Source organism: Oncorhynchus clarkii, chromosome 21 (assembly GCF_045791955.1).
Source record: "Oncorhynchus clarkii lewisi isolate Uvic-CL-2024 chromosome 21, UVic_Ocla_1.0, whole genome shotgun sequence".
NCBI classification, from domain to species: domain Eukaryota; kingdom Metazoa; phylum Chordata; class Actinopteri; order Salmoniformes; family Salmonidae; genus Oncorhynchus; species Oncorhynchus clarkii.
This window is the reverse complement of record NC_092167.1, coordinates 40,986,859-41,058,947: the sequence shown is the minus strand read 5'-3', so window position 1 is coordinate 41,058,947 and position 72,089 is coordinate 40,986,859. Positions and strand designations below refer to the sequence as shown.

General features: G+C 43.5%; 3 protein-coding genes across 4 annotated transcripts in view; 1 reads left to right on the top strand and 2 right to left on the bottom strand.

The window, feature by feature from the left end:
- Positions 1-15,306: 15,306 nt before the first annotated feature.
- Positions 15,307-61,862, bottom strand: LOC139379057 (mitogen-activated protein kinase kinase kinase 11-like). Its single transcript, XM_071121801.1, has 10 exons — positions 59,909-61,862; positions 34,189-34,369; positions 31,418-31,566; positions 30,721-30,896; positions 30,255-30,501; positions 28,468-28,584; positions 27,047-27,209; positions 24,803-24,903; positions 23,978-24,613; positions 15,307-22,586 (listed from the first exon to the last, which is right to left on the bottom strand). The coding sequence occupies exons 1-10, from the start codon at positions 60,678-60,680 to the stop codon at positions 21,958-21,960; spliced, it is 3,171 nt and encodes a 1,056-aa protein (XP_070977902.1). The 5' UTR covers positions 60,681-61,862; the 3' UTR covers positions 15,307-21,957.
- A 2,108-nt stretch (positions 61,863-63,970) lies between these two features.
- Positions 63,971-69,961, bottom strand: LOC139379469 (dr1-associated corepressor-like). The gene is made up of 7 exons (XM_071122282.1): positions 69,541-69,961; positions 67,033-67,105; positions 66,616-66,709; positions 66,355-66,477; positions 66,135-66,225; positions 65,879-65,967; positions 63,971-65,462 (listed from the first exon to the last, which is right to left on the bottom strand). The coding sequence occupies exons 1-7, from the start codon at positions 69,580-69,582 to the stop codon at positions 65,291-65,293; spliced, it is 684 nt and encodes a 227-aa protein (XP_070978383.1). The 5' UTR covers positions 69,583-69,961; the 3' UTR covers positions 63,971-65,290.
- Positions 69,962-70,048: 87 nt separating this feature from the next.
- Positions 70,049-72,089, top strand: part of c21h11orf68 (chromosome 21 C11orf68 homolog) — a 15,402-nt gene continuing 13,361 nt past the window's right edge. The window contains exons 1-2 of one of the 2 annotated variants that reach the window (XM_071121797.1): positions 70,065-70,088; positions 71,056-71,170. The gene's annotated coding sequence lies outside the window, so the exon portion shown is untranslated. Of the gene's footprint in view, positions 70,089-71,055; positions 71,171-72,089 lie in introns of both variants that reach the window. The other variant, XM_071121798.1, reaches the window with a different exon arrangement.

Below are 72,089 nucleotides of genomic sequence, written 5' to 3'. Positions count from 1 at the left end.
AGTCACTTCTACTTTAACACGTACTTATCACAAAGTATATGCTACTTTAACACGTACTTAACACTAAGTATATCCTACTTTTACACGTACTTAACACTAAGTATATCCTACTTTTACACGTACTTAACACTAAGTAGATACTACTTTAACACGTACTTAACACTAAGTCACCTCTACTTTAACACGTACTTATCACAAAGTATATGCTACTTTAACACGTACTTAACACTAAGTCACTCTACTTTAACACGTACTTAACACTAAATCACTTCTACTTTAACACGTACTTAACACTAAGTCACTTCTAAGGAAGTGGACACATAGGTCATACTGTATTTACCAGCTGAAATACTGTACACTCACCGGACAGTTTATTAGATACCCCATTCAGGAAAATGGATCGTTCCTACAGACAGTGAGTCACGTGGCCTTGGATTGCTATAAAGCAGGCGGACAGGCATTCTGTTACTAAGCGAGTTTTGGGCTTGGTATGATCGTCTGTGCCAGGCACGCCGGGTCCCGTATCGGGGCTTTTGATGCAGGTGGACGAAAATAGCTTTTTTTTTTTAACTAGGCAAGTCAGTTACCAGGGAACAGTGGGTTAACTACCTTGTTCAGGGGCAGAACAACAGATTTTTACCTTGTCAGCACAGGGATTCGATCCAGCAACCTTTTGGTTACTGGCCCAACGCTCTAACCACTAGGCTACCTGCTGCTCCAGGTTGAAGGAGGATGGCAAAAATTGTGGTGTACCGCCATCCAATCTCCAGCAATTGCGCGATGCCATCACAACAGCATGGACAAACATCACTGTGGAATATTTTTGACTTGTAGAATCCATGCCTCAAAGATATCAGGCTGTTCTGAAGGGACAGGGGGTCCGACCCGGTACTAGATGGATGTACCTAATAAACTGAGTGTATACTTATACAATAAAGTATGGGGGGGGGGTGGTATATGACTAATATACCACGGCTAAGGGCTGTTCTTTGGCACAACGCATCCTGGTTACAGCCTTTAGCCGTGGTATATTGGCCATATACCACAAACCCCCAATGTGCCTTATTGCTATTAGAAAGTGGTTACCAACGTAGAGCAGTAAAAATACATGTTTTGTCATACCCATGGTATACGCTTTCAGCCAATCAGCATTCAGGGCTTCAACCACCCAGTGTATACTCCCATATAATGAGCACGCACATAATGGAGAACATCTGGCCTCCAACCCCACACACTATGGAGAACATCTGGCTTCCAACCCCACACACTATGGAGAACATCTGGCTTCCAACTCCAAACACTATGGAGAACATCTGGCTTCCAACTCCACACACTATGGAGAACATCTGGCTTCCAACCCCACACACTATGGAGAACATCTGGCTTCCAACCCCCACACACTATGGAGAACATCTGGCTTCCAACTCCAAACACTATGGAGAACATCTGGCTTCCAACTCCACACACTATGGAGAACATCTGGCTTCCAACTCCACACACTATGGAGAACATCTGACTTCCAACTCCACACACTATGGAGAACATCTGGCTTCCAACTCCACACACTATGGAGAACATCTGACTTCCAACTCCACACACTATGGAGAACATCTGGCTTCCAATTCCAAACACTATGGAGAACATCTGGCTTCCAACTCCAAACACTATGGAGAGCATCTGGCTTCCAACCCCACACACTACGGAGAACATCTGGCTTCCAACTCCACACACTATGGAGAACATCTGGCTTCCAACTCCAAACACTATGGAGAGCATCTGGCTTCCAACCCCCACACACTATGGAGAACATCTGGCATCCAACTCCAAACACTATGGAGAACATCTGGCTTCCAACTCCACACACTATGGAGAACATCTGGCTTCCAACCCCACAGAGGTGAATGTTACACTGGTAGTGATGGTATCTTCTACATCCCTTTGGCTCTCACAATCCTGGGGGTATTTCGTCTGACCAAGACCTGCGGCTGGAAGACAAGGATACAGGTTACAGAGTTATTTGTGTTGATGAAAGCCAGTGGAGACACTAATAGGAAAGTCTGATAATTGAAATGTGTATTTTTATTTCTCCCTACACTAGTCCAGCAGTCAGCCGGCAGAAACACACAATGCGCATGCACACGCATGCACACACTTCACACACGCCTCACACACACACGCCTCTCACCACAAAAAAGACTTGGGTACCAAATAAATATTCTCTTTCTCCAAGCATGATACTAATGTTATATAAAAACATGAACAGAGAACCCAAACCCAACTCAGTCACAGAGTTCTCTGGAGCAAGCTAGGTAAAGGATTGATCATCGACTTCACATCCTAAAGAATTCCCTCCAATTAATGTTGGTGTTTCCCCTCTATTTCATCATCCCTTGTTCTTTCACTCCCCTTTGTTCCATTAAAAAACAAACGCTCCCCCGCGGCCACACCTTACCAACATGACAGGTCTCCTCCAACGCTACGACTCCTAACTAGTCTGAAGACATGAGAGCGAGAGCGACGCACCAACGCCAACCCCTTCTCTGAAAATACTAATCTCTGTTCTTCCGCAGCTTGCTTCCCTCTGCATTCATCAAAACGTCTATGGCGTCTCATAACTACGCATTGTTGAGAAAAGCGTTGTGGTAAACAAGCCTCGAACGTTGCTTTAAGGAATACATCATCACTTCCCCCAACGAGCCATCAGCTCTGACATAATCTGAAGCAGCCGCTTCAGCACGCACAAATTAGTGTTACTGTGCGTTTGCGTTTGCGATGGGTCTTCAATCCCAGATTATTGTTTATTCACTTCGCTTTCTGAGCTCAAATGTCTTGTGTGATGTACGGTGTCTGATGTGTGTGTGTGTGTGTCTGATGTGTGTGTGTGTGTGTGTCTGTGTATGTGTGTGTGTGTGTGTGTTGTGTTCCCTCCAGGCACATCATTTTAAATGACAGAGAAGCATCCCTCAGGGTTAAAACTGGTGCCCCTGCAGAGAGCAGGGCAGGTAATCCTTCCCAGCCTATTACCTCTAAAAGGGGTTTGGGGCAGGGACTCCTCAGGGCTTTTAATATGCCAGGTCACGATACAACTACTGGTATTATGTTGTTAACATACAATCAAAGATGCAGTGACATTGTGTCTCATATTGCCTCATGGACAAATATCATGAAAAGTGTGTGTGTTTGTGTGTGTGTGTGCATACGTGCGTGTATAAATGTTTGTCCATCATAGTTCTCAGTGCCACTACCAACCCAGCTTCAGTGTTCTGAACTACTGTGTGTTAACACCATCCCAAACAGTATCTAACCCCTCTCTCTCTCCACTATGGTGAGAGAGCCGACCTAGTCTCTCTCTCCTACTACTCCCCCATACTCAAGTCTCCTCCACGGGGTGCATCATGTGTTACTGATCCAGAACCTTTCTCTAAACCGCCGGGGGCCTTCTCTGATGACACACCAGCTGATCTAGGACCTGTGGAAACCGCGGGAAGCTTTCTCTGATAACACAACAGCAGCAGCAGCCTCTGACGATCCTCCTCCTCCTCTCACACTTTCTCAGTCTCTCTCTCCCTCTCCACATCTCTCTCTCAACCTCTCTCTCAATGTCTCTCTCTCTCCACAGATCTGAGTGTGTAGAAATGCACAAGATGTGTCATGACTGACAGACACATTGATAGCCACGGGTGAGGATGACACATAGATGCCCAATTTACAAGTCAAATATGTATCGTGCGCTATCTGTGTGGATGGGAGCCAGGGAGAGAGAGATAATGGAAGAGAGAAAGATAGTGAGACAGCAAAAGAAGGAGAGAGAGTAGGAGAAAGAGACAAAGTAAGAGAAAGGGAGAGCGAGAGAGTAAGAAAGAAAGAGCGAGAGAGTAAGAGAGAGCGAGGCTGTCAGTGTAGTGCAGAACTCTGCAGCCCTGCAGACATACTGAAGCACAGGGACGTGGAAGGATGGATGAACATATAGCTAGCTACCTGCCTCCAAACACTAGTCACTGGAATAGAGCCATTCTCACTGCGCTTATCTATCAATCTGACTGTCAGAGGATTACAGCAGCTCAGAGGCAGAGGGAGAGATGGAGGACATGGGAATGGGATGAAGTGATCTGTACTGCAAAGGGGAGACATAGCTGAGATTGGAGGAGCAAGCCTAGGTGTGTCCGTGTGTGTGTGTCTGTGCGCGCGTTTTCCGAGCTGCGCCATCCTTCCCCTACCATTTTTTGCCACGGTTGCCATGGTAACCAGGTCCGGCCATTGCGCGTGCTTGTTTAGGGTGTAAAGGCCATGTTGAGACCAGCAGCAGACACCACAGATAGAATGGAGCCCTTGTCTATAAAGACTCAGAGGCTTCTTCACTCAGCCCATACAACCACTCCATGTTGAATTCTAATCACCACAGTGCCAATAACAAACTACATCATTGTCATTGATTAATTAATCACGTTTGAGATTAATCCTACGCTCATTCACACAGAACAAATTAAGGACACAAAAGAATGAATAGGTGCTCATATACCGTTGTAATCAGGCCACTGTGGCTTTAAAGTAAGTATCCAGCTCACCTAGATATATTCCTTAAATGTAGTCACATTCTATTCTACTTAAATCTACTCATCATTCCATTCAACTCTATCACACTAAGGAGGATATTGGAGCTGACTATTAATACACTGTCAGGTGAAAACAATACCAAACCAAATCAAATCTAATTTTATTGGTCACATACACATGGTTAGCAGATGTTATTGCGAGTGTAGCGAAATTCTTGTGCTACTGGTTGACAGTTCAGCATTATCTAACATGTAAAATAGCAATTCCACAACAACTACCTAATACACACAAATCTATGTAAAGGAATGGAATAAGAATATATAAATATATGGATGAGCAGTGACAGAGCGGCATAGACAAGATGCAATAGATGATATAGAATACCGTATATACATACGAGATGAGTAATGCAAGATATGTAAACATTAAAGTGGCATTATTGAAGTGACTAGTGATCCATTTATTAAAGTGGCCAATGATTTTAAGTCTGTATGTAGGCAGCAGCCTCTCTGCGTTAGTGATGGCAAATACCACACACAGTGTATGAGAAGTCTTAGGGAAGGACTGGGAAAGGGAGGGACTGGGATAGAGAGGAACTGGGATAGAGAGGAACTGGGATAGGGAGAACTGGGATAGAGAGGACAGGGATTGGGTGAACTGGGATAGGGAGGACAGGGATTGGGAGGACTGGGATAGAGAGGGACTGGGACAGGGAAAGACTGGGATAGGAAGGGACTGTGATAGGGAGAACTGGGATAGAGAGGACAGGGATTGGGAGGACTGGGAATACTGGGATAGAGAGGACAGGGATTGGGAGGACTGGGATAGAGAGGACAGGGATTTGGAGAACTGGGATAGAGAGGACAGAGATTGAGAGGACAGAGATTGAGAGGACAGGGATTAGACTGGCAGGGTTGACCGAACACAGTATTGGGATGACTTTCAACAGGTAAGGATAATTAATAGACCAACTGTGGAAGAGCAAAAGGGGTTAGAAAGGAAAACAGAGGGTTGATGAGGAAAGAAGAGAAAGAAACAGAGTGTGATATATAGAAAACAAGGAGGGAGGGTCAGCTAATGAAGACAGTCCCCAGGTACATATCCAACTGGTTATCTGTTAAAGGTGGTCGGTGGAAGGATGGACTTCCTATATTTCATTTGGATAAGAGATGGGGCCAATCTGTCATCATCGTTCACACAGCAGGGCTATGGACTTCCTGGATTTAAATTTCAATACTCTATTGTTGGGGGTGCATCTCAATGCTCTGTCAAAGGCGTACCCTGTACTACAGATCAAGACAGTACACTGACAAGTTCAATCCATATTGTACCTTTATTCATTTCAGAGCATGAGCAGTGTGACATCATTCAATCATTTGCAGTTGTAACCATTTTTTTCCAGCAGAACACTCGTGTGTTTACATGGTGTGCTGATCCACAGCGTGGCTTATTAGGAAAAACCACCCCACCTCTTAATATGCACATTGCATAATACAGTGTAGCTTCAAAACAAGCAACATTTATTATCTTGTGCGCTGTGACACACAGCCGAACAAAATGAATACAAAGTGCCCGGCGCTTCTCAAGCAAAGTGAAGAACAAATAACTGCCGTTGTGTCGGCCATTTTGTCACAATAATGAAGCATGTAATTGTTCTGCACACATTATGCAGAGGCCAATTGAAATATTTACCCTCAAACACTCCTTCTCTGAAGTATTTTGTGTAAACACAACTATTTATTCAGCTTCTCTTATCAGCCGCCTCAAAATAGCAGCTTTTGTAGTTGTTTGTGTGCTGGCATGCACTTCACAGCCCCAAAACACGGCCATGGTATTTGTAGAATTAGTTTGGCTATCAACTAAAAAGATGTTACACATTTTAGGGATGCCAGTACCATAGAACAACTACAGTACTGAGTAATTTAGAATCTTGTAGTAAGGAGAAAGTTAAGATATCGTGACAAATTGCAAAAGGAGGCTTGGCATACTTCTCAGTGGAGCTATAACTAGTGCAAAAACACGGTCTTGTGTTTAGAGAATAACTTAACTATAATTGAGTATTTGATCCAAAAATACATTCTGCCATAGATTTAATAGGACATTTAAACAGGATCATTTTCTTTGCCATGTGCCATCTTTTTCAGATAATATATGTGGCAAAAGAGTAATTTCACAAGCACAGTAGAATTCTACAAAGCAGGCTTTACAAAGCATTTTTATTCTGTAATGTTGCTGTTCTCAATCTAACAATATGCAGTCTTGGCTTACCATAACTCACTATGATAGAAGCATTGTTCAATCTTCTTTAAACATCAGTTGACTATTCCATAGTGAAAGCCATCTTTTGACCAATTTGAGGGAAAGGGTTGATCAGCAGAAAGGTACAAGCTCAGCAACGAGTCATGATGACGACTGCCTAAACATTGTGTATGTTTTGTCATTTAGCCTTCATAGATCCATTAAAATGTGCAAGTGATCTAAATAAAAATAAAAAAATTTAAATGATAAATTAATTCAGAGAATCTTTGAATATGCATCATGCAATTGGAGGTGCATGATGCACGTTGAAACACTGCCCCCTGCTGTCCAGCTTCAGAAAACAGACCATTTTGACCCTCATAGTATGCCCTCTTTTTGTGTTTCTGCACATGGGGACCGGAAGTCACTTTATTTGACCTACGTGGTATTCAGTTTTCCTATGTCAAAGGATAGCCTGGAATGCACACTGAATATCACTCGATTTCACTTTTGTTTTGCTTGAACGCAACAATATTATGTATATACTCCAGGCCAGTGGAGGCTGCTGAGGGGAGAACGACTCATAATAATGTCCGGAACAGAGCAAATGGAATGGCAACAAACACCTGGAAACCGTGTGTTTGATACCATTCCACTGATTCCGCTCCAGTCATTACCACGAGCCCGTTCTCCCCAATTAATAAGGTGCCACCAATCTTCTGTTGTCCAGGCTATCCTTGATAAAGTTTTCACCCTGTAGTTCAATGAAGGGGACGTCCGGTCTCCATGTGCAGCAACACACCAAAGAGTGTCAATTATATTGACAAGATAGTCAAGTGACCTCAAAGACGGAAGGCAGGCGGGAGGTGACGAGATCAGGTCGGATCATTCTAGCCAATGAGAGGGCAGATAAATGTATGTGAACAGGCCATAGAGATAGATAGAGGACTCAGCTTTGTATCTGTGCCATTATAGCGTTTGTGACAGCCTCAATGGCGCTGCCCATGCTATCTCCATTTTAAAGTAGTGAATTTTGTTCTTCACTGGCTGATTGCTCCTAATTCATAGGAATCCCAGCCCAGTTGACTACTTTAAAATGGTGTAAGCCCTCAATGGCCATGTCCATGCTAAAACAGATTATAGCCACGGTGACACCTCTATCTATCCCTATGACAACAGGCACATCTCCGATATAAAGTCATCCACTTATATCAATGCATTCATAGCCTCTGTCAAGGCCCCAGCAACCAGATATTCCAGTTCTCAGGGGAAATGGAAAGAGAGCCTGCTTTTGGATGTTAACAAGGCGACACCAGAGATAGGAATCCCATTGTGAATATAAACGGAGGAAAGTATAATGCCCCACCCAGCAAACTGTCGACCAATCGTGTTCACATTGTCATGCGATTGCTAAAATAATTGTCAGGCAAACCCTTCTCAAAGTCAGGGTATGAGTCGAGAAACTTGCCCATTTTCCTCGAATGTACGTAATGTCACGATTCCAAAGCTATACGATATTACTAAAAACAAGTTAATTATCTCACATCTCGGAAAAGATTTGTAATGTACTTCTTGTTGATGTTATTCATGCTAATGTTTTTTTTTTAGCTAGCACCCATTTGACTCCCATTCCCACATTGAAGGAGAGCCCTCTTTGTCCCAGAATTGCCCAGAATGTACGACATGGCCCATTGACGACATATGGGCAACGTACACAATGGGAACTCATACGATTCCAATGGAGTTTCCCATCTCCTAAAAATAATCTCTGGCGACATTCCATTTTAACTCCTCATTTACTGGATTGGTTGAACAGTGCAGAAGAAACCTCCAGACAGCTTTTTTCTTCTCGTCAAGACCAGCATGTAGGGGATCTCGTTTCAAGCGTTTCTTTTACACCTGCTATGTTAGGTTAGTACATTCATAACAACCTAGCCATTCCGAAACTTCTATTCAAATAAAATACGCCTCACGTAGCAAATTAGCCATTACATTTTTTTGTTGACCAAATTTGACACGCTCTCATCATTGACTCTCTCAACTATCCGACTTCGTAGGCTTGTTTTCATGGGCAGAGTAAAACCTCACTTCCTCTCTGAGCACACCAAACAACCAGCCCTCCCACCACCAGAGATAGAGGAGGAAGCAAAACACCCCACTTGCTGTTTTTTTTGGGGGGGGGGGGTCAAAAAAAGTTAATGAACTAAGTAGACCAGACCCAACTGCTATTGCATTGGTGTCTATGGGAAACACACCCACTTTTTTCCAACAGTAAAAGGCCTGTGTGAACCATCTTCATTTATCCACCATCTTTGACCACCACATGGAATCTGAGCGAGGGCTAGACTAGCCACATCCTTCCTTTGAGTAGCCTTTAGAGAATAGCTAGCTACCGTCTGTGGCCTGTGGGCATGGAGTGTGATTAAGTGGTGATGCTGTCTAAACTAAACGCACTTTTCTAATATAGAACTACCCCTTTTATGATGATGATATAATTGTGTGTTCATAATTTTCTGATCTTGTAGGAAGTTAATCTAACAAATTGTGATAATTTTAAAAAATGGAAAGAAAACAACAATTTAGCTCTATTTGCCTCAACTTAAAGGCCCTCAGAAAAATGTAGTTGGTCTTGTTTACTTTTTCAGTGGGACTACAAACGGCATAGGTATTACATATTCACCCAATTATATTTTTGCATGGCATTGGAGTTCAGTTCAATGGTGTGGTTGTGTTAAAATCATCCCTGGATACAAAATGGAAGCCAGCAAACTATCAAATCAGAAGGAATAACAAAGTTTAGAAGCCTTTCTTTCCCTCAGAAAGCTTGCAAGCACCAGTCAAAGATAAAAATCATAATTTTTACCAAGTTCTCCCAACCTTAATCATCTTCTTAACATTACGCTTTGATGAACAGGGAAATGCACTCTTTATGGATTTGGATTTAAACAAATGTAATCTCGCATAGGGCTCAAGGTTCTCCGCTCCTTCAGATTTCCCTCAAAGAAAAGGAATCAGTTCAAAGGAGAATCACCAGAACAGAGGCAGATCGGAATGCTAAGAGAAAGTCTGTGTCTATTCTTTATTAATGATGAGGATGGCGTCCTCCCTTGAGGAGTGGAGTGCTTTGGACGAGTGGGGATTCTGATTTAATTACATTTTTACTGCTTCGATGTATTAGGCCTACCCACGCTAAAATCATTTGTCAAATATAGTATAAGAAAAATTTATTTTGTTACTTGAAAGTGTAAAACATTTATTTCTAGCATTGAATGATTGTGTACTAAAAGCAAAGTTAAAAGAAAACAGAACAAATACATAAATACTATAGAAATATGCACAGATACCTATAGACGTTCACTTCACATGGCAACAGTGAGAGCCTCAAAGACCTCGGTCGGGTTGGAAGAGGGTCATACATCCAGAGGGTACTCCTTTTATGTATCTTCCAAATGGCACCCTATTCCCTATATAGTGCACTACTTTTGAGCGAGGCCCGTAAAGGCGCTGGTTAAAAGTAGTGCACCATGTAGGGGATAGGGTGCCATTTGGGATGGAATAATTGCTTTCTCTGTGTGTTTTGGATGTGAATTGAGATTCTATGAGGCGTAAGAGTTTTAAAGTGCAAAGTCTCAGAGTAGTACTTAGATGCAGAGCCTTCAGAAAGTATTCACACCCATTGATTTTTTCAACATTTGGTTGTGTTACAGCCGGAATTTAAAATGGATTAAATTGAGATGTATCCCTGGCCTACACACAATACCCCATAATGCCAAAGTGGAATTATGTTTTACAATTTTTTTTATACAAATGAATAAAAAACGAAAAGCTGAAAATGTCTTGAGTCGATAAGTATTCAACCACTTTGTTATGGCAAGCCTAAATGAGTTCAGGAGTAAAAATGTGCTTAACAACTCATCATAATTAGTTACATGGACTCACTGTGTGCAAGAATAATGGCTAACATGTTAACATGAAAGACCAGGGAGGTTTCCCAATGCCTTGCAAAGAAGGGCACCTATTGGTAGATGGGTGAAAAAAAAAAAAAAGCAGACATTGAATATCCCTTTGAGCATAGTGAAGTTATTAATTACATTTCAGACGGTGTATCAATACACCAAGTTAGTACAAAAGTACTGGCATCCTTCTGAAAAATAGATTTAATCCATTTTGAATTGAGGCTGTAACACAATAAAATGTGGAGTAAATCAAGGGGTATGAATACTTTCTGAAGGCAAGAGTCATTTAATGATAACGTCTCTAGAAACGTAAAGGCACTGCATTTTTGAGTCACATCAGAGCTAATTTGCATGTTTAGACCTCACAACTAGAAATAGCCTCAATTCTGAAACAGTTTTCCACCTTTTACATATAGCGTGACTTGGGGGAGCACTTTCCTCTGTCACGTTAGTATGGTTGTTCCTGACGATTGCTAGCAATAGTGGATCCAACTAGGCTAACACATTACAAGTTGTGCAATCATTGGGACATGTAGCCTATTTGAATCGTTATGGAATGCGTCGCAGTTTAAACCTGGAGCACGGTTCACGACGACTGGACCGTTGTCATCAAAGTTCTACGATTAGTGAGGATTATTAGGGTACATTTATAGGACTACTGTTAAACCACTATTGTACACTTCTTCAGCTCCAATATTTCACGGATTGAACAATTGAACATGGCAACTTTCAGGATGAATCAACCCACTATTTTTGATTCCAATACACCAATATATTTAATGCGTAAAGGCTCTTCAAACTGATTTTCTTAATCCTAAATAATATACAAGATCAAAGTATTTTTAAGAGTATTGGTGCTGACAATGAGAAAGTATTTACGTGAGTATTTATTTGGCTTTCTTTCATTGATACTTCTGAACTGTTCTCTCCATATATTCTAGTGTGGCTGTCGAGAAAAGTAAAAAGGTTCACCAAATTTAAAGGGATGGCTTTGTATTGAATGTTTAATTTAATTTCAGCGTTTAAATTAAAATGTATGTAGTGCGCGTAAAGCAACCACGCCTGCAAAGCCCGTTACTGCACCTGCATAAAAGTACGTTTGAATACCAACTACTGAGAAGTGAGTAGGAAAGGTGTGCACAGGAAAGGTGTACATTTCCTAAGTCTGAATCGAGCTCATACTGAGTTGGCTGCAGCATATTATTACATTACAGTCCGTCTAAATGTCCGGCTCAGATACTTAAAGGATCGCTGTAAAGAAAAAACATTTTGGGACTATGTCAACAATGGACTAATGAAACAAATACCCCAAAACTATTTTTGGTGTGTAGTTTTCCTTTAGGGCAGTGTATATGCACTGCAGAACATGCCATTTAGGTACACTGCATTGAATATCTGAGCCAGCCATATACAGTCACCTCCAGAATTATTGGCACCCTTGATAAAAATGAGCAAAAAAGACTATATAATAAATCATCACAATAAGTTATGCTAATACATTTGCTCAGAGAAACACATTTTGTTTAACAAGTAATACAAACTGGTACCCCTTATAAATAAAACCAAACGTGATCTGCGTTCACATTTTACTGGATTGTGTCTTTCCATGGATTCCGGTTTCACTGGGGTTTAAACATCTGGTAAAACGCATGAAAAATCAGTGTCATTCATCACCAAGGTGAACTGCAAGGAAGTCACAAATGAAGAGACGAATGGTTGTTGACTTTCACAAAATCAGGCATTGGGTGCAATTAAGCCGTTTAAAACGACAGGAACGACAGTAAACTTACATTGGAGAGGAGACAATTGCATCTTGTCCCCACGCAGTGAGGAAGATGGTTCAGGAGGCTAAGAAAAGTCCAAGGGCCACAGTTGGAGAATTACAGAACTTGGTCGCATCTTGGGGTCTCCAAATCTACAATTAGACGCCACCTCCATGTCCATGCCAATAGTCTATTTAGAAGGGTTGCCATAAAAAGCCTTTATTGACAGCAACCAACACATGTAAAGGCCTGGAGTTTGCTAAATGGCATTGGCAATTAAATTGGAAGCCGGGTGCTATGGTCAGACGACATGAAAATAGTCCTCTTTGGCCTCGAAATAAGCAGATAATAACCCTCATACCTAATGTAAAATATGGTGGTGGATCGTTGATGTTATAGGGCTGTTTTGCTTGCACCGGTCTTGAGGCCCTTGTTAAGGTCAACGGCATCATGAACTCTACCAAGTACCAGAACATATTAACCAAGAACCTGGTTGCCTCTGCCAGGAGGCTGAAACTTGGCTGCAAGTGGATCTTCCAGCAAGACAATAACTCCAAGCACAAAAAAATCAAAATCCACAAAGAAATTTTGCAATGGCCATCTCAGTCTCCAGACTTGAATCCCAGTGAAAATCTGTGGTTTGAAGAGGGCAGTCCATAAGTAGAGACCGAAGGATCTAGAAAGAGTCTGTATGGAGGAATGGTCTAAAATCCCTCCCAATGTGCTATCCATTCTCATAAAACATTATAGGGAAAGCCGAAGTGCTGTTATCCTCGCAGAAGTATTGAAAACAGCGATGTCAATTTTTTGGGGGGTTAAAACACTTTTGTTAGACAAAAGATTTTTCTCTGAGAAAAGTATTAGTATAACACAGTAAATTGTCCCATTTTTATGAGTGTACAATATAGCTCAGTATTTGTATTATATACGGTATTTTTTGCTCATCTTTATCAAGGGTGCCAATCATTATGGAGGTGACTGTGTCTATCTATCTGAGTGTCTGGGGTTCTCTTTTGTTTCAGGGGAACATGTATTTCTACCTGGTCTGTCTTTACAAAATGGCACTGGGTTAGTCACAACGTAAGCAAGGCGATGTGAGACAAAGCACTGACCATGAAGAACAAAAACCCACCCTCACTCTGATGTGTGTGTGTGTGTGGGGGGGGGGGTCAGTGAACTGAGCACAGGGAACACACACACTGCTCCTCACCCCGTGTATAACCCGTGTATCTGAAAAGCATTGGAAAAAGTGGGAAAGGTGAAGGTGAAGACTGCTGATCCTATCACGTGTCTAACACACTGCACCGCGGAGGAAGAATATAGCCTACAAATAGCCTATTTCCCATTTAAATGAATTGTTATATTCTATAGATATTTGTTGTGGCATTAACTAAATCTATTGTGTAGCTTTATTTCAAGAGATGTTCTATAGCTATTCACAGTTAGACTATTTTTGAAAAGTTCCCTGCAAGCCAAAATGTTGAATAAAATTCTATTTCCCTAGCCGGTTGCCTGTGTGGTTAGTCCATACGCAGCTGGTAACAAAACATCCACAGCAAAGTATTATTAAACAGACTTTCCAAACAGGGATCTGCTTTAGGTAACCTTCCTTACAGGTGACAGGTCACTTCTTCTCTGCTCACCACAAAATAAAAGTCCTGCATGTGCACCATATGTGGGCAGCAATCCATGCGCACGAGGCTTTTAGGGGACTTTTATTTTTACACGAGGTGTAGAGAGGAAGTGTAGCTACACTTCCTAGGAAAATAAATGAATATATATATATATATATATATATATATATATATATACACACAGTGCCTTGCGAAAGTATTCGGCCCCCTAAGAACTTTGCGACCTTTTGCCACATTTCAGGCACCTGGACACCTGGATATGTTTATTTTTGAACCATTCCATTCCATCAGATGCAACCAAAATTGAACTTTTTGGCAACAATGCAAAACGTTATGTTTGGCGTAAAAGCAACACAGCTGAACACACCATCCCCACTGTCAAACATGGTGGTGGCAGCATCATGGTTTGGGCCTGCTTTTCTTCAGCAGGGACAGGGAAGATGGTTAAAATTGATGGGAAGACGGATGGAGCCAAATACAGGACCATTCTGGAAGAAAACCTGATGGAGTCTGCAAAAGACCTGAGACTGGGACAGAGATTTGTCTTCCAACAAGACAATGATCCAAAACATAAAGCAAAATCTACAATGGAATGGTTCAAAAATAAACATATCCAGGTGTTAGAATGGCCAAGTCAAAGTCCAGACCTGAATCCAATCGAGAATCTGTGGAATGAACTGAAAACTGCTGTTCACAAATGCTCTCCATCCAACCTCACTGAGCTCGAGCTGTTTTGCAAGGAGGAATGGGAAAAAATGTCAGTCTCTCGATGTGCAAAACTGATAGAGACATACCCCAAGCGACTTACAGCTGTAATCGCAGCAAAAGGTGGCGCTACAAAGTATTAACTTAAGGGGGCTGAATAATTTTGCACGCCCAATTTTTCAGTTTTTGATTTGTTAAAAAAGTTTGAAATATCCAATAAATGTCGTTCCACTTCATGATTGTGTCCCACTTGTTGTTGATTCTTCACAAAAAAATACAGTTTTATATCTTTATGTTTGAAGCCTGAAATGTGGCAAAAGGTCGCAAAGTTCAAGGGGGCCGAATACTTTCGTAAGGCACTGTATAAAAATGAATGGACTTGGATTAATATATGGATTAATTATTGCTAGCTTTTCATTTGAAAAACCCCAAAGGTAAATAACAAAACCACACATCTCAGGGTTGTGTTACATTTTATTTGGTCTCGTTTTCTTTTTGAGTGTTTCCTTTATGTTTTTCCACAGGTTAAACCCCATTAAAATAATCAAGAACAAAAAACAAGTACATACATTCTCACACATACACACAAACACGCCTCTGATGCACAACAATAAAATAGTTTTTGATTAGGCCCAGCCCAGTGCGGATTTCACAAACAACTCAACAAATGACGACATCCTCTCAAAGCCCAACGACAAACTCATACGAGCAGAAACCAAGGGCTCTATTCAATTCCTATTGCCAAGCTGGAATTTAAAGGCAATGTTCCCACGTTGGCGGAGACAGCATTCTCGGTAAATGCTGCATATGTCGGCTCACTCAGAAATTACCTTTAAATTTCTATTCGCAAAATCTGTAACGCTTCAGCGATACAGACTGAATAGAGCCCCAAATCTGGGAAAATGTACTGCTTTGAGGAAATGCAACATAATACTCATCACATAGCCTATGTTTTGAAGAAAGCAAATATATATTCTACAAAGACAGGGAGGAGGTCACAAAATGTCCACTGTTGTCAAGACATATTTCAGTCAAACTGAAGACCTCATCTCTACTAGGTTGATAGCAGTCTATCAGTATGGGTGCCTCGAATGGATCTCCGGTTGGGATCTTGTTTAATGTACAAGTCAGAAGGATATCGCTCGAAAAATATTTATGGCTAGAGAGATTTTACAGAACCATTTGGTTCAATTTGGAAGCAGGAACGTCAGAGTTTTCCCCCACTGAAGCACCCATACTGTTCCATCTTAAATACTCCAGTGAAAACCTAATGTGAAATACAATTAAAAACTGTCGTCCAAAAATATGAAGCAATCAAGCATCGTAACGTAGACAGTCTCTGGCCCTCTTCAAAATGTTTTAAGTCCAGTGTTTAAAATAGAAAAAGGGCCATTATAAAAATAGGATATCCTATCACTTGTCACCCTATATAAAACTCCATAGCAAGCTGATGGGAGCTGGTCATAGTAAGGAATACTACAGTGTATTTGGAAAGTATTCAGACCCCTTCCCTTGTTTCTAATTTTGTTACGTTACAGCCTTATTCTAAAATGGATTAAATACATTTTTCCCCCTCAATCTACACACAATACCCCATAAAAAAACTGTTTTTGTTTTGTCATTATGGGATGTTGTGTTTAGATTCCGGGGGGGGGGGGGGGGCAATTTAATCCATTTTAAAATAATGTTGTAACGTAACAAAATGTCAGAATACTTTCCAAATGCACTGTGTACAGTAGTGTGATTATCTGAGTGTGAGTCCGAACATATCCCAGGGAATTGCACCATCCAAACCATCTTTTATAGGTTTCTTAATGTTTGACGATTTTGATTAAATTAGTCCATTTAAGCAGGACTTTAGTGAGATGACCTATACCAACAAATACCCCCCACGTATCTTGCATCTGAACTGTTTACTCAAATAAACCGAAAGGACAAGAGAGAGAAATCAGATACTTCGTTTATCGGAATCAGTCTAATTCAGGTTGACAGGGTAAACCTCTCTGACAGCTCCATCAGAGATATTCTAATTTGGTTTATTCAATTGATGTGTTCCATATGCTTTTGTGTAAGGACTTGCCTAGTTAAATAAAAAAAAAAATAAAGCAGCTACCCAGAATTCAGTTCAGTTCATAAAGTGTGGGAGAACGACGCATGGGCCAATCTGTGGTTATTTAGTTCCAAGGTCTAGATGCGTCTCCTCCGTAGCCAAACTGCTCTTATTATTGTCCTGTTTGACTATTGACTGAGTGTAAGAAAGAAAGCCGTTACCTGTATGAGCAATTAACAAAGATGTGTCAAAAGCACATGCGCGTGTAATTGTTTAGTCTACAGCCAATCGCTCCCTCTAAAGTGTACTATATTTTGAATCATCCCTGTGTGTGTGTATATATATATATTTTCAACCTTTATTTAACTAGGCAAGCCAGTTAAGAACAAATTCTTATTTACAATGACAGCCTACCCTGGCCAAACCCGGATGACGTTGGGCCAATGTGTGCCCTGCCTTATGGGCCGGATGTGATGCAGCCTGGATTCGATCCAGGGACTGTAGTGACGCCTCTTGCACTGAGATGCAGTGCCTTAGACCGCTGAGCCACTCGGGAGCCCAAGTGTGGTTGTCTAGTGTGGTTGTCTTGGAAACAAATCTGCCTCATTTATTTGACTTAGGCATCTTAACTGTTATCATTTGAACGAGAGGACAACCGATTGTGACCTTGAAGAGCATTCAGATGAAAACGGATGAGAAATAGGCTTAAGAGCTGGCTTCAGAACTAGACGACGCCTGGTATTGGCTTAGCCTCACACATTGTTGGCTCCCTAGAGACTATTTTCCCCCACGGTTGGTAAAGGTAATCTTTAATCATTTTGTTTGACAACATCATGCAGAACAAAAGTACATGACAGGTGTTCACAAAGAGACATAATCCCCCTCTGGTAATAATAGCTGGGTACGAGAGGGTGGAAATGGAGTCCATAAATCGGGTTTATTTGAATGAACGTCTAATTCATTCAGTCCAGGTAAGTAGCGAGGATGCTGGGTAAATGAGCCGCGTCCGGCCCTAAATCTCCACTAACGATGAAGGAGAGGGCGAACATGCCTTGGCTGAGGCAGGAAGCAATTACCGTAATAGACCCGTTGCGATTTGTTAAGTGAAAATAAAAGAGCTTCAATAATTTGGTTATGTTACTAACTGATACACCTCAAGGCTTGACACAAATGGACAAAGTATGCATGAATGAAGACAGTATTTGTCCTAGAGACCTAACATGGTCTATTGGCTTACTTTCCTCTCCTCCTCTGCAAAGTTCTGTTTCATTCAGGCCTGTCAGCACGGATGGGGGGGCGCCGATTCGCCATGACGGATGAGGCAATGCCTGAAAGGGCGGCGCGTCACAAACAACTCATCAGGAGATTCTTATTGGAGCGCCGCCTGTCATCCGCATCAATCAAGGGACCAGCGGCGCGACCCGACAGCGGTCTAGGAGCGCTCAAGGAATCTAGTTTCCTGTCCAAAAACCTGTCATCACCATGACCAGGTTAGAAGACCATGGAGATAATCAAAAGAGAGAAACAAGGGCGGAGGGTTTTTTTCATTCAATTGGGTTAAGGCCAGGGAGATAAGGTAGACTTTTGATTCTATTCAGACATCCTGAGTGAATTTGAATTGTGTACAACCGAAAGGTCATCCCAAAGTTTATCGTCTAATGACCTTTGCACCGTATGGAACAGCAGGGACTGTGAAGAGACACAAACACAGGCACACACACACATGGATTTTGTACTGTAGATAAGTGGCAGTGGAGAAGGTGCCTGAGGGCACACACTTAATGTGTTGTGAATGTATTGTATCGTTTTAACTGCCTTAATTTGGCTGGACCCTGGGAAGAGTCCATCTAAGGCAGCAGCTAATGGGGATCCATAATAAATACAAATACAGCTAGTTATTTCAAGAAAATTGTAAATGTTCAATCTCACTGCCAGTGTAGTATGACACCCAACATGAAGGGGAGATTCCACTGTCTCTGCTTGTCTGATGGCTTGCCAAGATCAAAACAGACTCCTCAAACTGATCACTCTGACTCTTGACCTAAAACAATCAAACGTAGGTAAACTGATCATCTACACAAGATCATCACATAGGTGGATAGTGACTGTGCCCTTAGTAAAGCAAACATACAACAGCATAAGATGAGTAAACTCTCTTTGGGGTTATCTGTGCACTACACTACAGCTTCTAAAGGGTTGGACACATCCGACTGGCAGTGTGTGGTCTAAAGGATATCACAGATAAGACCTTGAAGAACTGAGACGGACATGAGGGCTTGGACCGAGACAGACTGACACATGACGAGACAGACGGACAGGCAGCAATACCGATGCTCTTCCGTTTCATCCCTATGGGTATTACAAGGGTTGTCTGTTGACTTGTATGTTGAGGCTAAAGTGCAGGGGTCTTGTATGGACTAGTATAGTAGGCAATAACACACCTGCCACAGCTTTAGATGACTCTGTGATGGGAGAGGGAAAAGCCAGGGGCGCAGAGCAGAGGAGCTGCTCTATATTCAAAGGCACCCTATTCCATATATGTACACTCGTTTTTTGGCAGGCATTCACACACACCGTGGGGTGTTGGGTTGGAACACAAGTCAGTACAATAAGGGTGTATTTGAGCATTCAGTGTCACAGGGCACTGCATGGATGGTTTACAAATCTACAAACTAAACCTAGAAATGACCCTTTTGAAATACCAATTTGTAATACTATGAATGGGAATAAAATTACTTTTTGCAATTGACTTTTATAATCCTAAACATCCTTGGCCATTTCCTTGTCCTTTGGTGATGACTAGACCACTCCTACTCAGAGTTGCACTGGACTGCCCTTATCGACTCAGACATTGACGCCGCTAGCTGTTTATTTCCAATAATCACAATTGAAATTCCATAGTACACGTATCTTCGCCTGGAATGAATGCTCACTTTCTGTTCTTTATCGGATATGAAATGATGACAGACCGATTTGGGGTTGACATATACTGTAGTCTCAGGCCACACCTGCCTCTCAAACAAATCTCAATAAGAACGATGACAAAGATCAAAGATGATATGTCTCTAAGTAGTTATGTGCACATCACATAGGGGGAGAGGTAGAGAGGGGAGGCACCTTATAGGTTGAGATGCAGTCCAGTCAGTAGTCAATGGCGTGAAGCGAAAAGAGAGAGGAGCAGTTTGCCTGACCTGAGAAGAAGGGGGATATAAGTGGTGGGTAAGGCTAGGAGTCTCTGCTGACCATCTGACCTGACCAGGAACGAAGAACTCTGTGCCCCTGGTCCCGCGACCTGACCAGGAACGAAGTACTCTGTGCCCCTGGTCCCGCGACCTGACCAGGAACGAAGAACTCTGGGCCCCTGGTCCCGCGACCTGACCAGGAACGAAGAACTCTGGGCCCCTGGTCCCGCGACCTGACCAGGAACGAAGAACTCTGGGCCCCTGGTCATGTCCATTGGTCAGGAAAAACTCCAAGCCCTTATAATGAGGCATTGCTCTAAAGGGGGCAGGCTTCTGTATCATCTGGAATCGCATTAAAGGGGACTCCTGCCGTGGATGCGATATCGAACAGCACTGCTTAAATCCCTTTAAAGAACCCGACTCATTTAGTCTAAACTTTATGTTGGGGGAAATGTATCAATTAGGCAAATATCTCCCTGTTAATAAATTAACCCTGTCCTTATCACAATCCTAATTAATATTATCACTCAGTTCGTCAGCACAGTCATTAAGACTAATTACAAAGCTTGCCACTTGGGTAAACTCTCTTCCCCTAGAACGAAACAGCCATTGGATTCTAATGGCACGTTTTCTTGTGAGAGGATATCAATTTGTTTGCAGGCTATTATACTGTAGCTTCCCTTCTATCATGCCAATTAGTCACTAAGAAATGAGTGTAATATTCAGTGATCCTCTTTAAGTTGCTACTTCCAAGATTTCATCCAATCAAGATTTAACAGTATTCCCATGTTGGACTGGACAGAACCAATCCTGGTAGATAATACTGGACGAATGGGGGAGGGGCTATAGTTATGCACCCTACCACACTGTAAGGGCAAACATGTATAATGCTGTGGGCTGAAGCAGTCACATTCTTTGCCACATGAACGGAATGTGCTTTGAGGCGCCTCTAGTCTCCCCAGGCTTTGTCGCCTGCTGACCTTTTTCCTGTTGGAATGCCTGGGTCCTGGGTTTGTTTGGCTTTAATATCCAGAGGATCTCTAAGGAATTATCGATTGGATGATATGGCACCTCTGTAGCCATACTTGGAGTACTCTCTCACATAGACCCATCACACGGTATTTATTGCAGAGAGAGACAAACACGCTTGAGAATTTGTTTGTTTGTTTGTCGAGGGTAAGACCAGAATCGTCGTCATATCTTGCACCTAGCTTCACTTAGCTCCTAGTCCTTGCACCTTTAAGCCAAATAATAGAACATAGGTTCTGAAGTAGGTTCACCACTCAAGACCAGAAACCTTTTAAAATTCTTTATAAAGCAAATTGCACTCTAAATGTCCAAGGCCCTGAATGCTTTCAGAGCCACAGATAAAGCAAGCTGCTGTTTCCAGCTTCGTATTATCCACACACTTCAAAAAAGTAGTAAGAGACACGAGTGGAAGCGATAGAGGGACGTCTGATTGAGTCTGGAGAAGCCCACCGATCGGACTCTCCAAAATAGATGTGAGAGAGAAATCTTCTGGAATGAAATGGGCATCAGACGTTGGTTTGTTGTGCACAGAAATCTACTCCCACAATCCATTGTCACGGAGCTAGATGGCAGGCAGGCTTAGCTTCCTTGTTGGTTTCTAAGGCAACACGAAACCACTCCACTGTTTGGGCACCCCATTTCCCACAATTCCCCTAAAGGGGAGCATGCATGAGTGTCATGTGCATTTTTGTTTTGAATAGGACTCCAAATCCTCCTCATTCCTAACACAGGATATACACAACCTGTACCTGTCCATTTAGGGGGCTGGGGGCCGCATTCCTTTAAAAAAATGCTTCTATAAACTCTGTGCTATGAGAAAGGCAAGGCCAGGGTTGGAGGTTTAGTTTAGAAGCGATCGTCTCTGGGTTGCGTGGGGGACTTGAAGGGCTTGAGTCCCAGAGTCCTCCCGGGTCGCGTCTTCTCTTTGGTGACCTCCAGGGGCTTGACCCCGACCCCACACACCGCAGCCCAGCCCAGGTCAATAAGCGGCGAGTCGGCCGGGTTCAGAGGCGCCACCCGGAACGTGGGCAGGGTTGGGGACCCGTTGGTGGAGCAGGGCGCCGAGCGGGAGATGGGGAACGGTGGCGAGAAGGGGTCAAAGGGCGAGGGCGTGTCGGGCGTAATGCCTGACAATGGGTCGGCTCTCAGGGAGAATGGGTCGCAGTCCGGGGAGGGGAAGGGGTCACAGTTCGTGAAGGGGTTGGTGGGCGAGGGCTGGTACCCCAATGGGTGGCTATCTGACCGCCGAGGGCTGCGGGCACCACCGAGCACTCCGCCACCGCCCCCAGCAGAGACAAAGCTCCAGGGGTCGATGCGGGGTCGGATGGGGGAGGGGCGCGGGCGGGGGATGACGTTGACCTCCAGGCGACGTGTTTTGGGGCTCCAGAGGCGAGGGTCAGGGAAAAGGGAGAAGGGGACCGCCAAGGGATTGTCTTCTGACTCCAGACTGTCCTGGCACATGGGGAGGTCCAGGCCTGAGAGAGAGAGAGCAGATTAGATGAGTGGAACACAGAGATGATAATAAATATGTTATGTAACAATTAATTAAAACAGGTCTCGGAAGACTGAAGCATCAAAATCTACCACACGCCCCAAACAATTGACTAAGTGTGCAAACATTTTCTTCTTAGTCTTGTATTACAGACTGACAAAAACCTCACTTTCAGTGATGGAAATTAGACCATACTGGGGCATTGAATAAGCACTGAAGCGAGATCAGCTTCAATGTAGACGATAGGGTTGAAAAGGTGTGTGTCAGATGACCTGAGACAGCTCTCTGGAGGCAGTAATAATAGTAATAACTGCAATCTTAATTGTGCTGTTAAGCTCAACCATTGTGGTTGGGCCTATTTTATGGGCATTTTGGGAAAAAACCCTTTCAGTCTGTTGGGACACATACAATTCCTGTAGGTGTGGTGTAGGACATTATCTATGGGGAGAATTCTCCCACTAAGGGGAAACAGTCACTATAATGGAATTAGTCTTTAGCTCTGAACTCCAGAGCAGTGCTGTTAATCAAATGCACCTCCACGACGCTTTCGACACCTTATAGTGTCTACCCATGCTTCAACAAACTGAGGCTGTTCTGGGGGGGGGGGGGGGGGGGGGGGGGGGGGGTATACTCAGTGTATAGGAACTAGGGTGCAATTTGGGACGCATCCTAGAGAAACATAGAAATACAATTACACAGACATACTGAGTGTACCCATGAAAGTATAGTCAAATTGCTGAGCAGTGTTCTCAGATTTTTTATTTTCTTCCTTCTAGTAATACCATTTCTGTCCAAACAAGTTGCTGGCAAAAACGTTATTAATAGGTTATTAATAACTTGTTATTTTCATGTCATTACATCTAATAAAACGTAACATATTACGGTGTACGGTAATTGCGTTGTTATTTGTTTTATTAGCTTTTGACTCTAAGTGCTCCTTGTGATGAGTTGCTTGACTAGAAGATGCAAGTTATTAGCAGCATTACAAGCAGAGGCAGGCTTGATGAAGGGCTCGAGGCTGTTCCACGATGGCATCCTTAGAGAGAACACTGTTGTCTGACAGACAAGACTAGATATGAAGTTAACATATAAAATGGCACCGGAGGGCAACTCTTTAAAACAGCCCTTAACTGACTGTGAGAATCTATTACCTTTACTCTTTAGCTCCTGCTCCACCATCATTATAACTGTCAGAGCTGCTATTAAGTAAGCCACACGCAACACATATGGGGGAGATGTGTGTTTTTGCTTCGTAATGATGAAATAATAAAAATCCCCTGTCTGGAGTCTGAAGGGGGAAGTGGGGTGTGTGTGTGTGTGTGTGTTGCGTGCATATGTCTGTATCTGTGCATATACATGTGCATATACACTCACCTAGTTGAGAGGCAGAGAGCAGGCCTTGGCTGGACCTCCTCCTCCTGTCTGACCCCTGGCCCCAGGCGTCACAGCCTGCCTCCCCATTGGTGTGGTGGTGGGACGGGGCCCAGTCTGCTGGGCTAGCCTGCCTCTGGACCTGGTAATGGGGGCTCCGGGGGCTCTGAGGAGTCTGGGCGTGCCTGTGGCAGGCCCTCTCCCGGCGGTGAGGCGGAGGTGGAGTGAGGGGCAGGGGATTCACCCCGGGGGCGTGCAGGGCGCAGGGGAAGTCAAAGAGGGGCCGGGGGAGGTGCTCCAAGTTGGAGAAGGTGATAAGGTCATCCACCACCGGGGGTTCCGAGGAGGGGATTTTGAGGACCGTGATGGGGACCTCCTGCTGAAGGTGGTGGTGGTCCAGGGGCGGAGGATTAGTCCGGGGGGGAACCCTGGGAGGGATGTGAGGCACGTCCAGGTGTCGTCCCAGGGCCACAGAGGCCAGGAGGGAGCCGCCGCCCAGGAGGGCCCGGTGGGTGCTCCTCAGAAAGCCTCCCAGGGAGCGGTGCTCAGGCCTGGGGGAGCCGGCCGGGGAGACCCCCTCCTCGATGCCAGAGTCCCCCTGAGGTAGAGTAGGCCTTGGGGGCTCTTTCACCGAGGAGCCTGAGGAGAGCAAGAGAAAGAAAAAGAGCGAGAGCGAGAGGAGAGAGAGAGGTAGGTTGGTTGGTCAGCTCATGCATACAGAATACTAATTTAGCACAATTTATAATCAGCTATGACCCAATTAGTTAGGATAGAGGTGGATTTTGTGTGAATATGGTAAAGTAACTCTGGTAGTGGTGAAGAGCATACCGTTTTGGACAGGGGTGGAGGGTCTGTACTCCTCAAAGTCATCCTTGGATTCTCCGTTCTCATTGCTGTCCATGTCCAGAAGCTTGGCTCTCATTGAAAGACTGGAACAAACATAATATTTCAGATTCAGCCAATACAGTGCTCCACATCGGATTCATATCTGGCCCTGTGTGTATGGAGGGGTGGATTTGATTTGATTTATTTAACCTTTATTTAACTAGGCAAGTCACTTAAGTACAAATTCTTATTTACAATGACGGCCTACCAAAAGGCCTCCTGCCGGGACAGGGATAATTAAAAAAAAATAATAATTATAACGAGACAACACAAGAGAGACCTAAGACAACAACATAGCAAGGCAGCAACACATAACACAGCATGGTATCAACACAACATGACAACAACATGGTAGCAGCACAACATGGTAGCAGCACAAAACATGGTACACACATTATTGGGCACAGACAACAGCACAAAGAACAAGAAGGTAGAGACAGCCATAAATCACGCAAAGCAGCCACAACGGTCAGTAAGAGTTTCCATGATGGAGTCTTTGAATGAAGAGATGGAGATAAAACTGTCCAATTTGAGTGTTTGTTGCCGCTCGTTCCAGTCGCTAGCTGCAGCAAACTATAAAGAGAAGCGACCCAGGGATGTGTGTACTTTGGGGACCTTTAACAGAATGTGACTGTCAGAACGTATGTGGAGGATGAGGGCTGCAGTAGATATCTCAGATAGGGGGGGGGGGGGGGGGGGAGTGAGGTCTGAGAGTTTTATAAATATTCATCAACCAGTGGGTCTTGCAACGGGTATACAGAGATGATCAGTTTACAGAGGAGTATAGACTTCAGTGATGTGATATGTCCTATAAGGAGCATTGGTGGCAAATCTGATAGCCGAATGGTAAAGACAATCTAGCCGCTTGAGAGCACCCTTACCTGCCGATCTATAAATTACGTCTCCGTAATCTAGCATGGGTAGGATGGTAATCTGAAATCAGGGTTAGTTTTGCAGCTGGGGTGAAAGAGGAGCGATTACCATAGAGGAAAACAAGTCTAGATTTAACTTAAGCCTGCAGCTTTGATATGTGCTGAGAGAAGGACAGTGCAACGTCTAGCCATACTCGCAAGTACTTGTATGAGGTGACTACCTCAAGCTCTAAACCCTCAGAGGTAGTAATCACACCTGTGAGGAGAGGGGCATTCTTCTTACCAAATCACATTACCTTTGTTTTGGAGGTTTTTAGAACAAGGTTACAGTTAGAGAGAGCTTGTTGGACACTAGGAAAGCTTGTCGGAGAGCATTTCACACAAAATCCGGGAAGGGACCAGCTGAGTATAAGACTATCATCTGAATATAAATGGATGAGAGTTTCCTACTGCCTGAGCTATGTTGATGTAAATTGAGAAGAGCGTGGGGCCTAGGATTGAGCTTTGTGGTATTCCATTGGTGATAGGCAGTGGCTGAAGATTTTCTGACTTTATACACTACACTCTGAGGTAGTTAGCAAACCAGGCCAAAGACCCCAGAGACACCAATACTCCTTAGCCGGCCCACAAGAATAGAATGTCTACCGTATAAAAAGCTTTGGCCAAGTCAATAAAAATAGCAGCACAACATTGCTTAGAGTCACGGGCAATGGTGACATCATTGAGGACCTTTTTAAGGTTGAGTTGACACAACCATAATCTGAATGGAAACCAGATTGCATACCAGAGAGAATACTATAGACATCAAGAAAGCCAGTCAGTTGATTATTAACAAGTTTTTCCAACATTTTTGATAAACAGGAAATAGAAATAGGCCTTGAACAGTTAGGATCAGCTTGATCTCCCCCTTTAAATAAAGTATGAACCGTGGCTGCCTTCCAAGCAATGGGAACCTCCCAGAAAGGAGAGACAGGTTAAAAAGGTTGGAGATAGGCTTGGTGATGATAGGGACAGCAACCTTAAAGAAGAAAGGGTCTAAACCATCTGACCCAGATGGTTTTTTGGGGGTCAAGTTTCATGTGATCATTTAGCACCTCAGACTCAGTGACATCCTGTAAGGAGAAACTTTGTAGCGGGGCAGGGGAAAAAGAGGGAGGAGCATCAGGGATAGTTGCATTAGAAGGGGTGGGAGATGAGGAAATATTGGACGGGCAAGAAGGCATGGCTGAGTCAAATAGGAATCCTGACTTAATGAAGTGGTGATTACAGAGCTCAGCCATGTGCTTGTTGTCAGTGTAAGGGAGGGGGTTACTACCTGCTCTCCTGTGGGCTGAGGCGCAGAACTTTGGGGCTCTTAGGGCTCTGGGGCCTCCAGTGGGGCCCCAGCCGGTCCCCGTTGGCCTGCTTGTTGTGTGGAGGGGCCTCTAGGGGCCACATGGAGCTCAGACCAAATGCCCTGCTGTTCTCACTAGGGCTGACTGGAAAGAGAGAGAAAGAGAGAGGTTTGGGAATAGAGGGGAGAGGCATGGAGTGACAGAGAATGGGGGAATCAAAGTGGGCAATAATAGAAGTGATATTCCACCTGGTGCTGCACACTTAGACTTTCTCATCCCCTCAGGGCTAGCGATGCTAACTCAGCTACGCTAATGTTAAACAAACACTGACTGCATGACTCAGCAGCTCTCGCAGCGCCTTCACACAACAGGCATCCCGTCCTAAAGGGGGTTCTGACTCTGAGATGCAAACTGCTGTCACGTTAGTCATTCACGACGTCGCTGCAATCTCTATGGGCTGATACAGTGCAAAGATGCTAAGACGCTAAAGCGCTAACATAATGCTAACAAAATTCTAACCATATGGCCCCTGGGTTCAGTAAGTCATTGTCTGCCGTGACACAGCTAGCACAGATGTTTGCTAAATAAGGAAATACATTTTAATGACAACCGCACACTGAGCCCTAAAAAGTACCATTAAGCCTACAAATGATTACAGACGCATGAATCCAACCCACATTTTAAAACGCATAAATGAATCAAACAGATGTTTTCGAAAACCACTAATCCAATAAAATATTTAATATAAATTAAATTGCAATCTATATTGTGCTGTTAAACTCAACCATTGTGGATAGACCTATTTTATAGGCATTTTAGGAAAACGCCTTCCAGTCTGTTGGGACACAGAAAATTCCTGTAGGTGTGGTATAGGACATTATCTATGGGGAGAATTCTCCCACTAAGGGGAAACTATAATGGAATTAGTCTTTAGCGCTGAACTCCAGAACAGTGCTGTTAATCAAATGCCCCTCCACTCCTACTTAGCACTGTAACACACAGACCAATGAATTTAGCTGGTTTCTTATTCAGTAAAGAGACATTGTGTAACAGCACACGCATGTAAAAATACAGAGATGATTTCTGTCATTGTAGCACATGGAGCAAAGACTCCCCTAGCTGGTAGAAAGAGGACATTGCAGATAGAGAACTAAAGGCTAAAGCAAATACACTGTTGATCCATTGTTAAAAGGAAGGAAGAGAGGATATTTGGATTGGAACAGCTATTGTTGCGAAAGGATGTGTAAGAGGGAGAGAGGAAGTCTGTAGGGAAAGAGGCAGAGAATGTAAGGCCATGGTGAGGTGAGCGTGTAGAGGTGAAACAAAAGGATGATGTGTGTTTGGTGGAGGGGTGTGTGTCTGTATGAACTGAGAGTGTGTGGTGGATGAAGACCACACTCACGTTGGATTGCTCGGAAGCGTGGGCCGAAAGAGGGAGAGGTGCCGGTGCCCAGATCGGGAGAGTTGCGTCTCTTCTCCAGCCCCGGAGACGCCTGGACAGTGATCTTATGGATAAAGTCTGGAAGAGACATACAGCAGATGTGAGACCAGACTACACAGACAGAAAATAAATCATAAATTAAAGAGGTTGGGTCCTGTTCAGTAGGGAGGAAACGTTTTGAAACAGAGTAAAACGGGGAGGTACTACACCTTAGCTTCATCCAATAAGAACACATTGATTTTACAGGTAAAAAGTGCTTTGCTACAGTGTGGCCCACTGAATTCGACCCTGGTTCAAACAAAGACAAAGAAACTAACGTGCTTGTCTTCAAAAAGATTGTTTACCTTAGAAATAAATGTATATTTTATGTGGTGGCATGGGTGTCTGAATTTCCCTTTCATGCCATGAGAATATGATAATATATGTGAGAATATGGTCATTTGTGAGGCCAAAGTAAACTAAAACATGAGGCCTGAAGGATATCTGTCCTTGGCTAGCTTGTCGTAGTAAGATACATTGGTTGTGGAAGTACTGGGAGAGAAGAAGAGAGAGGCAAGAAGTAAAGGGAGAGCTGGGAGAAAAATGAAGAAATAGCTGGGAGAGAGAGACAGGGAGTGAGAGAAAGCTGGGAATGAGATATAGCTGGAAGGGAGAAAGAAGTTAGAGTTGGAGGAGAGAGAGATAGAGAGCGAGCGGCCAGCCAGGAGTGACAGGAAGCCCAGAGGCGTGGTTGGGTTAGCTCCATGTCCCTTTCATCAACCCACCACCAAATCACTACCCTGCTGCTGGGAATGGCCTGACCACAGCCTCCACAGCCTCCACACACACACACACACACACACAAAGTAAGTCTGTGTGCATTTGGAAAGAGAGAGAGCATCTGTATGAGAAACTGAGTGCCTCTGTGTCAGGCATGATGAGTGTACAGCATTGTTTGTTTCTATGGTGAGTTTCTTATCAGTAGACAATAGGAGTGGTCTACAAGAGAAAGTGAGTCTACAGCAGATAACGGGTATATGATTCTTCTGCACACTCAGTTGACGCAGTAGTGAAGGTGAGCTGAGGTGAATGACATGTACTGTAGACTAACTGACTCTTTTTCTGTCTATGTGCCTGCCCGACTCACATACCGACCGACCATTCAACCATCTGACCAATATACATTCGCCTATGTATTTATCTATTTTATTATACATGTATTTTAAATTGGCTCTATATTCCAGAATTGTTTTATTGAAAATGACATGTTTGAGGTGACAGTACAGAATGTGACCTTTTATTTGAGGGTATTTTCATACATATCTGTCTAGTCCCCCCATTTCAAGGTGTCATAAGTATTTGGATAAATTCACTTACAGATGGCAGGGACTAGATCTATAAAGTGCTTTAATTTCTAAACGGCAAAACAGATATTTATGAAAAAAACTCAAATCAAAAAGGTGACATTCTGTACTGTCACCTCAAACATTTAATCTTCAATGCAAAATGCTGAAGTACATACTGTAAGAAAAAAGCTATCTAGAATGTAAAGGTGTTCTTCGGCTGTCCCAATTGGAAAACCCTTTGAAGAACCCTTTCTGGCTCCAGGTAGAACCCTTTTGGGTAAAGGGGTTCTAACTGAAACCAAAAATGGTTCTACCTGAAACCAAAAAAGGTTATTCTATGGGGACAGCCGAATAACCTTTTTGGAAAGTTTGTAGAGAGACATTTCAAGACATCCCAAGCAAGTTTCATGGTCGTCCCCTCACCTTGAGGCATGCTGATCTTCTCTCCGTTCTTACTGCCCTTCAACTTGTGCTTCTTGAAGGTTCCCTTCCTCTTCTTGACGTTGGGCTTCTCCTGGTTGTTCATGTGCAGGATGAGGAGACTGAGCTCCCTCTCAAACACATCCTGTTCCCACTGGGCCAGCTGCTGCTCCCTCTGCCTCAGGAACTCCTCGTGAGACTTCTGCTCCACCGCCGCGCGCTTCAGCTCCTCCTCGCGACAACGCAGCTCCTGGAGTTATTACTGGTTATTATTGTTTTACTACACACACGCAAACACACACTTACACCATTACAAAATGTTCTGTGCACATGCATAAACATGCACTCATTGTCCTACATACATATCCATCACAAACGCACCCCCCCGGACACACAAAATAATCATCATTCAATCCTACTCTCCCAGCCTCTCTTTAATAGAAAAGACAGCTGGCTCTTTCTCCCTCACCTTCTCCTTGGCTCGGAGCTCATCAAACATGTCCTGGATCTCCAGTTTCCAGTCCTCCTGTAGGGAATGAAAGGAGTCCTGAGGCATCTCCTCCACCACCTGCCTCTCAAGAGCAGTTAGCTGAACCAAGATGGAGGCAAAGTTGGGCCTAAGGTGTGGGTCCTGATCCCAGCACTCTGTCAAGGCAGAAACACTTAGTTAAGATACATTATAAAAACATGCAAATGATAGATGCTCCACTACCAAAGTATAATCATGGGACTTGTATCTTATAAGTGCAGGATTACATTCAGGTCATGACACAATTCAAGCACAAACAACTCTCCAACAATTTCGTAGCATTTTCGCTGAATTTTGGCCAGGCATTGTCAAGGCTGATACCATTACAATAATTGGGAGTGACTTTTGTGCTTTTATCAAACGGAACCGCCACCAACAACTGGCACAGCAAATCAACAACAACCGCAAACCAACAACATCCTTCAGAAGATATATGAACGGCAGCCAAAATACATTACACAACATAACCAGCTGATCAGCGTGTTCTTCCTGGATGTGACCAAATGTAACATTATACAGAACATTTCATATTTCTTCTCCAGGTTTGAGGAAATGGAGAAAGAGAGAAAGAGAGCATTATGGTAACACCAAATTCATCACACACAAGTATGCGCATGAGCACACACAGGACTCTTACCTGCCATGAGCTGGGCAAAGGGTTCTGGGCAGGTGGAGGGGATGGGGAGGGTGAGTTTGTTAACGGCCACCCCGTAGGCCACTGCCAGACCATCTATCCCTCTGTAGGGAACCTCCCCTGTCAGCAACTCCCACAATAGAACACCATAGCTGGGGAGGAGAGAGGGAGAGCAAGGAGCATTCAATGAAAAGTTAGGGCAGTTTATCAAGCCAGTCCCTGGTCCTTCTAGTATTAGCAAAGATGATGGATAAATGAAGATAGTTCCTTCAGGCTGTTAGCCATTGAAAAAACAGGAGTGGGTCTCCCATAGACACCAATGCAATAGCAGATGGATTCTACAGGATTCTACAAACCTCTCATCCGGGACCACCAGACAGTTCACAATTTTGTTGTAGCCCTGAACTAACTCAACTGATTCACCTATTCAAGGGCTTGATTATTAGTTCACATTTTCAAATCAGGTGTGCTAGCTGTGGATTAGTTAAAATACATGGAACGGCCGGGGGTCCCCGAGGAGAGGTTTGAGAACCCCTGACTTAGTTCATTGACTTTCATTGAATCAGAAAAAAACAGTGTGTGGGATATCTCCCTTCCTCCGCCGTCTCCGGTATTAGCACACCTGATTCAATTAGTCAACTAATCATGAAGCCATTGATTGACAAGCTGAATCAGATGTGCCAGTGTTAGAACAAATATGTGGAATGGCTGGGGCACCTCAAGGAGGGGTTTGTTTTATGTATGTATAGCATCACACACTGGTCAGAGCATGCAAATGATATCAACAGCTGAAGTGGAGGGAAGTTAACTATGCAATATATTATTATTTATGTATCTATTTATTTGTAATAAATATGGCGCTCATGGAAGTGCACTATGAATCTATAAAGCATGCATAAAGACAAATAGGGTAGAAAGACACTTTTTTACAACAAAAATATGATAGAGCTGTTTCTATATATACAGTGGGGCAAAAAAGTATTTAGTCAGCCACCAATTGTGCAAGTTCTCCCACTTAAAAAGATGAGAGAGGCCTGTAATTTTCATCATAGGTACACTTCAACTATGACAGACAAAATGAGGAAAAAAAATCCAGAAAATCACATTGTAGGATTTTTAATGAATTTATTTGCAAATTAAGGTGGAAAATAAGTATTTGGTCACCTACAAACAAGCAAGATTTCTGGCTCTCACAGACCTGTAACTTCTTTAAGAGGCTCCTCTGTCCTCCACTCGTTACCTGTATTAATGGCACCTGTTTGAACTTGTTATCAGTATAAAAGACACCTGTCCACAACCTCAAACAGTCACACTCCAAACTCCACTATGGCCAAGACCAAAGAGCTGTCAAAGGACACCAGAAACAAAATTGTAGACCTGCACCAGGCTGGGAAGACTGAATCTGCAATAGGTAAGCAGCTTGGTTTAAAGAAATAAACTGTGGGAGCAATTATTAGGAAATGGAAGACATACAAGACCACTGATCATCTCCCTCGATCTGGGGCTCCACGCAAGATCTCATCCCGTGGGGTCAAAATGATCACAAGAACGGTGAGCAAAAATCCCAGAACCACACGGGGGGACCTAGTGAATGACCTGCAGAGAGCTGGGACCAAAGTAACAAAGCCTACCATCAGTAACACACTACGCCGCCAGGGACTCAAATCCTGCAGTGCCAGACATGTCCCCCTGCTTAAGCCATGTCCAGGCCCGTCTGAAGTTTGCTAGAGAGCATTTGGATGATCCAGAAGAAGATTGGGAGAATGTCATATGGTCAGATATCCAACAGAGACTGTGCCACTCCACTCCTCTGTTTTTACCTCATCATCTGAGATCTACAGCTTTATGATGAAGTAGTAACAGGAAGCGTCCCAAATGGCACCCTATTCCCTAAATAGTGCACTACTTTGGACCAGAGCCCTGTGTGGAATAGGAAGCCAATTGGGATGCAGCCAGGGAGATGGATGATAAAGAATAAGGGAGGGGGGGGGGGGGGGGGGGGGGTCAAGATTACCCCTTAATTTTCATAGCAGGTTCCACAACCCTCTCATTAAGATATGCAAAGTATCTGTTATGAAGGTAAAATGGAAGAAGCTTGTTTGGGAATAGTGACATGTCCAAGGAGAGTATGAGAGAGATATTTGTGTGTGTTGATGTGCTATTTTGAATGTACATCCTGTGCTTGGCCACACACACACACACACACAGACACACCCTTCACAGATAAAAGGGCTGCGGTCAGGTCTGCAGCGTGGCCTTCCACCCTCCTCTCTCGCTCTCTCCGTACTTGTGGCCAATAGGACAGTGTGCACGACACGTCTCACACAAAGCAGGCTATGAAGTGCTGCTGCTACTGCTATCACATGGCTGTGTCCCTTCTGCAACATATCCTTCTATTCTATCACTGCTGCTATCACATGGCTGTGTCCCTCCTGCAACATATCCTTCCTTCTATTCTATCACTGCTGCTATCACATGGCTGTGTCCCTACTGCAACATATCCTTCTATTGTATCACTGCTGCTATCACGTGGCTGCACCCTCCTGCAACATATCCCTCTATTCCATCACGGTCAGAGAAGGTGGAGGATAGGTTCCTACACACACAACAGTAATGGCCCTTAAATATACTCGTCATTTATCTGTATTGTAATGTAACCCTTATTGTAGCAGGGAAGATCTCATCTCTCGTCATCATTGTAACGGTAGAGGTATGTAGCTATTTACTGCTGGATATTGCTTCTGCACTGCTCTACCACACACACACAATCTTACCTCCAGACGTCACTGCCCTTGGAAAAGGTTGAGGACTTAATGACCTCCGGTGCCATCCAGGCGTAGGTGCCCGCTGTGCTCATCTTGGTGGTCTTGTGCCACTCCCGTGCCAGGCCAAAGTCTGTGATCTTCAGAGTTATCCCTTCCATACAATCATTCTCCATAGGCTGGGCCAGGAGGACTGGGAGAGAGAAAGGAAAGAAAGAGACGTTTTTATCCTCCTTTACATTTTAGACATGTAACAGATGATCTTTGCCAGAGCGACTCAAGAGGAAAGGTCAGTTGTCCAACTGAATGTATTCAACTGAAATGGGTCTTCTGCATTTAACCCAACCCCTCTGAATCAGAAAGGTGTGTGGGGTGGGGGGGGGCTGCCTTAATCAACATCCACATCATCGGTGCCTGGGGAACAGTGGGTTAACTGCCTTGCTCAGGAGCAGAACGACAGATTTTGACCTTGTCAGCTCGGGGACTCGATCCAGCCTCCGGTTACTGGCCCAACGGTCTAACCACGATCCAGCCTTCCGCCCCTTACAGTTAGAGAATTCAAGTTAAGGTAGGAACAACAACCACATATCAGTCATAGTGAAGTAAAAACATTCCTCAATAAAGCAGCTATCAGGAAAGTGACAGTAAGAAAAGAGAAGTGAAACCTGAATCATATTTACGCAAGGCCAATCCCGACGAAAAAAAATATTTGTCAACCGAAAGTCGTCTGTTCTTTCGAACAAATTGATTGGTAAAAAAAAAAAGTGTTTTTTTCAATATATAGACACACTATGTTTTTGAATAAAATCAACTATATGGCTTACGGTTTGATGAAATAAGACAAATGCCTCAAGAGGGTGCCAGAGATCTAGATAACCAGAAGAAAAAAACCTGACCAAACTATTCTCCTCCCGCTCCTGCTGGCTTTCCAGATTCTGTCATTCCTCTCCTGAATTTGCCGGTAACAGGCTACACGAGGAGAAGGCAACCTCTCTCATAATGAATGCCAATCTACCGATCTGCATGCCAGTTACGGTTTTCATATGCACATTTTCGCGAAACAGTTTAATTTAATTTATAATATCTCATATCTCAAAATCATTGTCATTTGGTTAATCAACATTCTATCCAAATCTAAATGAAAATGATACAAACCTAAAAAGTTACTTCTATTGCCATTGCCAACTATGACAAATAGCCTACATAAAGCGAACAAATAAAAACATTGCAGCCTGCAGGTAGAAAATATGCTGATAAAAATAAATATCCTATCAATCATATTGGCTACACATGGCCTGTCTGCAAAAAACTTCAAACATTGTATCAACTTTCAACTTGGGTCTGGCCCGAAGCTTGCCTAGTGAACTTGCAACATTGTATAAAATATTCTGGGCCCTCAGAGTTTCCAGTGCCAGTGAGCTCATGACAGACACAGCTGTAGGTCTATTTGCACAATGGATAAGAAGCAGTGCTCTACTTGGGCAGGAGCTTACCGGAGCTGAGTACCTGCACCTCACATTTTCAACTGCTTGAGCTCCTGTTCCTCTTATAGAATATTAGCTCAAAAGTATTGTGGAGATCCTGCACCTAAATATAAGCAGTACCAGCACCCAAAATGAGTTTTACTTTATGATGTTTCCACTGGATCAGAGCATGACATTATTCCCTTTTATGTGGAGTGGATATGGAAAGGGAGAGAGCTGGAAAGATTGTTAAAAAACATTGAGGAACTATTGTTATTCTCAGTGGATGTAAAACAGACTGTGTTTGTTTGATGTTTGAGATAAAGAAAACCTTACTTTGAGAAGCTCCACAGGTCATTAGTGGTGGTGTGTTAAGCCAATCAGAAATACTATCAGATCCCCAGGTAGCCTATAGGCCTACTTCTATGCATGAGCATCCTTAAATCAACATTGACAGGAGCGCTCCAAACAAATGACAAGGGAGGGAATGATGAACGGAGCAAAGTACAGAGAGATCCTTGGTGAGAGATCCAAAGTACAGAGAGATCCTTGGTGAAGTCCTGAATGCTCTGGAGCAGGTTCTCAAACTGGGGAGAAGGTTCACCTTCCAAAAGGACATCATTCCGTTCATCATTCCCTCGATCCTGACTACTCACAGTCCCTGCCGCTGATACCGTTCCCCAGATCTGTGCCTCAACATAATCCTGCCTCTGAGCTCCAAGGACAATTCCTTCGACCTCATGGATTGTTTTTTGTGCTGACATGCACTGTCAATATATAGATGTGTGCCACACACAAATCATATCCAGTCAATTGAATTTACCCCAGGTGGACTCCAATCAAGTTGTAGAAACATCTCAAGGATGATCAATGGCCAAGACAACACAGGAGTGGCTTCAGGACAAATCTTTAAATGTCCTTGAGTGGCCCAGCGCCCAGCGCCCGGACTTGAGCCCGATCAAACATCTTTGGAGAGACCTGAAAATAGCTGTGCAGCACCACTCCCCATCCATCCTGACATAGCTTTTTTAATTTTTTTAATAATTTGACCTTTTTCTCCCCAATTTCGTGGTATCCAATTGTTGTAGTAGCTACTATCTTGTCTCATCGCTGCAAATCCCGTACGGGCTCGGGAGAGACGAAGGCTGAATGTCATGCGTCCTCAGATACACAACCCAACCAGACTGCTTCTTAACACAGCGCGCATCCAACCCGGAAGCCAGCCGCACCAATGTGTCGGAGGCTACACCGTGCACTGCGCCTGGCCCGCCACAGGAGTCGCTGGTGCGCGATGAGACAAGGAGATCCCTACCGACCAATCCCTCCCTAAAGTGGGCGAGGCTAGGCCAATTGTGCGTCGCCCCACGGACCTCCCGGTCGCGGCCGGTTACGACAGAGCCTGGGCGCAAACCCAGGGACTCTGATGGCACAGCTGGCGCTGCAGTACAGCGCCCTTAACCACTGCGCCACCCGGGAGGCCCATCCTGACATAGGTTGAGAATGCACGGTATGTAATGGGGAATTGATATACACCAACAATCCAATGCAAACAATTCACACAATGAAGCTATGTAACAATAAATGTGCACAAATTGGCGGGAGAGAGCGCATTCTGGAGCGGGATGTGCATTGTGCATCTGGGCGAATGGTCAATCCCAAGTCTGCATTGGCCATGCAGCGTTTATGATGATACGTCAGGGCATTCATACTTCTTGCCCGTCCCAGAGAAGTGCAGCGCTGTTGTCAAGGAAGTGAGTTTGTGTTTATACAGGATGTCAATGCGGAGCTATACAGAGCCCTCTGCATTGTCACAACATTTGGGAGGCGCATGGCGATGCGGTACAGAGCTCGATGTGGCCTCTGGAGGCGACGACCACATTTTCGGATCAAGCATAACTGGGCTTTTAGTCGAGGCCTCCATCATGGATGAGTTCACTGAGATGGGCGCAAATACTGTACATATATTTGTTACTGCTCAACTAAAACAATCTCTGGTCGACCAAACAATCGACCAGTCAACTATTTGGGGTCAGCCCTAATTTACACTGGTACTGGCTTCAAAGGAAAGTGGGAATGAAAAAATTAAGAAAGATTTTCTCAGCACTCTTATTAAACTATTAAATGCATTGAGTAATTATAATCCAATGAAATGCATCATTGCAAAAGGGGATTCAGCACTTTTCCTGCATAATTGAGAAACTTCCATGCAAGACAAGTCTTAAGCCACACACACACACACACACGCACACGCACACGCACACGCACACTTCCCCTTTACTCTTAGATCAGTGAGGTCACACTTATAATACAAAGAACAAACCAACGTTGTCGTTTTAGACGGCTAAGATATGGGCTCTATTTTATTGTATTTTATTATTTTACCCCCTTTTTTTCACCCCAATTTCGATCTTGTCTCATTGATGCAACTCCCCAGCAGGCTCGGGAGAGGCGAAAGTCGAGTCATGAGTCCTCCGAAACATGAACCGCCAAACCGCGTTCCTTAACACCCGCACACTTAACCCGGAAGCCAGCTGCACCAATGTATCAGAGGAAACACCGTTCAACTGATGACTGAAGTCAGCCTGCAGGCGCCCAGCTCGCTAGAGCGCGATGAGCCAAGAAAAGCCCCCCGACCAAACCCTCCCCAAACGGAGCTGGGCCAATTGTGCGCCACCCTATGGTTACGACCAGTTGTGACACGGCCTGGGATCGAACCCAGGTCTGTAGTGATGACCTCAAGCACTGCAATGCAGTGCCTTAGACCGCTGTGCCACTCGGGGGGGCCCCATGGGCTCTATTTTAACAACCCAACATTGTAGTTTTACACTGATAATATATTATGTGTCATGACTGGCCTGTCCGGGTCAGGTTACCATGGATCACAGGGGGGTTATGACCCCTCTCAATGTTCATCTCAATGTGGAGGGTTGGAATGTATGGTGGGCCTATGGATAATCTACCTCAGAACGGTAACATGTAATAAATGGACTTTGGGACAATATATTTCATCAGCCGAAATGGAGGTAACAACGATAGATGGAATATGAAAATGAATGTTGTTTCTGCTATGTTATTAAAAGTTAAATGAGGACGTTATAACGAAAACAGTGTAACTTGAAGAGTTTTCATAATATATACATGATGTTTACATACTGAGCGTTGTGCAGAAAATGTCCAGATCAAAGATAATGCCTCGTAACTATATACATCCCAGAGAAAGTATAATAGTCATAAAGACGGAAACGCCCCCTTCTACCCTGGGGTATAAAACATGAGTTCATTTACATATCAGACTAAAACGGACCACAGCTGCTGCGCGATCTAAGACAGTCGCAACCCCACAAACGCAACACGAGGAAGAGGGCAAAGGAACCTCTAAACAATCAAGGCTACGGTTGATTACTGTATCTAAAAAAGGGGAATTGAAGAAGAACCAGCCAGTTATTCTCTTCAAATCATCGGTTGTCTACACGTCCCTCCTACCCAAGCTGGGAGCGTCGACACGGCTGATTAGACTCCTCAGAAGTCCACTCTCACAAAACGAGTGCGAGGGAACAGACCACTAAGAGAAAGGACACTGACATTGTGTGGACAATCAGAGACTTACACCCGGTAACGAAGAAGGTGCCGCCACCCGAGAAGGTTGTCGGCTAAACCTCCTAAGAAGAACTCGGTCCACGAAGAGATACCCAATGGAGACCTTCAACAAGTAATTACATCATTATAACGCTGACCCATTAGAGCGGCAGTTCGGGGCAAGGTGTTAGAGCTAAACTAAGCATAGTTTACAAATGTATCCAAGTGTGCTTTTCTCTCGTGCTCTCTCCCTCTCTTTCTAAATCCCCATCTTGTGTAACACGTGTCATATTATGTTGGCCCGCTAGAGACCTGTTTCATTGTACTAAGTTCTAATCAATAGCCTAGACTGTGTGTTTGTGTATATTATCATTTAGCTTGTTAATAAATAAATAATCAACTCAATTGGTGTGGTACGGAATGATTTAGTGAGAGCCGGGTTTGTGTTACGAATTATGTGACGTTCAGGATGAGACTGTAAAGGAAATTAATTGATTAGCGACTGCTGTAAAAATCTATATTCTGATATTCTTTGAGTTAATTTGGGAAATGGAAACTCATTTAACAAACGTTTCCCAAAGTGCCCCAGGTTACTGAGTTAATGATCACCTGATTAATTGAATCATGTAATTACAAACTAAGTTAATTATTTGATAACGTTACGACATATGGCTCTATTTTAACAAACCTAATACAATGGCACATTTAGGCGCAGGAGGAAACACTACAGATTCAGGGGTGTGTCAGAAATATTTGGCTATTTTCACTATCACTACCCCCTTTTCGTGGTATCCAATTGTTAGTAGTTACTACTCCCGTACGGGCTCGGGAGAGACGAAGGTCGGAAGCCAGCCCACCCAAGCCGCACTGCTTCTTAACACAGCGCGCATCCAACCCGGAAGCCAGCCCCACCAATGTGTCGGAGGAAACACGTGCACCTGGCGACCTGGCTAGCGTGCACTGCGCCCGGCCCGCCACAGGAGTCGCTAGTGCGCGATGAGACGAGGATATCCCTACCGGCCAAACCCTCCCTAACCAGGATGACGCTAGGCCAATTGTGTCGCCCCACGGACCTCCTGGTCGCGGCTGGCTTCGACAGAGTCTGGGCGCGAACCCAGAGTCTCTGGTGGCACAGCTAGAACCCAGAGTCTCTGGTGGCACAGCTGGCACTGCGATGCAGTGAAAGGGCTGTGTTTTTAAGTATAAACAAGTTGTGGGTGTGCCGAGGATTGTCTCCTCACCGGCCAATCAAAACGTACTCCATGGCAAAATATGTGGTTGCTTCAGATTGTGTATTTACAGTATTTTATGTATTGCCTTGGAATCAACTCTAATTCCAATGTTAGTCCGTTATAGTTTGTTAAATGGCTTACAGGAACTAAATAAAAATGTAGACTTTATATGTTAACTTGAACCCATTTGCAGTCCACATTGTTCTAAAAGAATTGTATGGTTTCAATACCATTCACACTGATATAGGGGCTAGGCCTACTGTAAATAACATTATGGCTGAGCGAGGACATGCCGAACATCGTCAATAAGCAAGATTAAATTAATTATTGATAAGGCCTAAAAAAATAAAAAAATAAATTATAATCAAATTCTAAACAAAACAAACCAACAACTTGTTTTAAATAGACTCTGTCACACTTACAGGCACCATCATTTCTCCCGGGGGAATATAATATTAAAACAATGCAGGCTATGATGGGTTCATGCACATCCAATATGCTCTCTCTGGTGTGGATATGCTTTCTCTGGTGTGGATATGCTCTCTCTGGTGTGGATATGCTCTCTCTGGTGTGGATATGCTCTCTCTGGTGTGGATATGCTCTCTCTGGTGTGGATATGCTCTCTCTGGTGTGGATATGCTCTCTCTGGTGTGGATATGCTTTCTCTGGTGTGGATATGCTTTCTCTGGTGTGGATATGCTCTCTCTGGTGTGGATATGCTCTCTCTGGTGTGGATATGCTCTCTCTGGTGTGGATATGCTCTCTCTGGTGTGGATATGCTCTCTCTGGTGTTGATATGCTCTCTCTGGTGTGGATATGCTCTCTCTGGTGTGGATATGCTCTCTCTGGTGTGGATATGCTCTCTCTGGTGTGGATATGCTCTCTCTGGTGTGGATATGCTCTCTCTGGTGTGAGATGAAGAGGTTAAAGCTCTGGAAATAAGCCAAACATGCGGTAGGATTTGACCAACCCCATGCCCTCTTTCTTCACTGCCCAAATGGGCATCTTCAGGGTGAATGACAGGCATCCAAAGTCCAGACAGAGAGAGTCGGCATTATGGAAGAATGTAAAGTGTTACAGGGAAGTAAGCTTTGTGCTATTTTCAGACACTTTCTGTTTATTTCAGAGTATAAGTGCATGTTTTCTTTCTGCGTCTCTCTTGCTTTCTCTCGGTTTCACCCACAAACACACTCTGGATCCCTCCCTCTGTAGACATCTGCCTGGCAGCCCAGCGGGCGTGCCATGTTTGACGTCACAAAGGAATGCATCACAAGAGTCTGGGGTGAGGGTATCGTGAAAAGGCTCAGCTCTCACAATGAACAGTAACCTCTGCACCCTCACAGTGCTCGCTCTGGCGCGCGCACCCACACACACTTCAACTACTAGAAAGATGGAGAGAACAGCGGAACACACAGGCGTATGCACATGGGAACAACACACGCAGTGTCACACACAGCGTCAAATAAACATGCATATTGTAAACACAGAGATGCCTTAGGAGGCCTATCTAAAAACTTAGCATAGACACAGTTGAGAGCTGATTGCATTAAATTGTGTGATGAGAACCAGACAAATGCCCTCCGTCCCGCTTGGCCTCTATTTTGTCTTTCCAAGAATCATACCGTTTTTCTCATTTATGTGCGTCAGACTTCCTCTCATTCAGAGGATTTACAGTAAAACCATTGTCTTAGAATCATAGGTTATCAGGTAACTACAGAAAAACAAACCAAATGGGGTAGATATGAGACCTTAGACAGGAGAATTTTCTTTGTCAATGTTGTTAGCTGCATGATGAGTCCTCGTCTTGTAAAGGCCTTGTAAGCGAAACGTAAACAACAATAAAAACGAGTCTCCATTCCATCCATCAAATGTCGCTATTTTATGGTATTTTTTTTATTTAACCTTCATTTAACTAGGCAAGTCAGGTGGTACCTGCCTCTCTGCCCAGCTCCAAACAATCAACCCCCTGACAGAGGCAGGGCAACCAAACAGACGCCCGAAAGACGGCTGCTCCATCCCCATGGCAACAGGACTCTGTTTGGTATAGTTTGTTGTTCAGAAAACAGAGTAGTCACTTACTGAAATGACTCTCTCGGGAGAAGAGAAATGTATTTACTGGCCCTGTATACAATAGATACCTATATGGGAAACAAGATATTTTGCTCTGTTGCATTGCATTGTGGGAAGAAAGGTTTCCTAATGCCTTATCTTATCTAAGGGAACTCAAGCTATTTAACGTGTTACAGGGTAGTAAGCGTTGTGCTATTTCCCATGGTTCACTCCAGACCTGACTGCCGTCGACCAGCACAAAAACATCCTGTAACGGACTGCAATAGTATCGAACAGTCCCCGCGATATGCAACTGTTCGGGAAGTCAGAAACCAATACACGCAGTCAGTCAGGAAAGCAAAGGCTAGCTTTTTCAAACAGAAATTTGCATCCTGTAGCTCTAACTCCAAAAAGTTCTGGGACACTAAAGTCCATGGAGAACAAGAACACCTCCTCCCAGCTATCCACTGCACTGAGGCTAGGAAACACTGTCACCACCGATAAATCTACGGCTGGCCATGCTTTGCTCCTGGCTACCCCAACCCTGGCCAACAGCTCCGCACCCCCCGCAGCTACTTGCCCAAGCCTCCCCTTCAACCATATCCAGATAGCAGATGTTCTGAAAGAGCTGCCAAACCTGGACCCGTACATATCAGCTGGGCTAGACAATCTGGACCCTCTCTTTCTAAAACGCTGCCATTGTTGCAACGCCTATTACCAGTCAGTTCAACCTCCCTATCGTATCATCCGAGATCACTAAAGACTGGAAAGCTGCCGCGGTCATCCCCTCTTCAAAAGGGGGTGACACTCTAGACCCAAACTGTTATAGACCTATATCCATCCTGCCCTGCCTTTCTAAAAAGTCTTCGAACGCCAAGTTAATAAACAACTCACTGACCATTTCGAATCCCACCGTACCTTCTCCGCTGTGCAATCCGGTTTCTGAGCTAGTCACGGGTGCACCTCAGCCACGCTCAAGGTACTAAACGATATCATAACCACCATCGATAAAATATTTAAGACTGCTGCACAGTACATCGACCTGGCCAAGGCTTGACACTGTCAATCACCATATTTTTATTGGCAGACTCAACAGCCTTAGTTTTTCAAATGACTGCCTCGCCTGGTTCACCAACTACTTCTCAGACAGAGTTCAGTGTGTCAAATCGGAGGGCCTGTTGTCCAGACCTCTGACAGTCTCTATGGGGGTACCACAGGGTTCAATTCTCGGGCCGACTCTTTTCTCTGTATATATCAACAATGTCGCTCTTGCTGCGGGTGATTCCCTGATCCACCTCAAAGCAAACGACACCATTCTATATACATCTGGCCCTTCTTTGGACACTGTGTTAAATCAAATCAAATTTTATTTGCCACATACACATGGTTAGCAGATGTTAATGCGAGTGTAGCAAAATGCTTGTGCTTCTAGTTCCGACAATGCAGTAATAACCAACGAGTAATCTAACCTAACAATTCCACAACTACTACCTTATACACACACAAGTGTAAAGGGATAAAGAATATGTACATAAAGATATATGAATGAGTGATGGTACAGAACGGCATAGGCAAGATGCAGTAGATGGTGTTGAGTACAGTATATACATATGAGATGAGTAATGTAGGGTATGTAAACATTATATTAAGTGGTATTGTTTAAAGTGGCTAGTGATAATTTTTTTTACATCAATTCCCATTATTAAAGTGGCTGGATTTGAGTCAGTGTGTTGGCAGCAGCCACTCAATGTTAGTGGTGGCTGTTTAACAGTCTGATGGCCTTGAGATAGAAGCTGTTTCAGTCTCTCGGTCCTTGCTTTGATGCACCTGTACTGACCTCGCCTTCTGGATGATAGTGGGGTGAACAGTCAGTGGCTCGGGTGGTTGTTGTCCTTGATGATCTTTATGGCCTTCCTGTGACATCGGGTGGTGTAGGTGTCCTGGAGGGCAGGTAGTTTGCCCCCGGTGATGCGTTGTGCAGACCTCACTACCCTCTGGAGAGCCTTACGGTTGTGGGCGGAGCAATTGCCGTACCAGGCGGTGATACAGCCCAACAGGATGATCTCGATTGTGCATCTGTAGAAGTTTGTGAGTGCTTTTGGTGACAAGCCAAATTTCTTCAGCCTCCTGAGGTTGAAGAGGCGCTGCTGTGCCTTCTTCACAATGCTGTCTGTGTGGGTGGACCAATTCAGTTTGTCCGTGATGTGTACGCCGAGGAACTGAAAACTTACTACCCTCTCCACTACTGTCCCGTCGATGTGGATAGGGGGGTGCTCCCTCTGCTGTTTCCTGAAGTCCACAATCATATCCTTTGTTTTGTTGACGTTGAGTGCGAGGTTATTTTCCTGGCACCACACTCCGATGGCCCTCACCTCCTCCCTGTAGGCCGTCTAGTCGTTGTTGGTAATCAAGCCTACCACTGTAGTGTCGTCTGCAAACTTGATGATTGAGTTGGAGGCGTGCATGGCCACGCAGTCGTGGGTGAACAGGGAGTACAGGAGAGGGCTCAGAACGCACCCTTGTGGGGCCCCAGTGTTGAGGATCAGCGGGGTGGAGATGTTGTTACCTACCCTCACCACCTGGGGGCGGCTCATCAGGAAGTCCAGTACCCAGTTGCACAGGGCGGGGTCGAGACCCAGGGTCTCGAGCTTGATGACCAGTTCCTCTTGTCCAGATGGGTTAGGGCAGTGTGCAGTGTGGTTGAGATTGCGTCGTCTGTGGACCTATTGGGGCGGTAAGCAAATTGGAGTGGGTCTAGTGTGTCAGGTAGGGTGGAGGTGATATGGTCCTTGACTAGTCTCTCAAAGCACTTCATGATGACAGAAGTGAGTGCTACGTAGCGGTAGTCGTTTAGCTCAGTTACCTTAGCTTTCTTGGGAACAGGAACAATGGTGGCAATGGTAACAAACCTCCAAACAAGCTTCAATGACATACAACACTCCTTCCGTGGCCACCCACTGCTGTTAAACGCTAGTAAAACTAAATGCATGCTTTTCAACCGTTCGCTGCCCGCACCCGCCCGCCCGACTAGCATCACTACTCTGGACGGTTCTGAATTAGAATATGTGGACAACTACAAATACCTAGGTGTCTGGCTAGACTGTAAACTCTCCTTCCAGACTCATATTAAACATCTCCAATCCAAAAATAAATCTAGAATCGGCTTTCTATTTCGCAACCAAGCCTCCTTCACTCACACCGCCAAACATACTCTAGTAAAACTGACCATCCTACCGATCCTCGACATCAGCGATGTCATTTACAAAATAGACTCCAACACTCTACTCAGCAAACTGGATGCAGTCTATCACAGTGCCATCCGTTTTGTCACCAAAGCCCCATATACCACCCATCACTGCGACCTATATGCTCTAATCGGCTGGCTCTCGCTACATATTCGTTGCCAGACCCACTGGCTCCAGGTCATCTATAAGTCTTTGCTAGGTAAAGCTCCGCCTCATCTCAGCTCACTGGTCACGATAACAACACCCACCCGTAGCACGCACTCCAGTAGGTATATGTCACTGTTCATCCCCAAAGCAAACACCCCTTTGGCCGCCTTTCCTTCCAGCTCTCTGCTGCCAATGACTGGAACGAAGTGCAAAAATAGCTGAAGCTGGAGACTTGTATTTCCCTCACTAACTTTAAACATCAGCTATCTGAGCAGCTAACCGATCGCTGCAGCTGTACATAGCCCATCTGTAAATAGCCCACCCAATCTACCAACCTCATCCCCATATTGTTTTTATTTACTTTTCTGCTCTGTTGCACACCAGTATTTCTACTTGCACATCATCATCATCTGCACATCTATCACTCCAGTGTTAATTTGCTAAACTGAAATGACTTCGCTACTATGGCCTATTTATTGCCTTACCTCCTCACGCCATTTGCACACACTGTATATAGACTTTTTTTTCTATTGTGTTATTGACTTCATGTTTGTTTACTCCATGTGTAACTCTGTGTTGTTTGTGTTGCACTGCTTTGCTTTATCTTGGCCAGTTCGCAGTTGTAAATGAGAACTTGTTCTCAACTAGCCTACAACGTTAAATAAAGGTGAAATAAACTAAAAATAAAAAACATTACATCTCATGAGTGTTGGTGAGTGAGCGAGTTAGCACTGATATGCACTCCAGGCATCACAACCAAGGAAGGGCTGTGGGCCTATTTCACTTTCTCAGCAGCGTATCAGAGAACACACATTTGCGTTCTCCAGAGGCATGCCATTCCAATAAATGTAGCTTGTACTTACACACAGATATTGGTTGTTCTTTTTGCAACGTTACGGAATAAGGCCTCACCTGCGTTGACAACTAAATCCATTAGTAGCATGACACTGATCAGTAACTCATAAAGTGGTCATCTGTCTCTACTGTTAATTTCTCTCCATATCTTCCTCTCTCTCTCTGCCCTCCCCTCCTGTGGGTTTGGGCCGGATCTGCTCTCTGTCCGTAGGCGAGGGAGAATTCCGGCAGGGGTGGGGGCTTTCCCCGGGAAGAACGAGAGCTTTGTCCCCTGAGGGACGGAACCATAGGCTGACAGACAGTCTGGCAACCTCAAACTCTGAGGGAAAGGGAGGGAGACAGAGACAGAAAAGAGAGACACAGAAACAGAGACCGAGACAGAAGATAGAGAGAGACAGAGATACATGTCCAAATCACAGTGATGCTAACATCAACACTAACATCAACGCTGTCTGAGAGAGTTAATGATCTCTGCATCATGTAATGCACCAGGGGCCTGAGATAACTCACCTATTAACCAACGCTAGCTAACACAAACTACTGGAGCCAAAATGGCTGCCAGTTGTTGAAGTTTAACCTCCATTCGCTGAGTATCCTCTATATATTGACAAGATATTGGACTGCCTGCTCTAACAATATGAAAAAATGTCCGCAAAGGCGGAAGGCAGGAAGGGAGGAGTCGGAAACATTCTGGAAATGAGAGGGCAGACACGTATGTGAACAACAAGCACAACTCCTATATAAAATATTCCCCACTTGGTCTGCTCAAGGCTATATGCTCGCACAGACCAATTTGGGGGCGGAGTCAACCCTATCACTTCACCTCTTCCTCTCTGGTATTCTGGGAAATCCAGAATGTGGGGGTCGCCAAGGGGTCAATCAGGGGTCGAGGTCAGGAGGTTGTGTCAGACGTAGCTGGTGGTAAGTGGGAAGTCACTTCCTTTTTAACTACCCCTTTTTAAAACATGGTACAATGCATTGGTCCCATGTCATGCGTTGACCTACCTAGCTAATCAAGGTTTGGCTGACTAAACACTCTCCAATGTTTGCACAGTTGTGTAGAACAGCACTGCAACAGATAAATCCGTTTCAACTGACTGAGAGCCAAACGGAAATGTAGAAGTATGATAAGTATCCCTCAACTCTAATACAACAACTGCATATACACATGCTCAGGTACAGAGTTGGAAACATAATACAGGAAAATGTGTCAAATGTTTCTAGCCAAATATCAGCCTGATCCTTTTAGCATTTCACAAGACAGTGGTGTCTACATGACAACTGCCTTCACTGCAGAAAAGATTCCAAACCAAGCTAGTGAGAGAAACCAAATGTTAGCCTAAACCTGGATAAAAATTAAACAATTTCCTGGGTTTTGGAATCCTTTCACATCCTGTTTGGTGTGACCTTACAGTGCCTCGTTGTCCCCTCTCGTCCCCTGGAGTTCTGTTGCTCGGGCCGTCATCCTAAAGCTCTCTGTTCTATACAGCATATAATTATTCTGGAACATTAGTCAAGTGTGTGTGTAGGGGGATTGTGTGTGTGTGTAGGAGGTGTGTGTGTGTGTGTGTATATGCGTGTATCAATGCATGTGTGAATCCAAGCCAGAGTTACCCAATGGGGCCAGCAGTGCATGAAAGGGAATCCCGTGCCAACTCCTACCTGCTCCACCATCCTGCCACCGCCCCCCCACAACCCAACCCAACCCAATCAGAGCCTGGGATCTCCGGATGCAGCCTGCCGGCATTTCCAAAATAAAGAGAGGGGGGGCCTGGGCCTAGTGAACTCTTATCACAGCCAGTCAGACACTGTGCCAATGGAAACACACCGGAGCCTTGCCCTGGTTGAACCATCACAGGTGATGCCTGTCTTGCAGCAACACGCTGGCATTGAGGATATGCCAATGTCAGCGAAAGGATAAGTACAGGTTTGTTCCAATCAAGACTGAGGGAGTTTTTCCTTGCCACTCTCTGTGTCGGCTGTGCTATAGTTGGGGGTTTTGAACTTTGTTGTCTCTCTTAACATGAACAGTAAGCGAAACTATGCACTTTGTGACAAAGGTATTTGTAGAAAAAAACCTTGATTGGTTGGAGAATTAATATAGAAGATTGGAAGTAACTAATAGCAAGGTAATACATTCAATTGATTTGTGGTTACATTTAGCATTTCAACCTGTTTCCATCTACAAGACCAGGATTTCTTCCTAGTTGTATTTCAAGCCACAAATAGAGAATAGCTTGTTTGCAATTTTAAAATGCAGAGTAGTTATTGATTTGAATTTACGAGTACCGTCTCTTCCTACTCATCCCATGACCTACTTAACAAACCACTTTATTTCAAATGACTAATCGGCCATAACTGTGATGCCCTATCTCTAACCATCACAGTGCTTTCAGAAAGTATTCATACCCCTAGACTTATTCCACATTTTTTGTTATACAGGCTGAATTCAAAATGGATTTTAAAAATGTAACTATTACAAAGTGAAAACATATTTTTTAGAAATGTTTGAACATTTATTAACTATGAAATACAGAAATAACTCCTGTACATAAGTATTTACACCCCTGAGTCAATACATGTTAGAGTCACCTTTGGCAGCAATTACAGCTGTGAGTCTTTCTGGTTGTCTCTAAGAGAAAGTATTTCCACACCTGGATCGTACAATATTTGCACATAATTCTTTAAGCTCTGTCAAGTTGGTTGTTGATCATTGCTAGACAGCAATTTTCAAGTCTTGCCATAGTTTTTCAAGCCAAATTAAGTCAGAACTGTAACTAAGCCACTCAGGAACCTTCAATGTTGTCCTGGTATGCAATTCCAGTGTATATTTGGCCTTGTGTTATAGGTTATTGTCCTCCTGAAAGGTGAATTTGTCTCCCAGTGTCTGTTGGACAGCAGACTGAACCAAATTTTCCTCTAGGATTTTGACTGTGCTTAGCTCTATTCTGTTTATTTGTATCCCCCCCAAAAAAACTCCATAGTCCTTGCCAATGACAAGCATACCCATAACATGATGCAGCCACCACCATGCTTGAACATATGAAAAGTGGTACTCAGTGATGTGTTGTGTTTGCCCCAAACAGAACGCTTTTTATTCAGGACATAAATGTAATTTCTTTGCCATTTTTTTTTCAGTTTTACTTTAGTGCCTTATTGCAAACAGAATGCGTGTTTTCAAATATTTTTATTCTGTACAAGCCTCCTTCTTTTTACTCTGTCATTTAGTTTAGTATTGTGGAGTAACTACAATGTTGTTGATCCATCCTCAGTTTTCTCCTATCACAGCCATTAAACTCTGTAATTGTTTTAAAATCCCCATGGAACTCATCTTGAAATCCCTGAGCGGTTTCCTACCTCACCAGCAACTGAGTTAGGAAGGACACCTGTATCTTTATAGTGACTAGGTGAATTTATACACTATCCAAAGTGTAACTAATAACTTCACCATGCTCAAAGGGATATTCAATGTCTGCTTTTTTTTACCCATCTTTGCAAGGCATTGGAAAACATCCCTGGTCTTTGTGGTTGAATCTGTGTCTGAAATTCACTCTTCGACTGATGGACCTTACAGATAATTGTATGTGTGGGGTACAGAGATTCTGTAGTCATTCAAAAATCATGTTAAACACTATTATTGCCCACAGAGTGAGTCTATGCAACTTCTTAAGCAAAGTTGTACTCCTGAACTTAGGCTTGCCATAACTTCAAGGGTTAAATACTCAAGGCATTTCAGCTTTTCATTTTTAATTACTTTGTAAACATTTCTAAAAACATAATTCCACTTTGACAATAGGGCAAATTGTGTGTAGGCCAGTGACACAGAATCTACATTTAATTAATTTAAAAATAAGTCTGTAACACAACAAAATGTGGAAAAAGTAAAGGGTTGTGAATACTTTCAGAAGGCACTGTACTTCTATTTACAGAAAAATTCCTCTAGGATTCTCTTCCTAATGTCCATATCAGGGCTCGTCTTCTTACAGCATCTCAGAGTTAGATCATAATGAATAAGATGACATGGACAAACAGGACCTGATCCAAGATCAGCACTCTTTAGCGCCTAGTATTGCTTGACTCTGTAGTCTCCACCTACATACCTGTGACTGGCAAAGCAAGTCTATTGACGCAGCAACCCCTGTTACAGATAATAGAAGTCACTATGCATTTTAGGAGTTTATCAAGTTCAATATGTCTATTTCCTGGACTGAATACCTTACATGCCACCACTGTGGGCTAAATGTCCAAATTGCCCTCATAAATCCCCTCAGTGAACTTGGGAATGTTGCTGTGTGTGAGTAGCAAGAGACTGCAAGTGTCTGTGAGGGCAGAATAACACAGGGGATGTTTTGCGTTGGGGCACTAGGGGCCCGGAGTGAAAACATGCTGGTGGTGCACAGCTGTGTCAGATGCTTGTCCACTCAGGGGAAAAAAAGTGTTGATCCGAGATTTATTTAAACATTTTCTAGCATGAGAGCTCCTTTTAAAAAGTGTTGATCCAAGATTTATTTAAACCAGGGTATTTAAACATTTTCTAGTATGAGAGCTACTTTAAATAGGCACATTCTTCTCCTTTGCGACTGTTCTCGGGTCCTTAGTGCAGTAAGTTCTGTCAATATACCTGGTAGAATGATGGTTGATAAACAACTAAGGGAGCCCTATACATTATTTATTTTGAAAACGGTTTAAAATTCTCAAATTATGTTGTTTTCTCAGTTGTATTTTTGCTGGTTTTAGATTTTTTTTGTTTTTCACTCTCAAAATTACAATTGTTTATAGAGAAACAATGAAATAAATTGGATGTTCTGAGTCCATGTCAATGCTTAAACCACATCTGAATACCATTATTTTTTTAGGTCTGGGAGAAAATGACTGTGATTTTTGGGGGGGGGGTGTAATTCCCCTTTAATTCCCATTCTGTCCCTTTAACTGTGAATCTAGCTAGTGAGGAATGTGGTCTAATGTGCCGGTCTAGCGATTTTTCTGTACTGCTGCTGATCATTTCATGGCAAAGTTTGCAAATAACAAATAATAGATTTACTTCAGCCAGGTAAGTCTACTTTGCAGATAACATTTAGGGTTTTGGGGAAAGTATTTCTGTCAACCCACAAGACGGTTATCACATCAACTGGCTACACACAGAGTGATTGACAAACGCACGCACCACACAGACAGACGCAATATTCTTGGAAATTAATTGGTAGCTATCAACCGGTTTTTAAACTGTTGTTCCTCTTGAAATGACAATTAAGTTTAGTTTGACTACACCAATGCTTAGTGTGGCATTTTCCATGTGATTTCCAACTATAGTTGGCCAAGCTCCAGAGCACGCACGCGCACACGCACACGCACACGCGCACACACACACACACACACACACACACACACACACACACACACACACACACACACACTTTGTTAAATGTGTGTTTCTTCCTGCTGTTAGTCTGGCCTTGTATTATTGATCTCGTTCTACAAATGTAGAGTGACTTTGGGTCATTGAAAAGTGGCATATATGTCCCATGTACTATTATAAGTGGAGGTCGACCGATTAAATTGGAAAGGCCGATTAATTAGGGCCGATTTCAAGTTCATAACAATCGGAAATCTGTATTTTTGAGCGCCGATTTTGCCGATTAATTATTATTATTTATTTTTTTATTATTTTTTAAATAAAAATTAAAATAAACTTTATTTAACTAGGCAAGTCAGTTAAGAACACATTCGTATTTTCAATGACGGCCTAGGAACCTTGTCAACTCGGGGGATCCAATCTTGCAACCTTACAGTTAACTAGTCCAATGCTCTAACCACCTGATTACATTGCACTCCACGAGGAGCCTGCCTGTTACGCGAATGCAGTAAGCCAAGGTAAGTTGCTAGCTAGCAATAAACGTATCTTATAAAAAACCATCAACGACTGTCGTTGCTCCAATGTGTACTTAACCATAAACATCAATGCCTTTCTTAAAATCAATACACAAGTATATATTTTGAAACCTGCATATTTAGCTAGAAGAAATCCAGGTTATCAAGAAATATTAACCAGGTGAACTTGTGTCACCTCTTGCGTTCATTGCACGCAGAGTCAGGGTATATGCAACAGTTTGGGTCACCTGGCTCTTTGCGAACTAACTAATTTTCCAGAATTTTACGTAATTATGACATAACATTGAAGGTTGTGCAATGTAACAGGAATATTTAGACTCATGGATGCCACCCGTTAGATAAAATACGGAACGGAATAAACGTTTTGTTTTCGAGGTGATAGTTTCCAGATTTGACGTAAGGCTCGTATTTCTGTGTGTTTATTATAGTTAAGTCTATGATTTGATATTTGATACAGCAGTCTGACTGAGGGGTGGTAGGCAGCAGCAGGCTCGTAATAGTCAAAGGTATATGGTTTAGAGAGAAATAGTCGACGCGTTATAATTCCTGTAATAACTTGCGGCTGAACTTGAAAGGGGTTCCTTCGTTATTTTACCGTTCATGTCTTCCATAGAGAATGTCTTGATCTACTTCAAATCAGGTCTGTGTTTCGTGCTTAAACCACCTCTGTTCATGTCTTCCATAGAGAATGTCTTGATCTACTTCAAATAAGGTCTGTGTTTCGTTCAGGCTTAAACCGCCTCTGTTCATGTCTTCCATAGAGAATGACTTGATCTACTTCAAATAAAGGTCTGTGTTTCGTGCAGGTTTAAACCGCCTCTGCGTTTTGATACCCATGTAAATCTCACTAGGATAAGGTCACGTTTGTCAACATATTTTCATAAATCCACTCTTCAAAAAAAATTATCTGTGCTTATATTTAGCCAATATTGATCAGAGTTACCTTGTCCTATGGACTAACACAGTCTAACACAGTTGTAAAATTGGCTAGGTGGTGTAAGCCTACACAAAACACAGACCTTATTTTAAGTGAATCTAAAAATATCCTATGAAATAAATGAATGAAGAAACCGCTTTTCAGATTTTGCTAGAAGGTGTCATGGGAATTATGACTCGCACTTTGGTAGTCAATTCTTACCATGCCCATTATTAAAATAGGATTTCCTGCATATAGAAATTGCAGTTTTTGTTTTCAACATTCATCATTCATGTTATTTGAGACTAAATTGATTTTATTTCTGTATTATATTAAGTTAAAATAAAAGTGTTCATTGTTCATTCAGTATTGTTGCAATTGTCATTATTACAAAAATGTGTGTGTGTATATACAGTGGGGAGAACAAGTATTTGATAACCTTCAAAATCGGCAGTGTTTCCTACTTACAAAGCATGTACACGTCAAATTTTTTATCATAGGTACACTTCAACTGTGAGAGACGGAATCTAAAACAAAAATCCAGAAAATCACATTGTATGATTTTTAAGTAATTCATTTGCATTTTATTCGGTATCTGCTTTTTTTGTCCTCCAATAATCGGTATCGGCGTTGAAAAATCCTTATCAGTCCTAATCCTAATCAGTCGACCTACTTTTAATTATAAAAGTGTGTATTTATAGTGTATGTGTGACAATGTGTTTACGACCGATTGTGTGCATCTGAGGGCCAATGTGTCAATGACTGACTGATGTGTGTGTGTGTGTGTGTCGGATTAATACAGGGGCTGACCGGGTGAAGCCCCTGGTCCCAGGCCCGTGAGGGGCCCAAGAGGCAGCAAAAAATTATTATATATATCTACATGTTTTATTGTATTTAAGACACTTAATTATATACAGTACCAGTCAAAATTTTGGACACACCTACTCATTCAAGGGTTTTTCTTTATTTTTACCATTTTCTACATTGTAGAAAAATAGTGAAGACATCGAAATTATGAAATTACACACATGGAATCATGTTGTAACTAAAACAAAAGTGTTATTTTATATATTTATATTTGAGATTCTTCAAAGTAGCCACCCTTCGCCTGGATGCCAGCTTTGCACACGCTTGGCATTCTCTCAACCAACTTCAACCAATCACCTGGAATGCATTTCAATTAACAGGTGTGCCTTGTTCAAATTTAATTTGTGGAAATTCTTTCCTTCTTAATGCATTTGAGCGAATCAGTTGTCTTGTGACAAGGTAGGGATTGAAAGTTTCTTCAAGTGCAGTCGCAGAAACCATCATGAAACTGGCTCTCATGAGGAACGCTTACAGGAAAGGAATACCCATTGTTACCTCGGCAGCAGAGGATAAGTTCATTAGAATTACAAGCCTCAGAAATTGCAGCCTAAATAAATGCTTCACAGAGTTCAAGTAACAGACATATCTCAACATCAACTGTTCAGAGGAAACTGCGTGAATCAGGCCTTCATGGTCAAATTGCTGCAAAGAACCCACAACAAAGGACATCAATAAGAAGAAGAGACTTGCTTGGGCCAAGAAACATGAGCAATGGACATTAGACCGGTGGAAATCTGTCCTTTAATCTGATAAGTCCAAATTTGAGATTTTTGGTTCCAACTGCCGTGTCTTTGTGAGACGCATAGTAGGTGAACGGATGATCTCCGCATGCATGGTTCCCACCGTGAAGCATGGAGGAGGAGGTGTGATGGTGTGGGGTGCTTTGCTGGTGACAATCGTAGATAATTTATTTAGAATTCAAGGCACACTTAACCAGCATGGCTACCACAGCATTCTGCAGCGATACGCCATCCCATCTGGTTTGCGCTTAGTCCCACTATCATTTGTTTTTCAACAGGACAATGACCCAACACACCTCCAGGCTTTATAAGGGCTATTTGACCGTGAAGGAGAGTGATGGAGTGCTGCATCAGATGAACTGGCCTCCACAATCAGCCAACAAGTGCTCAGCATATGTGGGAACTCCTTCAAGACTGTTTGAAAAGCATTCCAGGTGAAGCTGGTTGAGAGAATTCCAAGAGTGTGCAAAGCTGTCAAAGGCAAAGGGTGGCTACTTTGAAGAATCTCAAATATAAAACAGATTTGGATTTGTTGAACACTTTTTTGGTTACTACATGATTCCATATGTGTAATTTCATAGTTTTGATGTCTTCACTATTATTCTGCAATGTAGAAAATAGTAAAAATAAAGAAAAACCCTTGAATGTGTTGGTGTGTCCAAAATTGACAGGTACTAATATATATATATATATATATATATATATATTTTTTTTTACAATATTAAGGAAATATATACTGTAAAAATAACTGTGAATTAAGTCATCACAAGCACATGCAAGTATCTGCCAAAATAAGGAAACACCAACATAAAAGGTCTTAAAAGGGTGTTGTGCCACAACGAGCTGCCAGAACAGCTTCAATGCACCTTGGCAAAGATTCTACAAGTGGCCCTAAACCATGCCAGGAAAATGCACCCCACCCCATAACATATAGTTTGTATCCCTTGTTTACTAAAGTGTCCCTTGTTTACGCCTTTATTTTGGCAGTTACTGGTATGCCTACAGTCCAGAAGGTTGCAGTTTTGGCAGCATGTGAGCCAAATATAGGCTACAGTTTGTTGCATTGTGGCCATAGACATGCAATCCATAGATGGGTTTTGTAACCTCTGACCCTGGAAATCTGACTGCTAAACTCATGGGCACACTAGCATTGGATGCCATTCCTGACTTGAATGGGAACTGCCATCTATAGATTATATTTCTATAGTTGCTGCAGCTGTCGGTTTGCCTTTTGCAAATTTTATTTGCGGCTAACAGCAGAACTGTTTTTCAAAGTAGCTCATCTTGAGATGGGCTATTGCCATGACGAGCGCATCGGCCATCACAGTGAGTAACCTATGGCTTCATCTTCAACATTAGGCGAGTCAGTGTGCCACTGGAAATTGTATTTAGTAGCCAGGTTGAGCTCCGTTTCTCAGTGTCAGAGTAGCCAATCATTTAGGTCATTTGTGTGGTATTAAAAAAAAGATTCAGCTAATGTCTTTTACCATGTAAACGAGATAGAATTGCATGAAATGTGTTTTTTAAATCCCCGGGGCTCATGATTTCTTAATCCAGCCCTGTGTATACGTGTACACGCTCACTCGTGTGTGTGTGTCTCTCTGCATCTACTTTCCAGTGATGGCCTCTGGCCTGCATTCAAGGTAGTCTTCTGTGTGCACTTTCTTCAATGGTCCTGTTCAAATCAGTACGCTTCACTGATGTGTAACTACAGCACAAAGCTACAGGCTCTTCTCCTTTCAAATCTCTACAGCTATAAATAGTGTCTGTCACCCTAAACACAGCTCTATTGTTGCAACAGTGCACTAAAAAAAACTATTTTAATTCACTTTAAAAGTCTTTAAATGACACCCACCATCTCAGATTGTTCTGAAATAATTTATGTCGTTAGAAACATATCAAATGAGCATTCCGGCAAAATTATTTTTGTTGAAATAGATTTTGATCTTTGAGAAATTAAACTAAATTGATTGTGCCCAAATTGGTAATTTTAATTTGTAGGATTCATATTATATTCAATAATTATATTACCTAACATCAGATTTGAACCAAACTTTTTTCTAACAATGAATGAGATGAGGAATCCAAAGAAATTGTCAAAAGCAGCCTAAAGACACCCAACGCCCATCCCGACAAAATATAGTATCAGGTTTCTATGTTTGACAAGTAGTATAGAGATGTGGCTCAGAGTATTGATTCTTCATCCTATGTAATGTATTCTCAGTGAATTTGGTGATGATTCTTTCCCCCTGTTCAGAGAAATTAGTAATTGAAGTTGTTAGGTTTATGTCCCATCCTACATCCAGGTATTACCAGGTTCTGTTCCTGCTAATAGGGGTCTTCACCAGCTATCACTATTGAACACTAGAAATAAAAATTGGACACCTTTGCACCAGAACCTTCTGCATTCTTCTGAATATCTGCCCTTAAGACCACATCTCTACGCTACCTATTTCACAGTTCACCTAATAGCAGGAACTTCGTTGTGGATCAATGGTTTGTGATTAATTTTAGAAGCTCGAACACCTCAATGTTTCTTCAATGGCCGCCAACTTGTGCACCTCTCTACCTTTCCTTGAACCCTTAAAGCATTTCGCTAAACCTGTAACATTTGATAAATATGTGTATGGGATGTGACCAATATCATTTGATTTGATTAAAGGGGTGGTTCTCCTGTACACTTTGAAATGATTGGTGAAACACTGAAGAAACCATGCCCTTGTTCTCTCGCTCTCTCTATAGGAACAGATCGTGTCTTTTGAAACCCATCGGGAGCGAACACAGACCTCCCTTTCCCCAAACAACTGTATATTGCTCACTGCCACAACAGAGAGACAAGTATAGGCAGGTCTGGGACAAAGCTTCAGAGAAGAAAGAAACAAACAAAAAACAAGAGGTAGGAGGTAGTGCAGAGATAACATCTTTACATCACAAAGAGGGACTGTGTTGGTTGTGTTGCTCCATATAGCCTACAAACCCTACATTAAAACATATATATATTTGCGCAACAGGGATGTCTTCCAGTCCAGTGGATTCGTTGATGTCTGTTCAGTCAGAACAGTGGAGAATGAGAGTGGAGGGGAGTGTGTGGGAACAAGTTAAGATTGTGTACAATTGACAAATCAAGTCAATGTCCAACTAAAATGTGACTTCTGCTTTATCCCAACCCCTCCAATAGGCAAACATACAGGTTGGAGAGGTTGAGGCAGGGGGCTGCCATACTGGGCGCTCGTGGAGCAGTTGCTGTGGGGGGTTAAGTGCCTTGCTAAAAGGCACAACGTCAGGCAAGGCAATGGCATCAAGGATTTATACCAGTCACCCTCCGGTTGCCAGCTCACTCCCAAACAGATTCTTTCCCGTCAGACCCGGGATTCTCCCAGCTGCTGGCTTGCCTCTTAATGAGGAAGATTGAGGTGATGGACTGAAACAGTGATACTTTGGCCTACTTAGTGTTTGGTGTGACCGAAAACCTTGAAATTGGGTGTAGAACTAAGACGACAGACCTACCATGGTCCATATTCCCCCGAAGTGGTGTCGGCCTCGTCTAACAAAAACACTACTTTGATCTTTTTCTGTTTGCCTAACGTAACACGGCTGCACAGAGAGATTATCCAAGATGGAAGTGGGTCTGTGGTGATCTGAACGAATGGAAAAGGAGGGGAAGTGGAACGAAAACAAACTCTGAACCATTACAGATATTGCCAAGCCACTAACAGGGATTATCGGACTTGTCAAAATTATGATAATAATGGCTTTGCCTCTGTATGAATTCAGGTGGCCTTGTGTATTGACAATCAAGGGTACTATCAAGCCTCTCAGCCTGACAGTTCCGAGAAGCGTTTGGTTTGAGAGGGTTGAATTCTCTCTGCATCACCTTCATTGCATCGATTTGATGTGGTTTAATGACAAGGTCCATGGAAGGGCCTAGATGGCCAAAGCTAGAGCCCAAAACACCTACATAAGTCTACATCACGGCCATTCTCGCAATCAACGTCATCAAAGTTCAAAGAGTGACTTCTTACGGTCTTTAAAATTCACCCACTAGAATTCTTGACCTTTGCTTGTGAAGCGGCTGGTCTCATTATCGAGAAATGCTCGCTAGACGTTTCACAATCTCTTCAGACTGAGAGCTCTCTTCTTTCTGTTATATGTATACAGGCTACAGTGCTCACATGACATGAAGCAATAACGTAGCGCAACAGAGAGAGAGATGCTCTGTCCAAATAATAATCTCGTTTCCCACGCTCCCTGTGAGATCAAGCCAAGAGCAAACACAACAAAACCTGTGACAAAATTGAAATCCCTTTTGGACTGCAGCCAAAGTGAATTAATAGTGTCCCATTTTGCCATTTGAAGGGACAATAATAATCAAATGTGTATGTTTGTGCTTGTAATTTGTGAGCTATTAGAGCCGGTATTGTAGTGGAGAGGGGAGAAAAGTGAGCCTCGCCAAAGAAAGTGTGTGGTGAGGTGTAGCCTCTGGCAATGCAACAATATAACCTATAGTACAATGTCCTGAGGCCTGTAGGTCAAGCTCCCCAGCAAATAGAAAGACTAACCATTTCACTCAGACAATTGAACAGGTGAAACTGAATTTGACAGTTTGTCATGGAGCTAAGCAAATGTAGTAATTCACAGTAGTTGACACCTGTTTGGCCTTTTAGCTCTCTATAGTGTTGTCTATAACAATGTTCTAACCTCTGTGCATCTTTAAAACCAGCCTACTGTGGATGAGACCAGTTTGGTGACTTACTGTTGTTAGACTTGAGGTCACGATGGATGACAGGAACGATGGCTTCTGTGTGCAGGTAGAGCATCCCTCTAGCAATCTGTACTGCCCAGTTGACCAAGACGTGCGGCGGGATGCGGCGCCCAGCCAGCGCACGGCTCAGCGGGCCACCGGATGCGTACTCCATGATGAGGCACAAGTTGGGTTCCTGTAAGCAAACCCCTTTGAGGGCGATGATGTTGGGGTGAGTGAGCATGGCAAACAGCCGGGCCTCCTGACGCACGTTCTGGGCCGTCACGCTGATGTCCTCGTCTGGGTCCTGGCGGGCCGCCTTCACGGCCACCTCCAGCCCACCTCTCCACGTACCGCGATACACCTTGCCGAAGCCGCCGACCCCAATGACCTCCTCGAGGCTCAGTTCCCTGAAATCCACGGCCTCAGGTTCGAACTCCCCCACCCCCACTACGGCTGGCCCAAGCTCCCCAACCACGCCAACTCCATTGCCCTGCAGTTTCCCATATGAAGGAGGCTTGAAGGAGACATAGTTCGAGGGAAAGATGCCCACTTTGTTGTTGACCTTGCCCGCCCACCAGCCCTCGTCACCGGATATCTCAGAGTCCAGTGACAGGACTTCCACCAGGTCACCTTTGTGGAGGGTGAGCTCGTCTTTACCGGACGCCTCATAGTCGAATAAAGCCGTCCACACGGGATTGGTGAAGGTCCCTTTTTGTGATTGTTCCAGACCTTTCCAGTTCGACAGTGGGCCGCGGGTAAAAATGTTCTTCAGCGGCTCCATGGAGCCACAACGAGCAGATGTTCAGACACTGGGTTTGATTCTGTATGCTTTTGAAAAGAAAGTACAATAATGTACTTTATTGTGCCTCTCTCCCGTTCATCTGTGTCTAGTTGGCTCATCAGGGACCAATGAAATTTGTTCAAAGGCCTGGCCAACAGGAACACAACCGTGTTCAAAGACAACAGGATAAAAAATGTCTCTCATGCAACCTGACATGGACTGCAGATGTTTCCATTAGAGCTGGCAACAATCAAACAGAGGCCATGGATGTGACCAGTCCTACCAAGTGTGCCAATGTGTAAAAAGGGAGAATTGTCTCCATAAAACAAATTTCTACTCGACTGTTGTGGTGTGGTTTCTCAATGCGTGGTTTGAGCACATAGCTCACTTAATTACTCTATTACTATACCACAAATTGTCACATATTGACCAATGATTAGGTGCTGCTTCTTGAGATATGAAATAAAAAGGTGAACTTATTCAACTATAGCAAAACCACGACCGTGTAGAACACAGGATGGATCACATCATACCAAAATGAGCATCAGGTGGTTGTAGAATATCCAGATCATTGGACAATAATAACCCAACGGAAGAGTTCAACTCCGTTTAGCTGTCCATTTTGAGTTCTGCATTTTTAGCCATGAAGTGCGCTGGCCACCATAAGCAGGAAGCGCTGAGAAGAGGAGAAGAATAGCAGGAAAGGCGCATTTAGTCCTGAGAACCCCGTGCTTTACGACAAGTTTCAAAGCTTACCAACTCGCCCTAAACCATGAGCACGAATAACGGTGTCTGGCCAAAACTTCTATGCGTTCTGTCAACAAATCCCGCACCTGTTTGCGCAACTGTATCCATATTTGCTGTTTTACCCGGTGGTGACATACAATGTCTCAATTGTACACGTATGTATTTTCAATAAGAACTTGATATCCACCTAGTTCGCAACAGGAAGAGTTGTACAAACCTGTTTAGGAGTCTACGTTTTCTAAAAGAGAAACGCACACCAAAAACAAATCCTGTATTGTGCGTAACGATACTTTAGTGCCAAGCCCTGGCAAGCTCGTCGTTATTATCAATGTCATAATTAATGCATTAATATTTGTTATCATGTCCCCTCTTCCTTAAGCAGTCTTCCCTCGTCCCGTTCTCGAACCACTCTACGTCTGTGCTTACAATCAAAGAAGAGGGTGGGGTTTAGAAACTTTTTCCCAACAGGAAAAGAATCAGGGGTGTATTCATTACTTCTTGCAACGGAAACAGTTTACCATTTAAGAACCAAACGGAAGCAAACTGAGCAAACGGAACAAATCGGGGAGGGACCGACCTGAATTTGTCCAATAGAAGCTCTCGTTTTCGTTGCAAAACTTTTGCCGTTTGGAGTAAACGGTTTTGTTGCAACAGACGAAACTTTTTGCAACAAAATCGGCGAATATACCCCTGCGCCCAGATTAGAGAAACAACGCAACAACTCGCTCTGGTCGAGAGAGGATGGAGTAGGCAGTAATATGCGGACTAATTCCTAATACCCGTGTTCTGCATTTGAGGTTTACTTGAATATCTGAGTGCCAAATAAATACGCATGTCGCACAAGGGAGCCTTATTGTCATTGGGCCGCTAATTGTTATGGGCCAAGTGTCACAACTGGATGAGGTTATACACTGAGTGTACAAAACATAAGGGACACCTGCTCTTTCCGTGACATAGACTGACCAGGTGGGATTTTTAAGCCTTGAGACAATTGAGACATGAATTGTGTATGTGTGCCAGTCAGAGGGTGAATGGGCAATACAAAATATGTAAGTGTATGTATGTTGTTAGGTGCCAGGAGCACCGGTTTGAGTGTGTCAAGAACTGCAACACTGCTGGGTTTTTCAAGCTCAACAGTTTCCCGTGTGTATCAAGAACGGTCCACCATCCAAAGGACATCCAGCAAACTTGACACAACTGTGGGAAGCTTTGGAGTCAACATGGGCCAGCTTCCCTGTGGAACACTTTTGACACCTTGTATAGTCCATGTCCCAAAGAATTGAGGCTGTTCTTTACCTTGGGGCAAATTAGTGGTCCGGTCCATTGTGCAAATGTTGGCATATAAACATTGTCATTGAGTTCATAAGGCCTATAATGGGTTACATAGTCTCAAATAATAGTGTGGTTGATCATACAGTCATGTGAAACAGGGATAATTGTCCTTGTCATTACTGTAGTGTAGATGGGGGAGGGGGCACCTTTGCCGTGTGCTGCTATGTGGAAACAGTGTTTGTCTTTAATAGCTTTCCTGCCCCGTGGTAGGTGCTTGTTGCTCCGCTGCTTCCTAAAGTCAACTCCCCCACCAAACACCACCCATGCATCTCCCACCACATGTATCCCCCATCCCATTTATCGAGGCGACAGGTAGCCTAGCGGTTAGAGCGTTGGGCCAGTAACCGAAAAGTTGCTGGATCGAATCCCAGAGCTGACAAGGTACAAATCTGTCATTCTGCCCCTGAACAAGGCAGTTAACCCACTGTTCCCCAGTAGGCCGTCATTGTAAATAATAATTAGATCCTAACTAGTTAAATAAAAAAAATGTATCCCCCACCCCATGCTACCCAGCACTGACTCATTGCTTGTGCAGGAAGGATGCAGTTGTTTTTGTGGCCTGACAGACAGGCCTAATGCTACATTTACAATATGAAAGCAAACTCAGACGATAAGGAGGGAGGAGGAGGAGGGGAAGGGGAGTAAACAGTGCACAGAGTGACAATAGAAAGAGTATTTCCCCTGTGCAGTGTCTAATCAAATAAACCTCTCCCACAGATCAGACCTGTGCTGGCCTGCACTTCAATCACCTTGCCTACTCTGTTGATGACATGGCCTTGACAGGCAAAAACACACATCAGCTATGGTGACAAACGGCCATTGTTTAAAAGTTTATACACGTCATAGGAGTATTGACAACTAATGCATGGTCGGCTTGGCCATTTCTTTTATCCATGCCTGAGAGTCTGGCACATCCCTCAGGAAGTCTTTGGAGACATGAAGGCTGTTTAGAGAAATATAGATTTTCCATATAGGAATGTGAAGCCAAGAGAATGCGGGTAGCAGGGTGGGGTTGAACACAAAGAACATTTTACACTACGGTGAAGCTGTGTGCAACATTTTGCTTATGTGCCAATGGAATTCAGTTCATTGCCAGTTTCAATGGACTCAATAGCAAATAGCTTATGGCATCATGGCTTGTAATGTCACAGAATTGTTTGGTAAAACATCTCATGCAGTTATGTAAAACAAAATTGAAAAAGTTAGCAGTGTTTTATTGAAATCTGAACTTTATTTCACCCATACAAAATAAAAAGAATGTTAAAGTTTACATACAGCATCAAGTTTAACTGCCTACCTTTAAACATTTCATATCAAGACAGACACAGACATTAAAACAATCTAAAAAGAGAGAAAGAACAACACGTAATACAAAGGCTAATTTTATTCCAAGTGGGGGGGGGGGGTACGATATCTTCTTGAAAACAAATTATAGGTGAGAAGGGGTAGGGGTTTAACAACTTTAAAAACAAAGTTATGCTTCAGGAGCGTCACAGTATCTTTCAGATAAGAATAGCCAGCACAGACACTTGTCTTCAAGAGATGTTTTTTTTTTGGGGGGGGGGGGGGGGGGGGGGGGGGGGGGGTACAAAACAACATATTTCATGTCATACCTCCAAAGTAGTGACTTGTCACCCAAATTTCAAATGAACAAACAAGAACATCCAATTGGAGTTGTAAACATTAGCATAATTACATTTGAATATGGTTGAAGTAAGCTAACGGTCAAGGTCTTCATGAGGATAAATTATCATAAAAAGTTTAATTAAAAAGGGGGAAAAAAATGCATTGACAAGAATTCATAACCTTTCGTAAAAAACATCTCCTTACCCATTTGTTGAGGGCCTATGTAGCCTAACAATCAAACTAGTTGGAGAGGATGACCTGCCACTCTGCCAAATTCATGATAATCCTCACAGACAATAAACCTCATCTCCTTTTCCTATAGGTAAGTGCTGATCACTTTTAAAATATGACATACTGCTGCTCTGAAATCATCAAGTAGGTGTCTGTGTGTACAGTATTCTATGAGGCTGTTAGGCTGCGCAGGGGTTCGGTTGAGATCCACAAACTAACTTGAGCAGACATTGAGAGCGGAAATGGAGTGATATGTTCTTTGAACACCAATGTCGCAAACAGAAAACACAGAGAGAGAATAACCAAAGTGCAAACTACAATGGGACTTAATAATCAAACCTGTCCTTGGGCTAGGCCAGAGGCTTTGACGCATCAACTGGTTTTTTTGTGTGTAGTCCAAATAGAACGACCACCTGTCTTAAAAAAACAACCTGGTTCAAATTCTCTCCACAATAAAAATAAGGAAAAAAATTATAATTAAAACATAATATACAACCGATTACTCTCATCTTCAGTGGTGGCAGCTGTCATGTCTACGAGCCTTACTGACAGTTGTAGACTTTTCCTGAACAATGAGCTGCATGTGAGCGTTTCCCCAGACCCAACTCTTTGTCAATGCAGCCAAACAAGAGAACAACTTATGAGAAAATGAAAGGTAAAAAGAGCGGGGGGAGCTAAGAGTCATAGTCTTCATCGTCGTCGTCATCGTCTTTGTGCGGCATGGATGGGGGAGGCGGGGGTGCGGTGCCCATCAGCGAGGGGTGGGGGGCAAAGGAGCCTAGGGACATGGCCAGGCCCCCCTGTGCGGTGCCCATGTGGAGGTACTGAGGTGGTATGGTGTCTGGGCTGTGTCACACAACAGAGAGATGAGTCATGTTCTGGACGTGGAAAACATTGGTGAAACGTTTTGTAATTGAGAAGTAATCATTGAACTTGTCCAAGTATCAACAGATTTTTACTCTACTGGACACCACCCAGAAAAGCGAATATCTGCTTCACTTCAGTGTGTGTGTGTGTGTGTGTGTGTGTGTGCATTTCAAGTTTTTATTGTCGCGTGCACCAGTACAGTGAAATGCCTTTCTTGCTTGCTCTTTCCCAACAACACAGTAATCAATATCAGTAGCACAAAGAGTAGAACAGAAACACAAGTGAAATAGAAATAATAACAACAGTAGAAAATAAGTAAGCTATATACAGTGTCAGTCCCAAAACCATATTTACAATTTACAGGGATACTGGAGTGGCAGGCAGTGCGTGTTTACCTGTGGAATCGGGATTGCGGCTGCAGGTTTGTGCTTGACTGAGAACCATCCTCCTCATCCCCATCTGTCTCGCTATCTTCAGAGTCATCCTGTTGCCATGTCAACAAAAAGCTAAATAAGCCACACTCTTCCCCATCACACCTGATATAACTTAAATTGGCCACCTAGCCAAACTAACATTTCCCCCAATACAAGGTTACTGTTACCGAAGGTAAGGTTGTGTTTAGTGACTGCCAAATGAAAGGTCAACACCGACCTCTTGCTCCGACTCTGTGTCTGATAGCTTCTTGTCTTTTCCCTTGGAGCGGGCTCCTCCGTTCTTGCGACCTGACCCCGGCTTTCGACCTCTGCAAGACACCAAGTAAGAACACAAAGTTAAGATTTCATAATTCACATTTTCCATTGACCAAAACTTTAGGGGGCAATCAGTCGTATCCTATCCAAGTCAACAGTGGGTATCATTCAGTGTCCGTTACCTGCGTGCACCTTTTTCCCCCCCCTCTGCATGGTTCTCCTCTCCCTCGCCCTGCATGTCTGGCACTGCTGCTACCAGGTCCTTCAGGAAGTCAAACTGCTGCTCCAGCTCAATGCACTGTTTTCTGCACACAGACACACATTGTTTAAAACATTACTTTCCCAGAGATCCAAAAGCACTGATAGGCAAGAATGCTGACCATTACGATCTGTAGTCCTACTAACTTTTGTGACCAACACTGATAACTGAATAAATGACTTACAAGTGTGACGTTGTCATTGTTTTTGCGTTCCGGGACTGGGTGACTTGACAGGCTTTCGTCAGGAGAGACTCCAGGAACAGCTCCAAAGCTCGTGCTGGTGGTTGAATTAAGAAAAGGGAAAAGTAGCCACCAGCCGACAGGACCAGGCAGCTATGTTTATTGTCTTCAATTACTCAATTACAGTTAGATATTTCACAACTACTCAAGAGTGAACACTAGACTGTTACTAGGCCAACAAACCCTCAAAACAGTGGGTCAAATGAATTTCATTCAACTGCACAACACAATCACAAACAATTACCCTATAAGCTAAATCTCCATATTGTCATTGGCAAATAAAAACATTTTTGAAATGCAGTTACTTGAAACATGCAATGAAATACAGCCAGGTGAAGCTCTCGGGCCTGATAAGGATACATATGATGACAGGAACTGCGGCAGCCACTTTGCCTATCTCTTCATCAGTCTGCATGATCTTCTTAATCCTGGCCTGTAATAGTAATGGGAAAACGTCAGTGAAATAGCGCTTTAAAGATACCGCTATTAAGCATTTGCATGACTGTACTAATTGATCAATCAATCAACCACACATGAACAGCACATTGACAGTGTTTAGATGACAAGGAAACTAGGCTACAGACAGCAATGGCTGAATGTGCAACGCATAGGCCTAAACTTACCCTAGTAAAACTGACTATCCTACCGATCCTCGACTTCGGCGATGTCATCTACAAAATAGCTTCCAATACTCTACTCAGCAAACTGGATGCAGTTTATCACAGTGCCATCCGTTTTGTCACCAAAGCCCCATATACCACCCACCACTGTGACCTGTATGCTCTAATCGGCTGGCCCTCGCTACATATTCGTCGCCAGACCCACTGGCTCCAGGTCATCTACAAGTCCATGCTAGGTAAAGCTCCGCCTTATCAGTTCACTGGTCACGATGGCAACACCCACCCGTAGCACGCGCTCCAGCAGGTGTATCTCACTGATCTGATCATCCCTAAAGCCAACACCTCATTTGGCCGCCTTTCGTTCCAGTTCTCTGCTGCCTGTGACTGGAACGAATTGCAAAAATAAATAATAATAAAATAGTCGCTGAAGTTGGAAACTTTTATCTCCCTCACCAACTTCAAACATCTGCTATCTGAGCAGCTAACCGATCGCTGCAGCTGTACATAGTCTATCGGTAAATAACCCACCCAATTTACCTACCTCATCCCCATACTGTTTATATTTATTTACTTTTCTGCTATTTTGCACACCAGTATCTCTACCTGTACATGACCATCTGATCATTTATCACTCCAGTGTTAATCTGCAAAATTGTAATTATTTGCCTACCTCCTCATGCCTTTTGCACACAATGTATATAGACTCTCTTTTTTTTCCTACTGTGTTATTGACTTGTTAATTGTTTACTCCATGTGTAACTCTGTGTTGTTGTTCACACTGCTATGCTTTATCTTGGCCAGGTCGCAGTTGTAAATGAGAACTTGTTCTCAACTAGCCTACCTGGTTAAATAAAGGTGAAAATAAATAAATAATAATAAAACCCAGGGTTTCCCAAACTTTGTGCACGTTTAGTTTTTTTGCCCTGGCACTACACAGCCGATTCAAATAATCATCAAGCTTTGATCATTTGAATCAGCTGTGTAGAGTTGGGGCAAAACCCAAAACATGCATCCCTTGGGGTCCCAAGGACAGAGTTTGTGAAATGCTGGCCCATCTGTTTGCAACACCTGAGGATTTAGGTAATGAGCAGAAGTCATGCAGAGCATAACATGGTGACAATCTTGATAGGTAGCTAATAATACCACACCTGAACTGGGAGCTAGTTGTTTGTTATGGTGACGATTATATCATCTACAGGCCTATTTCTTTTGAAGCTGTACCTGTTAATTCTCCTACCAAGTTCACCTAGCTAGAGACCACCATGCACCTACTTGGTTTCAGCCCAGTCTGTTTTGGCTCATCTCAAGACAGGGAGGTCATCTACAAAGCCATCTAGCTACCTCACTCCCTCTACTGCACCTGCTGTCTCGACCTCTGAATGCTGAGCTATGAAAATGCCAACTGACATTTACTCATGAGGTGCTGACCTGGGATTATTATTTGACCCTGTTGGTCATCTATGAACATCTTGAAGAACAATCTGGTATTAGTGGCCATTTACTTTTTACTTTTATCATCTCTACCTTCTGGAGTGGCCAGAAGAGGACTGGCCACCCCCCAGAGCCTGGTTTCTCTCTAGGTTCCAGCCTTTCTAGGGAGTGTTTCCTAGCCACCGTGATTCTAAAACTGCATTGCTTGCCCTCTGGGGTTTTAGGCTCGGTTTCTGTATAAGCACTTTGTGCTGATGTAAAATGGGCGTTTATTAATAAATGTTCATTGATTGACTGAGTGAGTAGCGGCAGCAGGTATCATGACATTCATAGGGGGACTGGTTTGCTGACCACTTAGCCATTATACTAGCTAGCAACATCCTCTTATTTTCCATACAAGATGTGTCACTTATTTTGATGCAAATCCCAACCTAACATGGGAATACTGATTTTGGTCAATAATTAATCCAGGTCTCTCAGCACAGATGGCAAGCTTGCAAATAACAATGACCACGCTAGACAGCAATGCATTTTTAATGGCCACCCGCACCTAAATAGTGGCTGGCTAACTCGTTTCTACATTAGCTAGATAACATGTCGAACGATACAGCTCTAGCTAGCTAGCTACTAAGTAACTAGTTAGTTTTGTCTTCTTGTATTGCAAACTAGCTAGCAACCAAGCCCAAATCCCATTCATGGGTGCACTGTTTTAGCAAACATTAGCAAGCTACTTAGCAAACGCGTTGGCAGTCCCAGCTCATATTTAGCTAGATCATTACCGTTAGCTAACTGATTAGCAAACAAAGTATCAACTTACCGGAGGGAATCTGGCGTTATATTTCTTCTTTTTGCTGGGCATTATTGAGTAACCGTGCTAGTTAACTTAAAACAATCTTCAATGGTGTGTTATTATATGTCCCTCCAACACGCACCTTAGTGGGTACCTATCGTTGGCTCCTAGCTAGCCTAGCACGTAGCAACGTCGTCTTCTCGAGATGTTCCGCAGGGTCTCCCGGTCCGTAGGACTCTCGCCTAAGCCTGCACACTGTCTGGTCTGGTCAAATAGACAGCACGCGGGTTTGACATAATAAACAAACACAGATTGATTATTATCAAATGACTGCCGTGTTGAGGTAAAATGCAACATTGCAAGCTATACGTGACAAAAAGCTAAAAGTGCATGATACAATTGTAATGTGGCACTATATTGGATCACTCCGTCCGTGCGGCAGGATACACCCCGAGTAAGAATTTCCGATTAGTCTGCTGTACCAGGTAGTGCTGCGGCTGACACCCTTAAATAACTGTCGGCGCACTACTTCCATCTCTTCATTTTCTCGTCTCATTCCAGCGAGGATTCGTTTGGTAAGAGCTCTATGTTAGTGTAAAAGCGCATAAGTAATACCCGCAGCTAGCTAGCCTCTCCATCATGGTGCGCTGCTGTCCCCCCACTCGGTTTAGTTTGTGTTATCTCGTTTGGTTTTCGTCCTTGTTTTTATTACTAACCTAGGCGATACTTTATTTGGTATATCCAGTATTGTGGTGCAGAAGGTTTGGCTTAGTTGTCTGTCCACAAGAACCCCCCTGGTCATAGCCCTCGGGTTCGGAGACCGCGCCTACCCCACCATATCCGGAGACGGTATGTTTAATTTCGGCGGGCTTGCAGTTCTCCCTGAGAATGAACTAGGTGTCACAAGGCGCAGTTCTTGTTGTCTTGCTACATATGTAGCACTATATTGGATCACTCCAGTGTGGTATTATTTCGCGCGGCAGGATACAGTCCGAGTAAGATGCTTCAGTCCAAACACATAAAAGACACCAACTGGTTGCATTCCAAACACACACCTTCCCCCGTCAGCCCTCAAATTAAGTGCACACTTATGATAACATGAGGCATGATGAGTAGACACTTGCAGGGCAAGGTGCGCTGGCAGAGGGAATTCATTTTAACTGGTCGACCTTGGCCTAAAGTTAGTCCCACGGATGTTTTCATTCATCATGGAACCACCGGTAGCTGTGTGTGCTTTTATATGCGCTCAGTCCATTTTGATTGTATTTCATGTCATGGCTAGATGACAAACCATCCGCAGACATCGAATACTAGCCATCCGACGATATCGGGTAAATCGAAAATTACAACTTTCCCTGACAACACATATTGTATGTGCTAGCTAGCATTTCCAAAAGCTTAACAAACGTCATTACGTGTTTGTGCATTAGTAGCACAATCTTGAACTTTAGATTCGTTTTTACTTACAATTGTATGGTGACTTGATGTTGGTTTTAAGTTTTGGGTCACTTAATCTTCCAATTGAATTATGGAACGTTTTAGGCCCTGAAGTGAACAGAATCTTACACTATCACAAACGAGGACTGAGTTGCCAACTTCCCTTGCTTGGCTAATTGTTAGGACCGGTGGAAAAGATTGCATGAGGATTCCCACAAGGGTAAGTGGAGGGTTTGTCTTTTACGCAATTGAAATGCAGCCAGAATTTCAGATTAGTACCAGGTAATACTGCGGCTGACCCTCTTCCTTTTATTGGCTCATTCCAGAGGATTTGCATGGTAAGATCTGTTAGTGTGGAAGTATACCTGCAGCTATTCAATATCTTGGACCAGCTAGCTAACTATCCTCTCCATCAGGGTGCTCTGCTGTCCCCCCACACGGAATGGCTTGTGCCATCTAGTTTGGGTTTTGTCCTTGTTTTTTTAAAACTTGAGACAGTGTATTGACCTGTGCGATACTCTGTTTTGTCTACCAGTATTGCAGCGTTGAGGGTTCGTCTTAGTTGTCTGTGACTTGTCTGTCCCCGGAACTCTCCCGGTAATAGCCTTCGGCTTCGGGGACCGTGTTTACCCCACAAGATCGGGAGACTGTTTGTGTCGCTCTGGCGGGCTTGCAGTTTTCCCCCTGCAGTGAACTAGGTGATGCGAGGTGCACCGTTTCATCCTTCACAGGGCGCAGCCATGTTGCCTAGACTCTTGTGTGTTCCACGGTGAACGAGCTATGCAAAGTAGCTAGCTTAACGAGAGGTGACCATTGTAGGACTAAGCACAGTTATAAACACACTTTCCTGAAGTCCTGCCAACCAGCACACCCACGTATAAAGCAAGAAATAAGCTATAAACGTGTGAGGTAGAATGCCGTGCCCCTTCATGGTCAGGCAGTTCACACTGTTGGCTTAAGTTTTCCACACCGAAAAGCTACAGCCATTCAGCTCGCCTTCAGATAATGAGACTACGTATGATACTGTAGGTCCCATTCTATACTATCATAATGTGTTTACTATAGACACAGTAATAATACTTTTGGCTTCATTTTCCAGTATTGGGCTAAATTTGTTAGCACGGCCATAGTGAGATTAC

Coding starts and splice junctions, on each gene's coding strand:
- LOC139379057 (XM_071121801.1), bottom strand. CDS start 60,680: ATGGAGCCGCTGAAGAACATTTTTACCCGCGGCCCACTGTCGAACTGG. Junction 30,502..30,720: donor AGCTCCGAGCCAAGGAGAAG/GTGAGGGAGAAA, acceptor TAATAACTCCAG/GAGCTGCGTTGTCGCGAGGA. Junction 24,614..24,802: donor CTCCACCCCTGTCCAAAACG/GTATGCTCTTCA, acceptor TGCTCTCCTCAG/GCTCCTCGGTGAAAGAGCCC.
- LOC139379469 (XM_071122282.1), bottom strand. CDS start 69,582: ATGCCCAGCAAAAAGAAGAAATATAACGCCAGATTCCCTCCG. Junction 66,226..66,354: donor GGGGAAAAAGGTGCACGCAG/GTAACGGACACT, acceptor GGTGTCTTGCAG/AGGTCGAAAGCCGGGGTCAG. Junction 65,968..66,134: donor ACACAGAGTCGGAGCAAGAG/GTCGGTGTTGAC, acceptor ACATGGCAACAG/GATGACTCTGAAGATAGCGA.